The sequence below is a fragment of the Rhinopithecus roxellana genome, chromosome 1 (genome assembly GCF_007565055.1).
Source record: "Rhinopithecus roxellana isolate Shanxi Qingling chromosome 1, ASM756505v1, whole genome shotgun sequence".
NCBI classification, from domain to species: Eukaryota; Metazoa; Chordata; class Mammalia; order Primates; family Cercopithecidae; genus Rhinopithecus; species Rhinopithecus roxellana.
The window spans coordinates 74,056,457-74,128,545 of record NC_044549.1 but is presented as its reverse complement, the minus strand read 5'-3'; the positions used below and the strand labels follow the sequence as shown (position 1 = coordinate 74,128,545).

The 72,089-nt window shown below is 38.1% G+C and overlaps 1 protein-coding gene across 2 annotated transcripts; it reads right to left on the bottom strand.

The window, feature by feature from the left end:
- Positions 1 to 39,878: 39,878 nt before the first annotated feature.
- KBTBD8 (kelch repeat and BTB domain containing 8) lies at positions 39,879 to 52,778 on the bottom strand. 2 transcript variants are annotated; one of them, XM_010362207.1, is made up of 4 exons: positions 52,710 to 52,778; positions 51,891 to 52,101; positions 46,794 to 47,908; positions 39,879 to 43,171 (listed from the first exon to the last, which is right to left on the bottom strand). In XM_010362207.1, exons 1-4 carry the CDS (start codon positions 52,723 to 52,725, stop codon positions 42,708 to 42,710), a joined length of 1,806 nt encoding a protein of 601 aa, XP_010360509.1. In that variant the 5' UTR covers positions 52,726 to 52,778; the 3' UTR covers positions 39,879 to 42,707. The 2 variants fall into 2 exon arrangements, with proteins under 2 accessions (XP_010360509.1, XP_030780704.1); XM_030924844.1 differs by lacking the exon at positions 51,891 to 52,101 and having other exon boundaries at positions 42,708 to 43,171; positions 52,710 to 52,774.
- Between the last annotated feature and the right edge of the window lie 19,311 nt (positions 52,779 to 72,089).

Sequence of the window (72,089 nt, the reverse complement as noted above, 5' to 3'; positions counted from 1 at the left end):
AATTACTGCTAATGGGTATGGGTTTTTTGGGAGTGATGAAAATGTTCTGCAATTAGATAGTGGTTGTACAACTCCATGAATATACTAAAAACTCTTGAATTACATACTTTAAATAGTGAATTTTGTATGGTATAGGAATTATTTATCAAAAAACTATTGTAACAGAAACACAATGCACTGAGTAAGTATAGGTTCTAAAAAATTATCTCATCTACATGGCTCCTATATACAGAATTGCCAGGCTGTTGTATTATGAAATTAAAGACTGAATCCCTCTTAGACTTTGCTAGTATTCCAATGCAAGGTCTGGAAGCTATGTCCACCAAGGCACTAATGCTTTGAGAAGTTGCAGCAAATGGCTCATTCCAATGGACTGACCAAACCATCAGAAATGATATTGGGCCTGGCTTGGTGGCTCATACCTATAATTCCAACATTTTGGGAGGCCAAGGTGGGAGGATTACTTGAGTCCAGGAGTTTGAGACAAGTCTTGGTAATATGGCAAAACCACATTATGACGAACACACAAAAGAATTAACTGGACTGGTGGCACGTACCTATAGTCCCAGCTACTGGGGAGGTTGAAGTGAGAGGATCACTTGAGCCCAGGAAAATTTTATTTTAAAAGCCCCATAGAGTCATTTAAAAGTCTGTTTGAATTACACACACACACACACACACACACACACACACGCACGCACGCACACACACACCCTAGTAGCTTTTCAATATATCAATCAGAAAATATAATTTAAAAAGAAAAAGACTTATCTCACACACTATCCATCTATCTATCCATCCCATTAACAATAAAAGCAACACTGTATTCCCGGGAATACACCTTACAAGGGGCATGGAGGACCTCTTCAAGGGGAACTACAAACCACTGCTCGAGGAAATAAGAGAGGACACAAGCAAATGGAAAAACATGGATAGGAAGAATTAATAGGAAGAATCGTGAAAATGGCCATACTGCCCAAAGTGATTTACAGATTCAATGCTATTCCCATAAAGCTACCACTGACTTTCTTCACAGAATTAGAAAAAAACTACTTTAAATTTCATATGGAAACAAAAAAAAAGCCCATATAGCCAAGACAATTCTAAGCAAAAATAACAAAGCTGGAGGCATAATGCTACCTGACTTCAAACTATATTACAAGGCTACAGTAGCCAAAACAGCATGATACTTGTACCAAAACAGATATATAAACAAATGGAACAGAACAGAGGCCTCAGAAATAACACCACACATCTACAGCCATTAGATCTTTGACAAACCTGACAAAAACAAGCAATGGAGAAAGGATTCCCTATTTAATAAATGGTGTTGGGAAAACTGACTAGCCATATGCAGAAAACTGACACTGGATCCCTTCCTTACACCTTATACAAAAATTAACTCAAGATGGATTAAAGAAACATAAAACCTAAAACCATAAAAACCCTAGAAGAAAACCTAGGCAATACCATTCAGGGCATAGGCATATGCAAAGTCTTCATGACTAAAACACCAAAAGCAATTACAACAAAAGCCAAAATTGACAAAGGGGATCTAATTAAACCAAAGAGCTTCTGCTCAGCAAAAGAAACTACCCTCAGAGTGAACAGGCAACCTACAGAATGGGAGAAAAATTTTGCAATCTATCCATCTGAGAAAGGTCTAATATCCAGAATCTACAAGGAACTTAAAAAATGTTACAAAAAAAAAGAAAACAAACAACTCCATCAAAAATTGGGCAAAGGATATGAACAGACACTTCTCAAAATGTACACATCTATGTGGCCAACAAACATGAAAAAAAGCTCATCATCACTGGTCATTAGGGAAATGCAAATCAAAACCACAATGTGATACCATCTCATGCCAGTTAGAATGGCGATTATTAAAAAGTCAGGAAACAAAAGATGCTGGCAAGGCGGTAGAGAAATAGGAATGTTTTTACACTGTAGGTGGGAGTGCAAATTAGTTCAACCATTGTAGAAGACAGTGTGGTGATTCCTCAAAAATCTAGAACCAGAAATACCATTTGACCCAGCAATCCCATTACTGGGTATATACTCAAAGGATTATAAATCACTCTGCTATAAAGACACATGCACACATATGTTTATTGCAGCACTATTTGCAATAGCAAAGTCTTAGAACCAACCCAGATGCCCATCAATCATAGACTGGATAAATAAAATGTGGCATATATACGCCATGGAATACTGTGCAGCCATAAAAAGAATGAGTTGATGTCCTTTGCAGGGATATGGATGAAGCTGGAAAACATCATCCTCAGCAAACTAACTCAAGAACAGAAAACCAAATACTTCATATCCTCACTCATAAGTGGGAGTTGAGCAATGAGAACACATGGACACGGTGAAAGAACATCACACCCCGGGGCCCGTTAGGGAGTTGGAGGCAAGGGGAGGTATAACATTAGGACAAATACCTAATGCATGTGGAGCTTAAAACCTAGATGACAGGTTGATGGCTACAGGAAACCACCATGGCACATGTATACCTATGTAACAAACCTGCACGTTCTGCACATGTATCCCAGAACTTAAAATGTAAACAAAAAATAATAATAATAAAGTTAAAAAAATAGTTTAAAAAAATTATCACAACTCTGATTAAGGACCTCTTAAGACTGCATCTGTGTTTTTCTTATTGACTCTACTGATAAGTTAACATACTGATATCATAGGATGAATTATTTTAATATATTGGCTAATTCTATTGCTAATTTTTTTTTTTTTAGTGCACCCTATACCTGTAAATGAGAAAAAGCTATAGAAACATTTTAATGCCATCTTTGACACATGTAGATTTCAAGGTTTTCTAGCTTTGGAAAATGACCTAGCTTTCCATATTTTTCTGTGGTGGGGAATCATATACATATATATACACATATACGTATGTATGTATTTTGTCTTAAATAATTCACTCTTAATACTATTCGATGCAAGAGCCTTTGATAACATTCTTAATTTTTCCCTTTTCTTTTATTTGGGTTTTCTATTTCTTCTTGAGTTAAGTTTTATATGTATATTTTTAAGAAGACTTATTTCTTTTTTTGTTTTCAAACGTGTTCATATACCAGTGTGCATCTTAGTCTCTTTTCATTTTTACTTCTCTATTTCTTTCTGTAGGTATGCCTTTTTCATTTCTAATATCACTTATTAGGTTTGTTTATTCTCTTAAATGTTTTAGAAATTTTTCTATTTTCTTTGTTTTTCTAAAGACCCAGTTTTGAAAGTATTGATTTCTACAATCATCTTTGTTATTTCCTTCAGTGACTTGCCTCAGATTTTATAGGAATTATTCTGAATTAACTCTTGAAGTAAATGCATTAAAGACAATCAATTTTTGTCTAAAGAACATATTGGCCATATTCCATAAATGCTGTTATATAATGTTTAGCTTTTATTATTTTTTAAATCAGTTTTTTAATTTAAAAAAAAATTTATCAATTGTTATTTTGGGAAACAAAATGATTTAAGTAGTTCAGATTTTTAGTTTTGAACATCTATTGTTAATTTATCTTTAAAGTGTACAGCTATTATTTTATTGCTTAGTTATGAAATGATTAAAATAAGCAGAAAAATACAGAAGATAATATAGTATATATTCTTGTCCTCATGACTCCAAATGAGAGACATTAATTTTGTCATGTTTGCTTCAGCAATTGTTTTTATGAAATAGAATATTACAGAGAAGAATGAATCTCTTCTTTTCCTTCCCCTATTCCAATCCCTTCCATGTTTCTGTCTCTAAAGACGACCTCTATTCTGATGATGGCTTATATCTTTCCCATCCGTATTTGTATATTTTGCTGCATAAACTGTATCTTAATATTTTTATACAAGTTGAATAATAAACATTGTGCAACTTGCTCTTCACTGAACATCATATTTTGATATGTATTGGGTACATTTATTCATTTTAGCTACCATATAGGATTTTGTCATTTATGTGGTCATTCATCTAGTTGTTTCCATTGCTGTAATGAATACCTTTATGTCTCCTTATGCATATGTGCAAAAGTTAAGGCATATACCTGAATGTGGATAGGTTAATTTTCTTTACTAAGTGTTACCAAATTACTTTCCCAAGTGGTTTTACCAATTTATACTTCTGCCAGAAGTTTATGAAAATTCCCTTTTTCTCTACAAGCTAAAACCTGGTATTAATAGACTTGTAAATTTTGAGGTATAAAATGTTGTCATCGTTGTTTTAATTTACATTCCCCACATTCCTAGTGAGGTTGACATCTTTTAATATGTTTGTTTGAGTTTTCTCATCTATGAATTACCTATTCATATTATTTGCCCATTTTTTAATTGACTTGTCTTCTTGTTGACTTGTAGGAGTTTACAGGTTCTAGATAGGAATGCTTTTTCTTGTGAGTCTTGAAATATCTTTTTCCCTTTTGTCATCGTTTTTTAACTTAGTTTATAGTGTCTTTTTTTACATACAAGTTTTTAATTTTCATATGTCAGATTTACCAATCGTTTCTCTTACTGTTCATTTTTGCTCCAGTGCTATCTAAGTCCATGTTTGTGTTGCTATAAAGGAATACCTAAGACTGGGTAATTTGTTAAGAAAAGAGGCTTATTTGGCTCACAGTTTCACAGCCTGTACAAGAAACATGGCATCAGCATCTGCTTCTGGTGAGGGCTACAGGCTGCTTCCGCTCATGGTGGAAGGTGAATGGGAGTTGGCATGTGCAGAGACACTTGGAAAGAGAGGAAGCAATGGGGTGGGAGGGATGTTCCAGACTCTTTTTTATTTTTATTTTTATTTTATTTTTTCACTAGGCTCTTTTTTGTTCTTATGGGAACTAATAGAACAATAATTCACGCATTATCTCAAGGATAACACTAAGCCATTCATGAGGGATCCACTCCCATGACTCAAACACCTTATAAGGAATCACATTTTAATGTGAGATTTGGAGGGGTCAAACATCCAAACCACAGCGAATGACATAAAAATATTCCCCTAACTTCTTTTTAAAAAAATTGCTTAGAAGCTTTGCTTTTCACATGCAAGTCTTTCACCCACCTGAATCATTTTTTTTTTTTTTTGTATATTGTGTGAAGCAAAATGAGGGAGAAAGAATGGATAAAATCATTAGTCCTCTATACTTCCTGTCAAAGATGAGACAGCCTATGTGCCTTACCTTTGAATAGAATGTCTGATTAACCATGCTAACTCATACCTTCAAATTTTGTGACAGTTTCACCTGCTTCACTTATTTCAGGGCTTTCTAATGTAAATAAGTAAGATTTTGTTTTTCTGGAAGTTGCAATATATGGCAAAGTACTTCATTTTTCCTGTGTGATAAATAAGATGGGAAATAGTAAATGGAAGGAAAAAATCAACTCTCTCAAGGCTGTTGCTTTGCTGCAGTCAATGGGGAGCTATATTGGAACTGAAGAATTGATCAGCAGAGAAAGAATGGGAAACAGATAAATGTGTTGTCACTTGAGTCAGATACTCATAGTTTGATTACTATTTAAATTCAGTTTAATGTGGCTTAATTTTTTTAAGCAATGTGAGTTTCCAGAATGAAAGTCACACTCAAGTATTTATGTATAAGTATGCTCCAAAAACAGGAATAAATAATTATTTCAATTTTTCCCACTTGGATAAATGGGCATTCTTCTTATCCTTTATTAGGATAGCACTAAGTAATAATTAGCTCCTCAGCAGAGCCTTCTATTTGTACATTGGTGAAAAATGGGGTTTCTACAATACCAGGAACATGCTAACACAGCTTTTTCCCATATCTGGTTATGTGGATGGATTTACTTAACAGATATTTCATAAGTGTTTTATATCCAGCTAAAATATATCTGAACAAGAAGGCAGAACTTGCCTGACTGAATCTGGCTGTCCATCAAACCCTTTAGTTGTACGCAACTTTAATGCAGCAGTGTATCACCCTCGCACCTAAGCTAAAGAGTCATCTGAACTACCCTCTTTCTGAACTCATTTTTGCCTTCCCATGTCACTACCCACCATGCCAGATAGTGCTACACCACTTCAGGAGCCTAGCTTGGTCACTAGAATACAGAGACAAAAAAAAAAAAAAGAAGAAAAGAAAAAAGAAAATACAACATCGTACCTATTGTAACTATAATTGTACACTTAAAAATTTGTTAAGAGGGTAGATCTCATGTGAAGTATTTTTACCAGAATTAAATAAAATTTTTAAAGGATTTATGCCCATTAGTTCTTTCACAGATTAACATAAGGACAAAACAGGAAGAAGGTGGGAGAGTGCAAATACAGCTCTCACAACAAGCCTATAATTAGGGGAAGTGAGAGTTGTGATATTATCTTTCACAGATTGCTTGAAAAATTATCATAATGAGGAAAACGTAAGTAAAGGTCAAGACTGAGGAAGGCTAAAATCATTTACATGAATGCTTTAGAAGAAGCTGACTTATCTTACATTGCCTACTTTTGGAAAGGAGTTGCTAACTAGAGTTTATTGTTCTTCCAAAGTACAGTAACAGGAAGTAGAACAAACCGAGATATGAAGACAATTTTTTAAATGGATTTCATTTCATGAAATTGACACAGGAAGGGAAAGCTGTAATCAGGGTATGAGTATAGACCCTGGTAATTTGCCTATTAAGTGAATTCAGTAATGTAAAGGATACATGTGTTAATGTTTTTTATGCTTCTGACAGATTACCAGCCTCCTAAGTTAAGGTACTATACCTTTTTCAGTAATTATTACTATTCATGACATCTTAAATAAAATACCTTTAGTTGATACAGACCAAAGGTTAAATTAACTAAAGGACCAAACCAGAAAAATACACTGTGAGACAGCTTTAGAAAATGCCCTATTATTTACTTATAGAAGGTTTACCTTTACTTTTTTTTTAGAAAAGAAATTCAACCTTTTTGTGATAACCATATAAAGACATAATGTCATAGCACGGCATTCTGAAGAAATGAATTTAGCACAATTATAATATTATACAAGCTTGGGATTCATATTGATTTATTAGAAGTATATGAAACCTATCCTCTGAAGAGCTCCAACATGCCCTAATTGAACTCCAAGAACTACTTTGATAACTCTCTCTTGGGGAAATTAGATGAAAGCTTGCTCTAGGAGTGATTAAGAGATTTATGGGATTTATAAACCAACATGAAAGCTCAGGATTTTAGGCTTGTAGTAATTGTTTCCAACCTAAGTCCCAAAACTCTGACCCTACTATTGAGATATCTTAAAAGCTATTTCAAAATATGCTTCAGGAGTCACACAATTGTTTAATTCAAACATTACTTTATACTTTTTAAATGTGATTTATACCATAACACACAAACACACTAACTTGTTCAAAAGTGCTAAATACCAAATGTTAACACATTCGAAAGCATTAACGCCTGATCTTTTGCTGTCAGGTGAAATCAGTTAGGCACAAATTTCAAAACAGTATTTGCTTGGACATCTCTTTCCATATAGTTGAACCTCTTATAAATGCAATATTAATTTCTTAAAATACATGTAGCTTTTCATACACGGCTTTTTATTGATTATTCAGGAGTGTGATGTCTGTCACATTTGGTTATACATTTTACATCCGTTTCTGTGTCATGTCAGTAATTTTTACAACATAAATAACATTTATAAGGCTGTTCAGGTTGTAGTTATAACATCCTTAGTAATGAAACAAAATTTTGGACTTAATATGCAAAGCAAAATCTATTTTACTATTTGAAATTTTAAGTGACTCTATATTCTATAGACAAGCATTGAAGTATACAAAAGATTTTTGTTTGTTTGTTTGTTTGTTTGAGACAGAGTCTCGCTCTGTCGCCCAGGCTAGAGTGCAGTGGCCAGATCTCAGCTCACTGCAAGCTCCGCCTCCCAGGTTCACGCCATTCTCCTGCCTCAGCCTCCCGAGTAGCTGGGACTACAGGCGCCCGCCACCTCGCCTGGCTAGTTTTTTGTATTTTTTAGTAGAGACGGGGTTTCACCCGGTTATCCAGGATGGTCTCGATCTCCTGACCTCGTGATCCGCCCATCTTGGCCTCCCAAAGTGCTGGGATTACAGACTTGAGCCACCACGTCCAGCCAAAAGATTTTTTTAAAACACCACCAAGCATCACATTATAAGATACAGTTTAAAAGCATTTTCTACCAAAAGAATTGATTATATCTTTTTATCATCTTCTCTGAAATTTGAACACTTACTCAATTATGTGAACAGCAGTTAGAAATATTAATGAATAAATGTAGGAAAACAATCTACTATTCTTTGTGGTGTTTCAAAATCAGTTTAATAATCCAGTACCCAACGAATGCAAAATGAGTGATTTACAATTTAGTGAATTAAGATTTTTCTCCTTATTGTGCAAACAAAATAACATACAAAAATCAGTTGAGTCTTGAAGCTGACAAAGGACTACAACTGTCATAATTACTATTATAATGATAGCTTCTGTTTTCAAATTATCAACTTGTCAACAGTCTATTTTTAAGTAAAAACTGTAATAAATGTGAATTTACAGGTTAAAACATTTCTAGTTTTTGGTTTGTTTTATGTATGTAAGATTCTACAGAAGATAAATTTGCAAACAGCTCCAATGTCATTTAAAACTTTTGAAAATTACTTTATTAAAATAATGCAAAAACAAAAATCACTAGCTTTTGACCAGGCACAGTGGTTCACACATGTAATCCCAGCACTTTGGGAGACCGAGACGGGCAGATTACCTGAGGTCAGGAGTTTGAGACCAGCCTAGCCCACATGGTGAAACCCCATCTCTACTAAAAATACAAAAATTATTCGGGCATGGCGGGGCATGCCTGTAACCCCGGCTACTCAAAAGGCTAAGGCAGGAAAATCGTCTGAACCGGGGAGGCCGAGATTGCAGTGAGCCGAGATTACGCCACTGCACTCCAGCCTAGGCGACAGAGGGAGACTCCATCTAAAGAAAAAAAAAAAAAAAAATCACTAGCTTTCAAGTTACACAAGTAAAACATTAAATATCTTTTAACGATCATCTCTAAGTTTTGTTTGCTTTTCTTGTTCTTTAGACTCTGAAGACCTAAAATCTAATTCTTGTTTTGAAAGCTGCACCTGCCTGAAGAGCCAATTTTAGTGCTGTCCTCTGAGCAACAGATACAGGACGGTATATATCTGTTGCTTGCAAACATGCAAATCTGCAAAATAACCTTGGCAAAATACCAAGGTTATTTTGCAGATTTGCATGTTTATGCTAACACTTCAGTGGCCTTTAAGTTTCTCTCAATACTCTACCCACTATTTGAATTCTTTATTTGGGGGCAGATGCTGTCATCCTATTCATAATGATGTCTAAGTTATAGCTTCAAGGCCTGAATAGCTAGTCTTCCCAAAGGCATGATTAAGTCAGTCACCAAATTTAACAAAATTTTCTACTCAGGCTTCCTCCAAAGTAGAATTCTCCTTTAAACAAAAAATCCAGAAATAGGAAGAAATACTCTCTTTAAACAAGATACTCAATTTTAGAGAAAAACCTAGGGTAATTACGGGGTAAAATCGGGTATTTTTCTTTTTCTTTTTTTTTTTTTTTTTTTTGAGACAGAGTCTCGCTCTGTCACCCAGGCTGGAGTACAGTGGCACCATCTCAGCTCGCTGCAAGTTCCGCCTCCGGGGTTCATGCCATTCTCCTGCCTCAGCCTCCTGAGTAGCTGGGACTATAGGCACCTGCCACCACGCCCAGCTAACTTTTTGTACTTTTAGTAGGGACAGGGTTTCCCTGTGTTAGCCAGGATGGTCTCGAACTCCTGACCTCATGATCCGCCCACCTCGGCCTCCCAAAGTGCTGGGATTACAGGCGTGAGCCACCACGCCCAGCCAAATCGGGTATTTTTCTAACTCATCATTAAGCTCTTGATGTGCCTTGTTAATTTTAACCTTAGGTTTCCTTTCAAAGCTTGAGTGATTCTCTTTCCATCTGATTCTTTTTTAAGGTTTTCTAGGATTTCTTTAAAGAATTAAAATCTTATCCACCATGGTCAGTTATCAAAACCACTGTTGCCTTTGTTCTTTTCAGGCCATTTATATAGTAATCTCATCTCAATTTCAGCCAGCCTCTTTATGCTTAAAAATTATAAAGAAAAAAGAAAGCTTTGTGTGGTTTGTCAAGTAACTGGCCTTCCTTACTTCTCTGATTTCTTTATGTGCCTCTCACCCAATAGAAAAGAAGAGATTAAAACATCAACAGGCATCACAGTAATTCTAGCTTGCTGGAGGTGCTTCTGAGACTCCTCGTTTAATTGGAATGGAATCTCATTTGTTCTAAGCTTGCCTGCCCCCTTCTGTCTTCTGCCCTCTGCATGCAGGTAATTGGTCTTCATCCACAACTTGCCCTATTTGAAAGGATCTGGGCCTCTTTTCCTAGAATTTAACTTTTCAAAGAAAGATAAACCTAAAAATATAAAAATGGTTTTAATGAAAGTGTCTCCAAAACATATCATTAATTAAAAGTACCACTCATGTATGTAGTATCTGCAAACGGCAATTTTCTCTCTCTCAGTCTGACTTCCTCCCTATTTCTCTCTTTTGACCCTTACGTGATGTCAGTGCTCATAGAGGTCTAGAGAGGTAAGCGGTCAGGTAGATCATCGAGGACAGGGGAAGAGAGAAAGAAATTCAGAGTGGGAATCCTGGCCAATCCCTTATTTGCTAACTCTGTATCCTAGTCATGGATTGACTTGCCCAATTCTTGACCCCGAGTAGCCTGGCTCACCAGATCCCTGGAGTTTCATAGCCTAGTACGTGGATTCAGAGAGTTACAAGGTTATAACTGACTATTCTGAAGTGGCTATGCGAGCCAGAGAGGCCCAAAACCCAAAAGGACTTTACCTTTGTCAAACTGAGTATTACCTAGACCCTTTTGTACTTTGGCACCATGTGGGATCATATTCTAGGTCAATTACTTTTAAGTCAATATCGTACAATTCTGATGCCAGAAAAGAATTCTGTGCTTGGCACATAGCCCCTATGATGACTTAATAAAACAAGAATTGATGGAATGAATTACAGCTGCCTAGAAAAAGCGAGGTATTTGCCAGATCTTATTTCGGGGGTAAGTTTTTGAATCAGTAGTACAAAATAAAATAATATGAAAAGGGATTCAGAGAAAAATCTTACTCTCACCTGTGACCATCGGTACTCACTTTCCCAACCTTTGTGAGCAAATAAGCACTATTACTGGTTTCTTAGGTACACTTCCAAAGTGTCTGCATCCATACACTGTGAGGCCTCTGAGCCCAGGCTAAGGCATCGTATCATCCCCTGTGTCCAGCACGTATACATCAAGATGGCCTGAAGCAAGTGAAGAATTACAAAAGAAGTGAAAATGGCTGGTTCCTGCCTTAACTGATGACATTCCACCATTGTGATTTGTTTCTGCCCCACCTTAACTAAAGAGATTACCCTTGTGAAATTCCTTCTCCTGGCTCAGAACCTCCCCTACTGAGCACCTTGTCCCTGCCCGCAAGAGAATAACCCCCTTTGACTATAACTTTCCACTACCCACCCAAATCCTACAAAACAGCCCCACCCCTATCTCTCTTCACTGACTCTCTTTTCAGACTCAGCCTTCCTACACCCAGGTGATTAAAAAGCTTTATTGCTCACACAAAGCCTGTTTGGTGGTCTCTTCACACGGACACATGTGACATTCAGTGCCGTGATTTGGATCAGGGACCTCCCTTGGAGATCAATCCCCTGTCCTCCTGCTCTTTGCTCTGTCAGAAACATCCATCTACGACCTCTGGTCCTCAGACCAACCAGCCCAAGGAACATCTCACCAATTTTAAATCAGGTAAGCGGCCTCTTTTTACTGTCTTCTCCAACCTCTCTCACTATCCCTCAGTCTCTTTCTCCTTTCAATCTTGGAGCCATCCTTCAATCTCTCCCTTGTCTTAATTTCAGTTCCTTTCCTTTTGTGGTAGAGACAGAAGAGACGCGTTTTATCCATGACCCCAAAACTCTGGCACCGGTCATGGACTCGGGAAAACAGTCTTCCCTTGGAGTTTAATCACTGCGGGGACGCCTACCTGATTATTCACCCAAATTTCAGAGGTGTCTGATCACTGTGGGGATGCCTGCCTTGATCCTTCACCCTTAGTGGCAAGCACCACTTTCCTGGGGGGCAAGCACCCCCCACGCCTTCTCTCCGTGCCTCTACCCTCTCTTTTCTCTGGGCTTGCCTCCTTCACTATAGGCAACCTTCTACCCTCTATTCCTCCTTCTTCTCCCTTAGCCTGTGTTCTCAAGAACTTAAAACCTCTTCAATTCACACCAGACCTAAAACCTAAATGCCTTATTTTCTTCTGTAATGCCGCTTAACCCCAATACACACTGGACAGTGGTTCCAAATAGCCAGAAAACGGCACTTTCGATTTTTTCCATCCTACAAGATCTAGATAATTCCTGTCGTAAAATGGGCAGATAGTCTGAGGTGCCTGATGTCCAGGCATTCTTTTACACATCAGTCCCTCCCTAGTATCTATCCCAATGCAACTCATCCCAAAACGTCCTTCTTTCCCTCCCGCCTGTCCCCTCAGTCCCAACCCCAAACATCACTGAGTCTTTTTAATCTTCCTTTTCTACCAACCCATCTGACCTCTCCCCTCATCTCCAGACTGCTCCTCCTCAGGTTGCTCCCTGCCAGGCTGAATCAGCCTCCAATTCTTCCTCAGCCTCTGCTCCCCAACCTTATAATCCTTCTATCACCTCCCTTCCTCACACCTGGTCTGGCTTACAGTTCCGTTCTGTGACTAGCCCTTCCCAATCTGCCCAACAATTTCCTCTTGAAGAGGTGACTGGAGCTAAAGGTATAGTCAAGGTTAATGCCCCTTTTTCTTTATCCAACCTCTCCCAAATCAGTTAGCATTTAGGCTCTTTTTCATCAAATATAAAAACCCAGCCCAGTTCATGACTCATTTGGCAGCAACCCTGAGATGCTTTACAGCCCTAGACCCTGAAAGGTCAGAGGCTGTCTTATTCTCAATATGAATTTTATTACCCAATCCACTCCCAACATTAAATAAAGCTCCAAAAATTAGATTCTGGCCCTCAAACCCCGCAACAGGACTTAATTAACCTTGCCTTCAAGGTGTACAATAACAGAGTAGAGGCAGCCAAGTAGCAACATGTTTCTGAGTTGCAATTCCTTGCCTCCACTGTGAGAAAAACCCCAGCCGTATCTCTGGCACACAAGAACTTCAAAATGCCTAAGCCACAGTGGTCAAGCATTCCTTCAGGACCTCCTCCCCCAGGATCTTACTTCAGTGCCGGAAATCTGGCCACTGGGCCAAGGAATACCCGCAGCCTGGGATTCCTCCTAAGCTGTGTCCCATCTGAGCAGGACCCCACTTGAATCTAAAATGCCTTCTGGTCTTGGTAGACACTTTCACTGGATGGGTAGAAGCCTTTCCCACAGGGTCTGAGAAGGCCACCGCGGTCATTTCTTCCCTTCTGTCAGACATAATTCCTCGATTTGGCCTTCCCACCTCTACACAGTCCAATAATGGACAGGATTTTACTAGTCAAATCCACCAAGCAGTTTCTCGGGCTCTTGGTATTCAGTGGAACCTTCAGACCCCTTACCATCCTCAATCTTCAGAAAAGGTAAAACAGACTAATGGTCTTTTAAAAACACAGCCTCCAACTAAAAGGACTGGACAATACTTTTACCACTTGCCCTTCCCAGAATTCGGGCCTGCCCTCAGGATGCTGCGGAGTACAGTGCATTTGAGCTCCTGTATAGACGCTCCTTTTTATTAGGCCCCAGTCTCATTCCAGACACCAGCCCAACTTGGACTGCACCCCAGAAACTTGTCATCCCTACTATCTTCTGTCTAGTCATACTCCTATTCACCGTTCTCAGCTACTCATAAATGCCCTGCTCTTGTTTACACTGCCAGTTTACACTGTTTCTCCAAGCCATCACAGCTAATATCTCCTGAGCTATCCCCAAACCGCCACTCTTAACTCCCTCTTAGAGTGGATAGATGATCGTTGCTGACAGGGTACACTCCAATACTTTCACCCTGATGAAATCCTATTCTTTACTTTTATACTCACTCTTATTCTCGTTCCCATTCTTATGCCACCCTGTACCTCTCCCCACCACCCTATCAATCTCACTCACTGTCTCCTAGCTGTTTCTCATCCTTCTTTAACAGACAATTGCTGGCTTTGCATTTATCTTTCCTCCAAAATCACCAAGGCCTTGACTTACTCATTGCTAAATAAAAAAGGGGGACTCTGTATATTTTAAAATGAAAAGTGTTGCTTTTACCTAAATCAATCTGGCCTGGTCTATGACAACATAAAAAAATTCAAGGATAGAACCCAAAAAGTCACCAACCAAGCAAATAATTACACTGAACCTCCTTGGGCACTCTCTTATTGAATGTCCTGGGTCCTCTCAAATCTTAGTCCTTTAATACCTGTTTTTCTCCTTCTCTTATTCAGACTTTGTGTTTTCCATTTAGTTTCTCAATTCATACAAAACCGTATCCAGGCTATCACCAATCATTCTATATGACAAATGCTCCTTCTAACAACCCTACAATATCACCCCTTACCACAAAATCTTCCTTCAGCTTAATCTCTCCCACTCTAGGTTCCCATGCCACCCCTAATCCCGCTTGAAGCAGCCCTGAGAAACATCGCCCATTATCTCTCCATACCACTCCCCAGAAATGTTCGCTGCCCCAAAACTTGAATACTATTTTATGTTACTCTTCTTATTAATATAAGAAGACAGGAATGTCAGGCCTCTGAGCCCAAGCTAAGCCATTGTATCGCCTGTGACCTGCACATATACATCCAGATGGCCTGAAGCAAGTGAAGAATTACAAAAGAAGTGAAAATGGCTGGTTCCTGCCTTAACTGATGACATTCCATCATTGTGATTTGTTTCTGCCCCACCTTAACTGAGCGATTAACCTTGTGAAATTCCTTCTCCTGGCTCAGAAGCTCCCCTACTGAGCACCTTGTGACCCCCGCCCCTGCCCACCAAAGAACAACCCCTTTTGACTATAACTTTCCACTACCCACCCAAATCCTATAAAACAGCCCCACCCTTATCTCCCTCCGTTGACTCTCTTTTCAGACTCAGCCCGACTGCACCCAGGTGATTAAAAAGCTTTATTGCTCACACAAAGCCTGTTTGGTGGTCTCTTCACACAGATGCGCGTGACATATACAAGCACATATAAATATGTCTTTAATGTCCTCCTTTTTATACACAAGGTGGCATACTAAGACAATATTTTACACTTTGCTGTTTTCACTCCATAACATATCTTAGAGTTCTTCCTTTGTCAATACAAAGGGAACTCCCTTATTTTTTTTTCATAGCATCATAGCATTCCATTATATGAATCAAACATGGTTTATCAACTAACTGGTCCCTACAGATGACATTTAAAATGTTCCTTTTTTTTTTTTTTTTTGCTATTTCAAATATTGCTTTAAATATTTTTATCAATGTGTTAGCATATTTTGACTTAGCTTATGTTTCTTTTAGTCATGAAAAAAATTGTTAAAATCATTATATATACCTTTGGTTTTATGGCTTCTGATCTTCTAAGATCATAAAGAAATTTTCTTATTTATTCTTCTAATGTTTTTATGATTTCACTTTTTACATTGATATTTTTGATCCACTTGGAGTTTATTCTGTAGACTGGAATTCTGTATTCTGTAGATACGGTTTTTTTCTAGATAGCTAGCCAGTTGTCCCAGTACCATTTAGTGACTAATTCATATTTTTCCATTGACCTAAGATGGCTTCTTTATAATATGGCCTGTGTTTTGGTCTATTTCGGGATTATGCTCTTCCACTGGATTCTCTGTCTAGTCTTGAACTGCTACCATAGTGTTTAAATTACTGAAACACTTAGGTGTAATTTACCATCTCATGGGGCTAGTCCCACCTATCAGCTTTCCTTGTTTAGAATTTTTATTTCTGAATATTCTCATTTATTTTTTCAAACAAATTTTTATGTAGTTTTTCCAGTAAAAATGAAAGAAAACAGTATTTTATTGACATCATAACATATTACATTTTGAATTAACATGGGAAAATTGATATCTTTCTATTTAGTCTTCTTGATCTAAGAGCATAATAATACATATTTCCATTAATTTGAGTCTTTTTTAAATCTGTTGACAGCATTTTGAAGTATTCTTCATGTAAGTCTTGCATGTTTCTTTTTTTTTTTTTTTTTTTTTTTTTTTGAGACGGAGTCTTGCTCTGCCACCCAGGCTGGAGTGCAGTGGCCGGATCTCAGCTCACTGCAAGCTCCGCCTCCCGGGTTCACGCCATTCTCCTGTCTCAGCCTCCCGAGTAGCTGGGACTACAGGCGCCCGCCTCGTCGCCCGGCTAGTTTTTTTTTTTTTTTGTATTTTTTAGTAGAGACGGGGTTTCACCGTATTAGCCAGGATGGTCTCGATCTCCTGACCTCGTGATCCGCCCGTCTCGGCCTCCCAAAGTGCTGGGATTACAGGCTTGAGCCACCGCGCCCGGCGCATGTTTCTTAGGTTTTATTTCCTTTTATCTTTACAGCTGCTAAACAGGAATTTTCCTTCTATTATATCTTTTGTATTTCCTTTTCATCTCTAGACCTTCAAGTCATAATACAATTGATTATTTTCAGGAATGAAAGAGGAAAGAGATAACCTGCAAGACATTTCCACATTTATGGTGGAAACAGGCTCTTACAATAGTGTAAAATCTGAGGCATCGCCTCGTAGAAAACATCAAACCTTAATCGGAAGTCCTTACGCAGGAGTTGGCAAAAGGAGCCACTTCTGTAGTTGGCTTCATCAACTCTCAGACCTTTCCCACAACCCACATCATACCAGTAACATTATCCTTTCTGCTGCTAAATATATCCAACTATTGCAAACTGACTTTTCTCAGAATTCACTGGTAGCCGTTAAAAGATGTTTCTGTTTAATATTTAATTTTAAGACTTATTTTTACTTACGGTATAGTTTATAGGTTTAGTATGAGTAAACTGTTGACCCATAATTTAAGGTCTTCTACTCCTTGACTCCAACCTCCTTTGTCCTCCTTCCTACCCCAAGTTTGACTTCTCATCATTTCCTCTAAACACCTTCATCTAAAATGCATCCCCCAACTTCATCTCCACCAACCAAAATTCTATCTGTACTTCGAAGTCCAGCTAAAATGGTTCTACTTCTCATAGTTCTAATTGACTAGCTCATTCACATTCCTAATTAAAACCCTTCTCTCTCTCTCTCTCTTTCTCTCTCTGAATGTCATGCCACTTTACCTGTAGGTTTCTGTGGTAGGAAGAATGATCCTGAAAGATGTCCACATTTTTTTTTTTTTTTTTTTTTGAGACAGAGTCTCGCTCCGTCACCCAGGCTGGAGTGCAGTGGCGTGATCTCGGCTCACTGCAAGCTCCATCTCCCGGGTTCACGCCATTCTCCTGCCTCAGCCTCCTGAGTAGCTGGGACTACAGGTGCCAGCCACCACGCCCGGCTAAGTTTTTGTATTTTTAGTAGAGACAGGGTTTCACCGTATTAGCCAGGTTGGTCTCGATCTCCTGACCTCATGATCTGCCCGCCTCAGCCTCCCAAAGTGCTGGAATTACAGGCGTGAACCACTGCACCCGGCCTGATGTCCACATCTTAATCCTTGAGACCTATGAGCATGTTATGCTACATGGCAAAGGGACTGTGAGAAGTAATTAAGATTACAGACCTAAGATGGAAGGAATATCTTGGGTTATGCAGGTTGGCCCAATCTAATCACATGAGCTCTTAAAAGCAGAGAACTTTCCCAAGCTGGTGTCAGGGATATGTGGCAGAACATGAAGTCAGAGAGATGGGAAGCATGAGAACTCTCCCTGCCATTGCGGGTCTGAAGGTAGAGGCAGTAACATAAAAAGCATGAGAGGGAAATGAGTTCTGCAAATAAGCAAGAAGCTCCTAAGAAGACCCTGAGTTCCAGGGGAGAACTGCAGCCACCACCCCCGCCCCACTGATACCTTGATTTTGACTTATTTTATTTTATTTTTTGAGGCAGGGTCTTACTCTGTTGCCCAGGTTGGAGTACAGTGGCACAATCACAGCTCACTGCAGCCATGACCTCCTGGGCTCAAGTGATCCTTCCATCTCAGCCCTCCCAGGAGCTGGAACTATAGGCATGTGCCACCGCACCCAGCTAACTTTTAAACTTTTTTTTTTTTTTTTTTGATAGATACGGGGTCTCCCTATGTTGCCCCGGCTGGTCTTGAACTCCTGGGATCAAGCAATCCTCCTGCCTTGGCCTTCCAAAGTGCTGGGATTACAGGCACAAGCCACTGCACCTGGCCTATGACTAATATTTATAGTACACAAAATCCCAGTATAATGGAATCAGGTTCAAGTGGTTCAGATTACAAAAAATCACAGTGAGAATTGGAGGTAAAGCTGACACAGATGCTCTGAACAGAACTAGCAAGTGAGAAAAATGATAGGGGACATTGGCAAATCAAGAAGTAGAATTGAGTTAAAGGTGATGGCATCAAAATAGATAGAAACCTTTATATAAGCATGCATTATACCCTCCAAAGAACTGAAGAGGGTGTGTGTGTGTGTCCATATGTGTGTGTGTGCATGCATGTGTGTGCATGCATGTGTGTGTATAAGATGTGGGTGTTTGGGGGCAGTTTTGTCATGACTAAGACCATTGGGACATCTGCAGTCAAAGAAGGTAAAGGGAATTCAAAGTCTGGTACTTGATTTTAGAACAAAAAACCTGTGATGAACTCAAGCACATATCAGTTCACCCTTTTCCACCTTTGTAAAATAGGAAGATGTCATTTGTAGTAGACACAATGATTAGCCCACATGAGTAAGACTTAGTATAGATTTTTAAATACTGAGGTTCAGTCATAATAATAATTTCCAAGACACAGAGCCTATAATCAATCACTATTTTTAGAGAGAGTAATGATTAAATGGAAAGGAATCAGCAGAAAGCACATGGTTTACAGAATTGTTTCTCACAGAGGTTACTGTATCCAGAGCAACACATTGTCTTCATTAAGGATCTTAAAAAAATTGCTCATTTCCTTAGACTTTTTTTGCTGTGATGCAACATTATTTACATTTTACAAGATGACATAAACACTATCTTGATGAGCATTTTTGGAAAGAGTTGCTCCTTGATTAAGAAATGCTAAGCTTTCTCTGATTGATTCTAAATTATGCTATCCCCCTTTTTTTTTTTTTTTTTTTTTTTTTTTGGCAAATGTCTATTGCTATAAACCTGGCCATTAGATATTCCAAGGGACATCAGTATCAAGTGAGAAGCCACTGTGTCTCTCTAGGGTCTGTGAGCCTCTGAAGTTAAACATTTGGAGTATAAGTGCCTATTTCTTTAAAAAAAAAAAAAAAAAAAAAAAAAAAGAGGCCATAGTGTTATCAGATGTTCAAAAGAGTCTGGAACTAAGTTTTTTGTAAATTAAGAAACTCTTTGCTCTGAATGTACAAGCTTACTTACTTATTTCAGGTTGTAACCTTGTCTTGGCCCAGTGTATTTTCCATTAATCTCCAGACGTGCGTTAAATTCATAAGATAGACCCCCCCACGCTCAATCCTGTGTGACAGGAAGGAGCCCAATTAAATAAATACACGTTTCTGAAATAATTATGTTGTGACTGGTGAGGATCAAAGAATTAATTCATCTTCTTTTTTAGACTTTTAGCGAACTTTTCACAATAATGCTCTTTCCACCTTTGTAAAATAGGGAGATGTCATTTGTAGTAGGCACAATGATTAGCCCACATGAGTGAGACTTAGCATAGATTTTTAAATGCTGAGTTTCAGCCATAATAATAAAGTGGTTCTCAGAGTGACAAACAATATGTGCTTAAAATCTTTCAGTGGTGCCCCCAGATTCCTAGAATAAATCCTAAATTCCTTCAATAGCTTTGTAATCTAACCCCGATTTAAGTGTACACGTTTGTCTTTTAATATTACAGAGTTTCTTAGCTTAAGCACTACTGACCTTGAGAGCTAGTCTTTGTTGTGGAGGCTGTCCTGTGCACTGTAGGAAGTTTAGCAGCTACCCTGGCCTCTACCCACTACGGGCTAATAGCAGTCCCCTCTGCCACTTGTGACAACCAAAAGCACCAGGAATTGACAAATGTTCCCTGGGGCCAAAGACTCCCTTGATTAAGAACCACTAACTTATAGTCCTTTATTCTCTCAAACTCGACTCCACCGTGATGAACTTCTTTCCATTTCGGAATGCACATTTCTTTCTTCTCTGTACCTTTTTACCTCTGTGCCTTTTATGTATGCACCACACTTTCTGTTATGCCTGCAAACTCCTCGGTCTTATCTTCAGGGCTCAACTTAGCAGCCTGGGTTAGATAGGTCCAGCTTCCAGCTTCCACCTGCATTTCCTCTTTCACAGACTGGCTCTGTTGTATGAAGTAGTTGAAGGTTTATCTGTACCTCCTATTAAACCATAAGTGGCAAGAGATCAAGATCATTACTGAGGTCTTCACTGCTATATTCCATTGCCTGGCACATATTGGGAGTCCAATAAAGAGTTGCTGAATAAACTAACATTTGAGTCCCACAAAGATTAGTCAACACCACTATAGTGTTATTTTTTTTAAAAAAATTGCATTTCCTTGTACAGTTATTAAACTTTAAGAGTTCAAAAATAACCTTGGGAAAAAACTGGCGCAACGTGTGTTAAACACAAATCACTGTTTCAACTGAATTCCTTCCATGCATTTGACCTTTACAAGTCTTTTTAGCTTAATTTATTTTATATTTAAAACCTATATTTTATCACAATTTGGCAGATTTTTGTTTGCTGTCTATTAGCATGGTAAAGGTCACATCATTAGATGAAGCCTGGTGGCAGAAAAAACACAGTAATTTGCCAATGGGAAACACGGAAAAACTGGCTTCATTTTTTATGTTATGCTGTAACTTTTACCTTGGGGTTGATTTAAAATGTTATTATTCAAAATTGAAAATTATATCTGAAATGAATTCTGTAAAGTACACAAAAGAGAAAAATTATCTAAATGGCTAAATCTAAAACCATGGTTATGTTACACAATTAAATATTAGAAAGTGCTTAAAATATCTTGGCTAACAAAGGGATTTAAAAATCTATTAAATAAAAACTACCAAAGCGTACAGACCCCCTAGACTATGTGTTTCTCTTTGGTTCTTGTCATTTAACATTTTTTAATGATAAAAGAAAATAATTTCCAACAATACTTATATGTCAGCTAGATAATTATTTGATGTGTACTCAATTGGATATAAAATTCAGTCCATTGTTGATAGTGTTATATAGGACCCAGGGCAATGTTCACAGTAATTATCTAGGCACTATTTCTCATTTCAAGGACTTTCAATACAACATAAAGCAAGGTAACTTGTCAAAATGATTTACTGAGTGTCCACTCTATGCACACACTACAGTTGATAACAAGAGGTAACTGAGACACAGCACTTGCCTCAAGAAACCACCAGTCTGGCAAAGGACAAAAGACATGTACACAAAGAACTGTAGTTTTGTAAAGAAAGCCCCATGCATTAAAATAAACAGAATGCTATATGTCTTCAAAGACAAGAGAGATAATATCTGTGTGGGTGGGTGGGGAGGTGTGTAATGGGGTTGTCTCCAAAAGAAGGGCATTCTAGATAAATTAATTTGCTTGAAAACAGAATTTACATAAGACTTTTTTTCCTACTTTTGTGTTAGGTTCTCGGGGTACATGTGCAGGATTTTTATATGGGTAAATTGCTTGGTGTATGAATGATCTCGTCACTAAGATAGTGAGCATAGTAACTGATAGGTAGCCTTCCGACCCCTACCCTCCCTCCCACCTCCCCCCTCAGGTAGACCCCATTGTTGATTGTTCCCATCTTTGTGTATGTAAGACATATTTTGATAACAGTGAGCAGAGTATGGAAGTATTTGGAGGTAAGGGCTAGAATGGTTGGTGACTTATACATCACTGAAGAACATGCTTTCACCTTGGCTGAAAGGAGCCACATTTCAGCAATTTTTGTCTCTACCCCACTAGTGTTGAGTAAAATGCTTGTCCCTTCATTGGTAATGGTGGTGGTAGTAGAGCATGTGCGAGGGAAGGGAAGGGAGAAAGGAAGAGAGAGAGGAGGAAAAGAAGGGAAAGAGAAGGGAAGGGAAAGGAAAAGGGGTCCATTATTGATAGTGTTGTGTAGAACTAAGGGCATTGTTCACAGTAATTATCTAGGCACTATTTCTCATTTTAAAGGATTTTCAATATAATGTAAAGCAAAGTAACTTGTCAAAGTGATTTACTCTATGCAAATGCTAGCATTGATAACAAGAGGTAACTGAGACACAGCACTTGCCTGGAGAATATATACAGGGGACTGTATTAGATTCACTAATAAGGAGCCACTGAAGATTTTTGAATCAGAATACTATAATTTCAGCTCTACTGTATAATCATCTGACCATGGGCATAGAATATACTGTGAGGAAAGAGGCATGTGGTAAGTTACCAGCTGAAACTACCTTGATAAGAGAAATTGAGGCCCTGACTCTGGGGTTAACCATGGTGATAAAAAGGAAGAGATCAATGAGATATTTCATAAGGAGGATTTCAGGGACATGATAAGCTATGAATTAGGTACAAGCAAGAAAGACTTGATACCACTCTGAAGTTTCATGAGTAAACAACTTAGCAATTAAAGAAGCTATTAATAGAAATGGAGAGGGGAAGAAAAGGAAGAGTTCAGTTCTTGGAAGGTAGAACTGTCACATGCTTGCAGGCCTCTGAGCAGAGATAATTAGTCTTGGGCCTCAGAAGAAAGCCTTAGTGAAGGTTATGCCTTTGAGAGTCTCTAGCTTGGAGGAAAAGAAAGAGAAGCCATTGGCATGGATGAGATGGTCTAGGGAGTGGGGAAAGGAGATACGACTAAGGACATTTGGTTAGACCTATACTTAGAATATCTAAGTGATAAGAAGAAAATCAACCAAGGTCATGCTCTGTGAGAAAACTCAAGGCAGGCGATTTAAAAGAGAATGCAGGAAAAGCAAAACTCCCCACTCCCTAAGCGTGGGCTGCACTTAGTGACTTGCTTTCCAAGAGGACAGCATAAAAAAAGGGAGTCCAGCCGCGGTGGCTCACACCTGTAATCCCAGCACTATGGGAGGCCGAGGCAACCAGATCACAAGGTCAAGAGGTTGAGACCATCCTGGCCAACATGGTGAAACCCCATTTCTACTAAAAATACAAAAAAAAAAAAAAAAATTAGCTGGGCATGGTGGCATGTGCCTGTAATCCCAGCTACTCAGGAGGCTGAGGCAGGAGAATTGCTTGAACCCGGGAGGCAGAGGTTGCAGTGAGCTGAGATCATGCCACTGTACTCCAGGCTGGTCACAGACCGAGACGCCGTCTCAAAAAAAGAAAAAGGGAAAGAGGAACTTGACAGAACAGTAACCTGGCAAACACTGCCTCAGTCAAGTAGTGGCAAGTCTTTTAATCTTCCTGCAAGTCTGTCCTTATCTGTAATAATAATAATGTACCTACTCCATAGGGTTGTTGTAAAACTTAGATGAATTCATTATTTTAACGTTTTAAAACAGCATCTGGCACATGGTGTTCAGTAAATGTTAGATATTTGTTCTTATGTTTCTGAATGAAGCATGAACTGAATGAAGCAAATTAGGATGTGTAGTTTGTAAATGATATCAAACTAATGTGAATTACAATGCTCTGGATAACAGTAATACATTTTAAAATTCTCTTAATTTCTTTCCACAAATATTGGCATTGGTTTTTAGAGTTAGGGTCTCACTCTGTCACACAAGCTGGAGTGCAGTGGTGTGATCATAGCTCACTGCAGCCTTAAACTCCTGGGCTTAACTGATCATCCTGCCTCAGCTTCTAGAAAAGCTAGGACTACAGGTTCATGCCATCATACCTGGCTACTTATTTTTAAAAAAACCTTTTTAAGAGAGGGTCTCACAGTGTTGCCCAGGCTGGTCTCAAACTCCTGGCCTCGAATGATCCTCCCCCCTCAGCCTCCAAAAACACTAAGATTACAGGCATGAACCACTGTGCCCAGCCTCACATACATTTTTGACGCTCGGCTGTGTAACCAGGTGCTAGAAGTTGTAAGCAGAGATAGGAGTAGGTCATAGTCACTACCCACAAAGTGGTCTTTATCACTGTCCTTAGATGTCACAGAGATGGATTCATAAACCAACAAGTGGTAAGATAGAGGATCCATATGACGTTCTATGGGAGCACAAAGGGGTGGTACTTAGACTAGGGAGGATGTGAGGAAGGCCTCCTAAATACAGTGCCCTTTGAGGTTTACCTTAAATGATAAACACAAGTACCCAGGTAGAGAAAAGGAAAGAGGATGCTTAGGTATTCAGACATGAAAAAGCATGACAGGTTTACAGGAATGTGAGTCATTTGTTGTGGCTGGAACTTAGAGTGCTTGTGTGGAACTTGGTGGGCAAAGGCACTAGCAACTAAGAAAAGAAAAGATTGCCTATAAAAATAAAATGAAATGCAATAGGAACAAGTGTAGAATACACTTACTTTTAGGGAAAAATTAAAGTGTGGAATACACTTACTTTTAAGGAAAAATTAAAATAAAGGAAGTAGAAGTGCTAAAAGTTAGCTAGAGAAGAAAAAATATATAAGTGAATAGAAATTCATAAAGTCATCTCAGAAACAGGAAAGACCAACATGATACCAGGTTTTATTAAAAGACATAAAAATACTGATGAGCTCTCCTTCTGTGGTCTATGATATTTGGCATTGGTCAAATACTCAGTTTAAGATCAGCACACTTTTCAATCAACTTGGAGACGATCCAGCATGAGTGGGAAATTATTCAAAGGGGTCAAATATAGGAAAAGAACAAAGAAAGACATAGTTATTCTTTTCAATTATGTGAAGGGGTCATAGAAAAGATATACTGATTAGATATTCTCCATGTCCACAAAGTAGTCAATGAGAGGAAACAGTCTTCTTGTCAAGGAGACCAGAATGTCACGCACATAGAGGGGACTTGGGTTCCAGGTGACGAGACTTAGGAATGGACTGCTAGGGCATGGCCATGCACTGGCCTTCCCCAGAGACCTTCAGCAGGAGAGGGCAGCACTCTTTCTCCTAATTAGATGTTAATTTACCTGAAGACTTTCAGCGCCTCTCTCAAAGACTATGCAGAGTCATGATTTGCTGATCAAAGACCACAGTACACTTTCAAAATCATGCCTTTGTCACTAATGTAAAATCTGGTAAAATATAGAAAAAGTAGTAGAAACTTTATCATCCCATTTTAAATGAATATAGGACAACTGCTCTATAATTGCAACAAAAAGGTTTGAAAGGCATCTCTGAAACAAAGTTCACAGGGGGAAAAAAGTGAAAAGCCATTAACCAGAATTCTTCACATATTTTACTCAATTTTTCAATATTTTCTAATTCTAAAAAATTCCAATTAGAGTAAGTTTGATTCTGCACTAAACATTTCTGAAATGGAGATATTTAATAAAATTCCCTGTTCTATTCATATAGCTAGAATGGCTTCATTTTAGCCTGACCTCCTGGCACTGTAAGAACATAGATTACATATATATACTTCTAAGTTAGAAAAAAAGTAAAGATTGTTTTAAAAATCTCTTCAGGATATATAGTACATTCTGGAAATATGAGACATTCATTTGCCAATGAGTTTTCTATCTGCTACCAAATTAGTTATGAATTATAATCACTAGAGTTATATCCAATTCTACCAAAAAACTAATTGTAGAATTTTAATATGTTTAAGCCCTGAAAGAGGAGAACGATAACCTAGATGAACCAAAATAACCAAGAACAGATACCTACCACAGAGTTGTTGACAAAGTTTTACTTCCTAATTAAAACAAGCATCTCAAATCCTCTTGAGATTCCACAATATAGTTACTCAAAGATTTAAAATGATACTAAGATCTAACTTGAAAAGAGCTATTAGAGTATTCATTAACACTAACTTGCCTTTTCTCAGAATTCTTACCCTGTAATGTGATGAAAACACAGCATTTGTTTCTGACCTAGATAGAAAGCACCATGCTAGAAGGACCCAAATTCAATCTATATCATTTCAGGTTCACACCATCCTGGAGATAGAGGAGAAACTGTTTTTGTTTGGTTTTGGTTTTGTTTTTGTTTTAAGTTACCAGCTAACATGGTGATAAAAATATAACCACAAAATATCTGTTACCTTCTCTACGTAGATGTATGCTTAGGAAGTTCAAAGTAAGTTTTTGATTTTTGTTTTGTTTTCTTTTCTGTTGTTCGTTTCTTGTTTTTTTTTTTTTTTTTTTTTTTTTGGTTTGTTTGTTTGTTTTTCATGAGACGGAGTCCCACTCTGCCACCAGGCTGGAGTGCAGTGGCACAATCTCAGCTCGCTGCCACCTCCACCTCCCAGGTTCAAGCAATTCTCCTGCGTCAGCCTCCCAAGTAGCTGGGACTACAGGCGCATGCCACCATGCCCAGCTAATTTTTGTATTTTTAGTAGAGACAGAGTTTCAGCATGTTGGCCAGGATGGTCTCAATCTCTTAATCTCATGATCCGCCCGCCTCAGCCTCCCAAAGTGCTGAGAATTACAGGTGCGAGCCACTGCACCCGGGCTAGTACTTTTTTTTAATAAAAGATAAATGTACTCTTTTCTTACTATGGTCTCCTGAAAGAACTTGTTGAAGGTTCTGCAGCCTTCTGGCAGTGAGAGACTGTATACAATTAAAGAGTAATGAAATTTGAAGGGGTGGGGGTGGAAGGGGATAAATGGATAAAAAGCTAAAAGTGGGATAAAAGTTCCATATTTATTTTTAAAAAACAAGGCCGGTCATGGTGGCTCACACCTGTAACCCCAGCACTTTGGGAGACCGAAGTGGAAGGATCACTTGAGTCCAGGAGCTTGAGACCAGCCTGGGCAACATGGTGAAACCCATCTCTACAAAAATTACAAAAGGTTAGTTGGACGTGGTGCTGTTTGCCTGTAGTCTCAGCTAATAGGGAGGCTGAGGTGGGAGGATCACCTGAACCCAGAAGGTCAAGGCTACAGTAACAGTGTGACAGTGACAGTGAAATCCTGTCTAAAAACAAAAACCAAAAAACCAGATCAGTATGTCAATACACCACATTTGCTTCATTAAATTTGAAGGAAAGGAAAGATGATAAAATTGATATGGAAATAAATTTATTCACTTGAGCAGTAGAGAAGTATAATTTTATAAAACATAAGTTGGTAACCACTTATAAAAATATATCAAAGTTTTATTTAATATGGTATTCCTAAAAACTAACTAGCAATAATAAAGTAATCTAGGGCAAATAATTCACAACTATTCAACATGCACTTCTAAACTATAGCTAACACTTACAGAGTACTTGCTATGTGCCAAGAACTTTTTAAATGTTTTTCGTGTATTATCTTATTAATTCTCTAACAGTACTATGTGGCAGGTACTATTATTAGCCCCATGTTAAAACTGTGGAAACCAAAACACTGGAAACTCAAGTAATTTGCCAAAGATCACACAAGCCAGTGAGTAGGAGAGCTGAGGTTCAAATTCAAGGACTTTCAGTGTTAGCTTCATTTAATTTATGTAATAAGTCATATATTATCTTTGCTTAAAACAAACAAAAATGAGGCCAAGCACAGTGGCTTATGCCTGTAATCCCAGCACTTTGGGAGATGGAGGTAGGCGGATCACAAGGTCAAGAGTTCAAGACCAGCCTGGCCATCATGGTGAAACCCTGTCTCTACTAAAAATACAAAAATTAGCCGGGCATGGTGGTGCACGCCTGTAATACCAGCTACTTGAGAGGCTGAAACAGGAGAATTGCTTGAACCCGGGAGGCGGAGGTTGCAGTGAGCTGAGATCATGCCACTGCACTCCAGCCTGGGTGACAGAGTGAGACTTTGTCTCAAAATAAATCAATAAATAAAAATTAAAATAAAAAAAACACTCAGAAACAAAGCCATATAAAATGAAGAAATGAAGCAATAAGAGCACTTCTCTACCCTAGGCTCTGAAATTAAACACTATTGAGAATTTAGGGCCGGGCGCGGTGGCTCAAGCCTGTAATCCCAGCACTTTGGGAGGCCGAGACGGGCGGATCACGAGGTCAGGAGATCGAGACCATCCTGGCTAACACGGTGAAACCCCGTCTCTACTAAAAATAAATATAAAAAACTAGCCGGGCGAGGTGGCGGGCGCCTGTAGTCCCAGCTACTCAGGAGGCTGAGGCAGGAGAATGGCGTGAACCCAGGAGGCGGAGCTTGCAGTGAGCTGAGATCCGGCCACTGCACTCCAGCCTGGGCGACAGAGCGAGACTCCGCCTCAAAAAAAAAAAAAAAAAAAAAAAAGAGAATTTAGTATAGGTACACAGATAGACTTAAGATACACATGTGCACACACAGCATTTCTATAAAAATGGGATACACTTATACAATGCATATTTTTTCTTAATATCAAAAATACATGTTTAAAACACATCTATGTACTATTTAAATACATCTTTCTATGTACAATTACAAATAATACAACAGTTATTTGTATTTTAAACACATCTTTCTACATGCTAATTAAAATAATCTTTCTATTTAAAACACATCTTTTTATGTGCTATTACGAATAATACAACAGTTACTATTTGTATGCCCGTAAATGTTTTCACATATGCTGAATTTCTCCAGGACAAATTCTAGGACAAGTGATAAACTATCCTCCAAAAGGATGAATTAATTTGTTAATTGTCACTGTGAGTATAACTTTAAAATGAGATATTTTGTTGGCATGCCCAAGTTTTGATTCCTGTATTAATAATCGTCTACTGTCTCTGCCTAACCCACAGAACTGTATAATTAGTTCTAGCCTTTTCTGTTTGATTCTTTTAGATTTCTAGGTAGGCAAACCAATTATTCACACCTACACTTGTCTGTCTTTTGTCCACAAAAATCTATTCTCATTTTGCCAACTTGTCTAATTTTTCAATCATTAGCATTACCAGAGCAGGGATAAATAACAGTACCCCTTCTTCTGACTTTAATAGGACTACCATACAGTTATTCCAATGCATATGTTTGGATACATTTCCACTAAGATATTGTTCATTAACAGAGCAAATGTATTTATGTTTCTGGCTTATTGAGTGATTTTATTCACTTTAGTTGTTGAACTTTATGTCTATCAGAATGAGACGATAGCTTTTGTTCTGGTGCAATTTTTTTTCAATTTTTTCTCATGTCCCTGGCTCAGTTTTCAGCTGTTATTTCTACTTGAGCTTCTATTAACAAATACTGATTTCTGCAATGAATTGATTAGCTCTCATTTCTTTAGAGAGTTCTCCAGATCCATCTTGATCTTCTTTTTTGTCTCCTTATCAATTCTTTGATCTCTTTTTCTATATAATATCTATCTTCTTTGATATGAGAATGTCAACTGTGTGCTCCTGAAAAATAGCTAACACCAAGAGTGTACTATTATGTGCCAAAAGCTGTACAAATGTTTTACAAATATTATCTTACCAATCCTCTCACAAACCTATGACGAAAGCACTGTTATTATTTCTTGTTAAAAATCTGGAGACACTGAAAACTGAAGTAATTTGCCAAAGATCCCACAAGCCAGGGAGTGGTAGAGCAAGGGTTCAGATTCAGGGAGGTTTTGTATTAGTGATGTTTAGCATGCGTCTGAAATTTTCTTTTGTTTCCTGGAGTAATTCTTTTAACATGTTTTTGTCTCTCTCTCTCTCTCTCTCTCTCTCTCTCTCTGCCTCCCTTCCCCACTCCCCATCTCTGTCTCTCTCCTTATATTATCAATGTATAGATCCCCTGGATATTTCTTTCTGCATGTTACTCTTTTTTGTATATGTACAGTTTATCCTGACAACTGTTTGACTCAAGAACAGAGTAGGGATGGATTTGGGGGAGCAATTATCTGTCAGTAGCTTTAATCTGGATAACTTGTTTTCAAGTACTTTCTCATCAAATCAGCTGTCTCTTCTGACCTGGAGGAAACATCATTCCTCAGTTTCTGGCATTTTTCACTTAGGAGTAAGCATGACGTTAGAGTAGCTTCCTAGGTTACAGGCCCCTCTGTGATTCAGGGTTTACCTCTGCTCAGTTGACTTGGTCAACACATATAAAGATGATCATTGCTTCTTTTCTCCCCCACCAACCCACTTGCACTTTTAGGCATTTTTCCTGGGAAAGGCATCCAGTTCAGAATAAATACAAATGGCAAGCCTATGCATTTTCTTTTCTTTTTTAAAAATGTAATTTAATTTGAAGTTTTAGGATACATGTGCAGGACGTGCAGGTTTATTACATAGGAAAATGTGTCCCATGGTGGTTTGCTGCACCTATCAACCTGTCACCTAGGTATTAAGCCCTGCATGCATTAGCTATTTATCCTGATATTCTCCCTCCCCTTGCCCCGCTGACAGGCCCCAGTGTGAGTCGTTCCCCTCCCTGTGACCATGCGCTCTCTGTTCAGCTCCCACTTATACGTGACAACATGTGGTGTTTGGTTTTCTGTTCCTGTGTTAGTTATGCCTATGTATTTTCTTTCCCTACCTTTTATTCTCTATCTGCAGTGGGAGTCCCATGATGATGTTTCCTTCTTATATCCCACCTGGCTTCCTTCTTATATCCCACCCTACACGTCATCACTCCTTTAGAGGATCTTTCAAGCTACTTTCACTTACTGTTGAAGAAAATGTAGATATATCCAGCTAATGTTAGCAGGGGATATTTCCTTGCAAGGTGACACCCAGAAGACATTTTCTGGCACACAAGGATTCAAAGAGTTTACTATCCAAAAACCTGTGTGAACACATTGCTTGAAGACACAGTTGTCCCTTGGTATCCATTGGGGAATAGTTCTAAGACCCCAGAGATACCAAAATCCACTAATGCTCAAGTACCTTAATAGTAGCATATAAGCTATGTACACCCTCCTGTATACTTGAAATCATCTCTAGATTACTTATTATATCTAAAACAATACAGTAAGATACATGAGTTGCCATTCTAATCCAACTTCTTACCAAAGTGGCCTCCTGACCCTCAAATTTCAGGAGTTTCCCTAGCACAGGTTCTAAACAGTACCCAATCTGGCAGAGCTGACTTGTAGAACAAGGGATCCAATACATTCAAAGACCAGTGCAACTGCATTATTGTTTGAATGAAACAGAAGCCTACATTTTCCAGAGAGATTTGATAAGCCTGTCAGAAAAGTGTATGAAAACTTCACACTGATATATATTCCACATTTACACCCAGTCCCCTTTCAGTAGGAGATGGTATTTCTATGTCCTGACTGAGTGCTCATGCTCCAAAACAAAAGACAATACTCTTCCTAAAATCTGGTAGAACAGAGTCCAAGTGTAGCACAATAAGCAATGGTCTGATTATGTGCATAGCCCATGTGCAGAAAACCACCAGATATTTCCATCTGTCCATCTTTATCTGCAGCTAATTGATTTCACAACTCTTCCAGATGTTAAAATGCCAGGCCCCATATAAAAATGTTAGCCAATCACGGCTAAGCCTGCAAATGTATCTTTCCAAACAACGGGAAATGTGGAGTCAGAGAGTCCCAGAGAGGAAAACTAAACCGCCAGAAAGCAGAATAGGGATATTCATGTCATTGTTCCTTTAATTGGTTGAAGGACCTCTGTCTGCCAAGCACCATGATCCATGCTCAGGACACACTCGAGACTAAGGGTCCCTGCCCTTGGGGAGCTTCAAATTCAAGCAGATGCAGACACAGAAGAGGAGCAGTGTCCCATGTCAAGGTGCAGAAGGGTGAGCGGAGAAGGAGGCCACACTCATTAACAGAGGAAAGTTCCTCCGAGTCACTGGTTAGGCGGTGAGATGTTCCAGTGAATGAAATCATTCATATTGCTATTCTATATGAAGAAACCATTTTTCAGAGTCAAAATTTAAAACCTGCACTTAACAGTGAACATTTGATGAACAAAAGGTTGAACTGAGTTTTCAGGAGCTGTCGTCATTCTGAAAACACCAAGTTTTGCCTTCACATACAGCCTCTTTCCTTTCTCAAGGCTATGCTCCTGCTTCTCCCAGGACCTCTCTGTCCTTGGTTCTTTGAAATGCACGCTTCCCCTTCCTTGTGGCCTCACATGGGCCCTCCGACGCTTGGCTCTCACCGGGCCCTTCTCTCCTCCTTCCCTCTGTAAGTGCCTTGAGCACTGACCCGTATTTGGGTGACTGCCAACTCCACATCTTCGCCTGACCTATCACCTTCGTTCAGTTTCCTGTCTCCACACCCATCCTGGCTGTTTCTCCACACAGTAATCTATACGTAGTGATCCTCTGTCACTTGAAACTCAGCTCTTCCAAAAGTGAGCTCACTCACTTTACATCCCAGACTGGCTCCTTGACCAACGGTCTGCAGTCCCAGCACCTCCACGTTCTGCCTTTGAATATAACCATTCCAGCCATCTTCCTGGGTCCCTGCTCACTAGCGAGTGGGAGGAAATTAACAGGTCTGCTTTCATTTACAGCTAAGTTTGATCCCTAAGTTTAACAACTCCTTTTCTGTTTCTTTGTTCCTTTGAAAGTAAAAGGGGGACAATGATAGATGACTGCAGGACCGGTAGTAGGAACCAACAAGATAACAGATACCAAAACATTTCAAAAACTAGAAAGTGGTATGCAAGAATAAGATATTAGTCAGTGGCTCATAGATGTTATTTTTCACATGGGATGTTGTTATCATATATATAAGTATGATAGATATATTTTGTCATGCTCAACAGGATAAATATATTTTTTCATGCTAACATGGAAATCAACCTGACACAGTTCAGTGCCCAGTAAATTGTGGATAGCATTTTATTTTTTGGAATAGTAAAATGTAGATTAAAAAGAAAATTATAACCAATTTCTTAGAAACCTTCAAGAAAGACACACAGATATTGATGCAAGTATTTTGCTGTATATCACATTTATATATGAATATAAAAACCTTGTGTATCCCGGAACTTAAAATAAAATTAAATGAAATTTAAAGAAAGAAAAATAAGGAAAAGCTATGGATAAACAATTCATATAAAGTGAAAAAAAAAAAGCCTACATACACATATCAAAATTACTCTCCTCTTTTTTCTACCCATGGCTATAGGATAGGATCATAAAATTATAAAATCCTACTGTGATTTTATAAATTGTGAATCAAAATTGCCCCAGGACATATACTTGTACAACTTGAGATCCATGAAACTCCCCACTCACTGAGGTGATAGGTGTCATCTCCCTGTCATCTCCAGCTACACGAACACCATGTGAGAGGACCCTTGTCCTCTTCACCTTCATGTATGCACGCTCCGATTAGCTCATCCATTCTTCTGCCTGTGACTCCTGCCATCACCACACCCACCACATACTTTAGAAAGCACAGGATATTTGAGCACTTATCACAAACCAGATGTTTTGGGTCGGGGTGGGAACCATATTTGGCTCTGGGGCAAAGTAGCAAGAAGTTTCAAAAACTGTTAATATTTTCATTCTCTTTCAGAAATGTAAGAGGCCATAGAAAGTGTGTCTACCTCCCTCTGGGTCAGGATTTTCTCTTTTTTCACTCTGCTCCTATTTCTAGGGGTTTGTCTTTCATCAGTCCTGCCCCTTTGACTGCACATTTTTGCATATCCCTAATCTCTTTCACTTTTGGGGTTAATGGGGATACTGCAGAACTCTCAACTGGGAATAGTCTAGAAATGGAAGAGGTTTTGACTTTTTGTGGGGATATTTCTCATTTCCTGTTTTTATTGAAAAGGTCTGAGTGTTCTGATTTTTTAAAAAATATTATTTCTCCAGCACCTCCGCGTCTCAGAATCTGCTCACCTGCAGGCTTCCTGGGGAAGCACCTGCACTCTCACCCACTGACGCCCACTTACATCCTCCACCTGCACCTTAATTCACAGAGACTGATTTTCATCCCTTGCACTTGGTTGAAACCACGTTCTCCTTTCAGATCTTCACATGGCTAGACCAGGAGCTTCTTACTGTCTGCATTTCTTCTCTTTGAATCTCATTCCTGAAGTTCTCTTCTGCATTACTGCTCCTTTGTGAGTCTCCCTTCTTCTCTGATAACTTTTCAGTTGCCTTTCTTCTGCTCCTTCAGCTGAATTTCTTTAATTTTATTCTTAGCTACTTTCACTTCTCATTTTACAATTTATCTTTGCACTAACTCACCCATTCATTCAAATTCAACTAAAACCGACTCTGTGGATATGGCAGACTCCTAAGTTCCATCGCTAACCTTGACCAAGCTCTTGAGCTTTAAGAACAGTTGTCAGAGAGCACCGTGGATTTCTTACCGTCTCAGGTTCTCACTGATTACAAGGAAATACTCCCCTGCATTGTGTATGTTCCTGTTGGCATTTGCTCCTCAAGACTTAACTTTGGCTACTTGACATCCTAATCTAAGTGTTAGGATAAGATGTTTTGACCTTATCTTTTTATCCTTAAAGGATTTTGCAAGCATATGTTTCAAGAACTGAACTATGTGACCAGAACTCTTAAATCCTGCTATGGACTGAATGTTTCTGTCATTTCCACCAAATTCATATGCTGGAATCCTAACCCCCAATGTGATGGTATTAGGAGGTAGGGCCATGGGGGGTGGTTAGGTCATGAGGGCTCTGAGATTAGTACCTTTGTAAAAAGACACTAGAGAGCTTGCTTTCTCTGCTCTTCACAATGAGAGGATGCAATGAGAAGAGGGCCCTCACCAGACACAGGATCTGCTAGCACCTTGATCTTAAACTTCCCGTCTCCAGGACTGGGAGAAATAGATGTTTGTTATTTAAGCCATGCAGCCTATGGCAATTTGTTATGGCGGCCTGAACTGACTAGGACAGGTCCTTATCTCTGAATGGGAACAGAGAATAAGATAAACTCTAAGGACTGAGACCCTTGTCAGTTCGTAAAAGCATTATTTTTATTTTGCAGACAGAGGTTACAAGTCTTGTATAAATTACTTTAAATACCATTGGTTTAACTTCAATCCTTTAGAAATGCACAGTCCAGAAATGAAAGTGAGAACTGTGTGACTGTAAAACTGTAAAAATTGTTTTCATGCATGGCTTACGAGCACAATCAGAGTCCAAATGGCTACACTTCTCTTTAATATATACTTTATATTAGCTGTTAAGGAATATTGCTCTACAAAGGTTGTTTTAAGTATATCTAAAAGACAGCAGAATAGTCGGTAATAATTTCAACAAATTAATATTTAGGAAGTGTTCATTATGTGCTGTGATAAGGCACTGTGATAAGTGTTTTACATGCTTATTTGATCCTCAAAAAAAGTCGATAATATGTGGTAGATTATTAACCTGTTTTATGCACGAAAAAACTAAAGCTCAGAAAAGGTAAGTAATCTACCCGTGGTAACCGAAAACACTGTAATTCATGTTCATCAGACCAATAGAAAATATTTAGAAAACATATTCCACATTTTTTACTTAATATTATAGTGTTTTGTTCACCAAATCATACCATTGTGCATATACTTGCGGAAGAGGAAAGAGAGGACAAAAAGGATCTATCAAATCTCATTTCTAAAAAACTAGCCAATAAAAAATGTTCTGTCTATTCATGATAAGGATAATTTAAAATTATTACATTGTAATTTTCAATTTAGTTTTAGTAGCCTAGGAAAAAATCTCAAAATGATTGATATTGTTAACTTACATAAGTTAATTATATAATTTGTATGTTAATTATATAATTTTAATTTGGTCCAAGAAATATGGATTATTAGGTACTCAAGAGTCAACATTCACTGAACTACATGTCAAATAATCCCATGGCCATATAAATTATAAATAAAAGATAAATAAAAGATACCTAAATATGATTAAGTATATAGGTTTTTAAAAGGGAGACTAACTCTTAGCTTATTTTTTGTGAAATACATTATACGTATAAAAGATGGCACAAGATATTTGTGCATAACTGAAGAATCATTTAATCAAAAATATGTATTAGAAGCTTATTATAGGGGATTCCAGATTTAGCACTGAAAATGTAAAGATCCTGGATATTGTCATTCCTGTCATTCCTAACCTTGGAAAGAAAAGGTACTGAAACTGACAATCAATGACTTTTATTAGATCTATCAGAGAAATTAGGCTGCAGGGCAAATGTTACCCTGGAGTAGAGGTGAATTCAGAGTCACAGCCCAGATCTGCTAACCTTGACCAGAAGTAACCAGAGCCGTAAACTGTAAGAACACTTAAATGGTCATTTTTGATGAATTGCTGAGGATGAACATGGACTCCCATGAAAGTGGAAAACTCCTGGGAACTTCAGTCTTATGGGGCCCCTATGCTTCTGTGGATTTTACCAACAGGCACTCCACCAGGTTCTTATGGCAAAGATCTGACAAAGACCCCCTAGTGGCTCTGACTAGGGGACAGGAAGAGTAATGATCATAAAATACACCCAGAACCTTTTCCATTTTAAAAGCATACTCTCCACAGAAAAACATTTTGGCGGAGCTTGATAAAAGCTGAGGGATGGGCCGGGCGCGGTGGCTCAAGCCTGTAATCCCAGCACTTTGGGAGGCCGAGACGGGCGGATCACGAGGTCAGGAGATCAAGACCATCCTGGCTAACCCGGTGAAACCCCGTCTCTACTAAAAAATACAAAAAACTAGCCGGGCGAGGTGGCGGGCGCCAGCTTGCAGTGAGCTGAGATCCGGCCACTGCACTCAGCCCGGGAGACAGAGCGAGACTCCGTCTCAAAAAAAAAAAAAAAAAAAAAAAAAAAAAAAAAAAAAAAAAAGCTGAGGGATGAGCATTCCTCCCATCCCAAACCTCTCTAACCTTCTCTTCTCACCTAAAGGGAAAAGGATTTAATCAACATGGGTCAGGGCTTCAAACAAATAAAATTGGGAATAGTGCAGTCAGAGAGAGGATGGAGAGGGGAAAAGCAAAAGCTGTACCACTAGAGAAACACCTGTGAAGACAAGACACAGGCCCACTAAACGACTGATATTTAATTAGAAGATACTCACTTTACAAACTTGAAGCAAAACACCCACTAACCTAGATCCAGCAAAATTATCCTTGAAACGAGAAATAAAGACTTTTTCAAACAAAAATCTGAAGGAATTCATGACCTGCAGACCTGTCTTGCAAGCAATGTCCAATAAAAGAAGTTATTTGGACAGAAGGAAATTGAAACAGAACAGAAACTTAGATCTACCTAAATAAACGAATACTGAAGGAATAAGTGAAGATGAAGTAAAATATCTTATGTTTTAAATATCAATTGATCTAAAATATGACATAACAATGTATTGCGTGGTTATAGCATATGGATAACTAAAATGAATGACAGCGATGTCATCAAGGGATCAGAGGGGAGAATTGGGACCTTTGTTGTAAGGTACCTACACTACACATGAAGCACTATAGTGTTATTTAAAGGTGGACTTAGATTAGTTTTGAAATGTATATTGTAAGTCTAATGCAACCACTGAAAAAAATTAAAGTATAATTGAAGTGCTAGGAGGAGATAAAATACAATCCTATAAGATGCTCAGTCAAAACCAGAGAAAGCAGGAAAATAGGTGAAAAAAAGAAACAAAGAAGAAGGGCAACAAAGAGAAAACAATAACCAATATGGTAGATATTAACCCAACTCTATCAGTACTCACTTTAAATGCAATGCTGGTCTAAACATTTTATACCCCTTTTAAGTATAAAAATTAGGATAGGTTAAAAGAAAAGGGATGGAGAAAGATAAATGAAGCAAACACTAATTAAAAGAAAACTTGAGTGGCTATATTAATTTCAAACAGAGAAGACTTCAGAAAAAAGATTATCAGGGATAAAGAGAAGCATTACATAATTACGAAAGGGTATATTCCCCAAGAAGACATGACAAAAATATTTTGTACTAAGAAAATGAAAATACCACATAAAATTTGTGGGATGCTACAAAAGAAATACTTAGAGGGAAATTTATAGCACTGAATGCATATATTAAGAAAAGAAGGCTGGTCACAGTGGCTCATGCCTGTAATCCCAGCACTTCAGAAGACTGAGACAGGCAGAACACTTGAGCCCAGGAGTTTGAGATCAGCTTGGGCAACATGGTGAAACCCCGTATCTACAAAAAAAAAAAGAAAAAAGGAAACAAAAATTAGCTGGTCACAGTGGCATGCGCCTGTAGTCCCAGCTACTCGGGAGGCTGAGGTGGGAGGATCTCTTGAGCCCTGGAGGCGACTGCAGTGAGCCAAGATTGCATCACTGCACTCCGGCCCGGGCAGAGTAAGGACCTATCTCAAAGAAAAAAAGAAAGAAAAGAAAGAGAAAGCTGAGTTATTAATACTTAAAGCAACCAGAAGAAAAAAAAACTATAAAAATTAGAAATCGATGAAACTGAAAACACAAAACAATAAGAGAAAATTCATTAGAACTAAACCTTTTTTTTTTTTTAAAGACCAATAAAATTGATAATCCTTTAGGCTCCAAGACTTTACTGAAAATTCATTTCTTCCTACAAACATTTATTGAGTGCCTACTATGTGCTAGGCATCAATCTAAAGTGCAACAGTGAATTAAAATACATTCCTTGTTGCCTTTGTGGCATGTACATTTCAATGGGGGAGGACACATACGGAAAATAAAGCAGAAAAATAAAGCAGGAGGTATGATGGGGGTAGGGTTGGATGATCTTATCTTACAAAATGTGATCAGAGAAGGCCTCTCCAGTAAGGTGATGTTTTAATAAAAAAGAAAGTGAGTTGTCAAGATCTACCTGGCAAGAGACAGCAAGGGCAAAGTCACTGTGGAGATCTCAGCAGGTTTGAGGAACAGCAAGGTCAGTGTGGCTAAAATAGAGCAAGCCAAATGAATGGCATTGAGGCTGGGACGCATGGATCATGTAAGTATGGAATTTGGCTGTCATATGAAGGGAGATGGGAAGCCATTGGAAGGATCTGAGCAGAAGAGAAGCATGATCTAACTTGTGTTTTAAGACGATCACTGTGACTACTGTGTGGAGAAAAGGTTATGAGGGATCAAGGGTGATAGAAGGAAGACCAGTCAGTGGAAACTGCATTAAGTCAGGTAAGATAGGCTGGCTTAGACTAGGGTGACAGTGGTGCAAATGGTATGTGGTCTGAGTCTAGGTATATTATGAAGGAGGAAGCAACGGGACTTTCTGATGAATTAAACATGAAATGTGTAAGAGATTACATAGTTTGGGTATTTGTCCCCTCCAAATCTCATGTCGAAATGTGATCCCCAATGTTGGAGGTGGGGCCTAGTGGAGGTATTTGGATCATGGGGGTAGATCCTTCATCAATGGCTTGGTGCCCTCCCCATGGTAATGAGCTCAGGTAAGATCTGGTTGTTAAAGAGACAGGGACCTCCCCCAACTCTCTATGGCTCCCTCTTTCCTGCTCCCGCTTCACCCTCCGCCATGAGCTAAAGCCTCCTGAGGCCTCACTCTCAGGTATTCCTTTATGGTAATGCAAAGTGGACCAACACAAAAGAGTCAAACACAACAAGATTTTAGGCCAGAACAAACAGAACAAAGAATTTACCAATATAAGTGAGCTTGCTTTAGAATTTAAGAAAGTATTATATATATTAACTAGTTCATTTTTTACCAGAGAACAGGTATTCGATAGATTAAAATCTCATTCCATTCTATCAGGACATAAGGTGGTTCATGATTTTTTACCAGATTTTAATTCTGCAACACTCACTAGTCAGATATCACTTTGCAACACTGGAAGTTTTCAATCAGAAAAGGTTTTATTATAAGAAACAATGACATCAGGTAAAAATGCAAAAAATTGTGCAATTATGGCAAAATGTTTAAAAATATCTACACATTTGCCCCCACAGGACTACAGTACTTACTACATACCTGAGCACTGAACATTGAATTCCATTTTAAACTGCTTTACATAGGGAATCTGATTCCTTGATGATCACATCCATTTGTTCTCATGACCAATGAAATCAGCTTGATGCTTAAGCATCAACTTTGTAGAACAGAAAACGAAGATGGAAAATAAAGAATACAATTTCTACTTTCCTATAACATAGTTATACCAAGTCCAGTTTTCAATGTGTAAAAAATATATAGGAAAGTGCTACATACATTCTTCAAATGCAAAAACAAAGTTAAAGTGGAACTGGCATATGTTAGACCTACATTTTAATTCTGTAGTACCCATTGTGCCTTTTACTTAAAGTCTTATCACACTATGAAAATGCACCTTAAATATCTAAACATAAACCCACACATGTCACTAATCTAGTTTCCTAGGACCTCTTCTGAATCCATTTTAAAAGTGGCAAAATATCCCAGCTATATAATTTAAACAAATAGTTCTTCATACAAAATTCAATATATATTCTACTCCCATAACAAATCCTAAGCCTTGCTTTTGACACACTTAACTTAGATCGTACCCTCAATATAAATTGTTATAGCCAAAAGATCAACTGTTGTGCCGACAAAGAGAATAAATCTACTGTTGAATTAGCCACAGTATGTCATTCTCTTATATAACATACAGCACATGTAAATTGCTAACTCAATGTTCTATGTCATGTTTTCAAGTAATGCATTTTTCTAAATACACAAGATTGTCAAAAAGCGGCAGGAAATCTTATTCAACAAAGCTTTCAAAAATAAATTACATGAACATCTCTTGCAAAAAAAAAATTGTTTTTTCTCTCTCCTCAGCAATGCAAAACTGTAAAGAATGATTTTTAAAATGCACAGTAATAAGTCCAAAACAGCATGACAATAAAAAACAAAAACAAAACAGTAGAAGATAAAACTGGGGAGGTAAAAATATTGACAAAGTTTATACAGAGATTACAGACATACTATTAACGCCGATAAGAAGAAACCACATATCTAGCTAAGACTAGATTTTAAAATGTTAATTCTAGAAATGCTGTCCATTTTAACTTCTGCTTCAGAAAACATTCCCTACTTGTGGAGGTCTCTGTAAAGCAGTTTGGAAAGTTTCTGAAAAACGAGGTATGTGATGCAAAGAGGCAATGTTTTCAATTTGTTTCACAGTATCACATTACAAGTTGTGCAAAATTTTTAAAATACGAACCATGCCAGTTTGCTTTCAAGTGAATAAAAATATTGTGATTGAGGGCAGAATCTGTCCTATGCTTATACCCTTTATGAATTATGCTAGGCTTAGTAAAATATGTTACTGATCCAATGCCTGCCTTAGGTACACAAATAAGTTGGTTTGTCCTTCATGTTAATATTCCTAACTGATTGTTAGAAATTCATCAGTTAAATACAAAAAGTGCTTTAGTATCTAGAAAGCTATGGTTCTGTTCACTCACTCTTTTCCTTTTCAATCGCCTTCAGCTAGAAGGAGGATTCCAATGTAAAAGTATTCATCACTGTTAAGTGCAAAAATGGAAAAAAAAAAAATGAGGTTTTAATTGTAGTATGAAACTTAAAAGAAATTAAATTAGACCACTGCAGGAATTTTATGTTTCTGGAAAGCAGAATTTTAAAAGTAGGTATAAAACTTCACATTATGCTCTGCGCAGAAGAGAAATAAGTTACCTTTCCTTGTACCAATAATGAATGGACAGGTAGATGGAAGAGAAGGTTGGGCTACAAATGGCCCATGTTAGTGCAAACTGGGTATAATGTTCCTACTATTCTAAGATTGAGTCCAGTTAGATGAATAACTGGTCATATCTTCCTATCACATAAGTAGAGAATCTTGTGAAATCACAAGAGTTCAACAGGTAAAGAACTGTGGCCATGAAATGCACACCAATATGAAAGATAGGCATAGGCTCAGACCATTTAAATCTATCTAGTTACACACATGAATTAAGTTAGACTAGCACCAGCCACCTGTGAATATGAGCACTTTTCCAGATTTTCACAAATGAGACAGTGTTAGCACTTGAAAAAGTTATTGACAGAAAACTGCCACTTTAAAACTTTAGCTTAACTTAAAGTTACATGGGAAATGGAAACAATCAGACTAAAAGCTCTTTCTGAGACTAATTTTTCCTTCAATCTACTCTAATAACAGAACATATTTAAATCTCAGTACACTTGAAAACAGTACACAAAAATAGATACACATAAATATTAAGAATGAGGATCTAAGTTAGTGCTTCTCTGTGTTAGAGAGGTCACAGCTAAAGTCCTAGTGATATTGCCTCAGATTGTTACCCGTATTTAAAATTAAAAGTCACATCAAACGAGTTTAGATGTCTTTACCCAATAATACCCTAAATGCTCTTACAAGAGTGCATAGTTGTCCTGATTCTTCTGGTACCTCAGTTACTATTTATCACAAAATTATAAAATGAAATGATGATTTTATGCCAGGAAAAAAAAATGCTGATAATTGCACTTCGTTGTCTTTTCCTTACTGAAATGAAATGTCACAAGGATGAAGGAAAATCCCTCCCTACCCTGCGATCTTTAAGCATACCCATTTTCCACATATAAAACTCTCTCAGCTTTCTGAAATACTGTCAGCACTCTTTTGTATCAAAGACAAGTTTCCTAAGAATGAGATGCCAGTGATGCACTAAGGCCTGCTACTCATTTAGAGTACTTTCTGAAGACACTGAGGATACAGTTTAGCAACAGCACATTCAAAATGCCGGCCAAGGTCCCAGAGCCGATCTGGGGTCTCATACACTTTCATCCACTGGTCAGCAATGTCATCATATTGGTAAAGGGAATTTTTTCTGCTGGTTCTGAAGACGTGTTCTTCGACAGTCACTTGAGTAGCTCGAACAAATAAATGGAGTTTGTTCTGGAAAAGTACCAGTTTAAGGTATGGATTTATGGACTGATCACATGGAAAGTCTTTCTTACGAGTCCATTTATTTAGCTCAATATCATAGGCTTCTACAGTAAACATACGTTGATGATTTCCACAGGTTCCAGCTATGTAGTAGATAGAGTCCTTGTATACAGCTGCTAAGCCCTGGATTCTAGGCACAGTCATGGGGGTCAAGAATCCCCAGTAGTCTTTTTGAGGCTCATAGAAGAGGAAAAATTCTCCTAAAAAAAGAAAAAGAAAACAAGAATATGTATATTTTTATTTTTGGTTTTTGGTTATATGTTGTAACTACAACCTCTAAAGATTAAAGGGCATAATTTTCTATATATTTCACTTTCTAAAACATTTCCTTTATAATCTCCAGAGATACATTCATATGGGTTATGAAATACCTTAAAACTTTGTCATTCCATGACACAATATAACCGATAATATTATAATCAACCTGAATTGGGAGGTTTGTATTGGGAAGGTATAAGGAATTGCTCGGGTTTGATGGTAGAATTGTTAAGAGCTTGATTCTGGCCAGGCACAGTGGCTCATGCCTGTAATCCCAGCACTTTGGGAGGCTGAGATGGGTGGATCACTTGAGGTGAGGAGTTTGGAGAACAGCCTGGCCAACATGATGAAACCCCACCTTCATTAAAAATACAAAAATTAGCCAGGTGTGGTGGCAGGCACCTGTAATTCCAGCTACTCAAGAGGCTAAGGCAGGAGAATTGCTTGAACCTGGGAGGTGAAGGATGCAGTGAGCCAAGATCACGCCACTGCACTCCAGGCTGGGTGACAATGTGAGACTCCATCTCAAAAAAAAAACAAAAACAAAACTTGATTCTATTTGCTCTATCCAATTTGTGTGTTTATAGAAAATTCATTTCATTCTAACTCTAAAAAAAAGCATTAGTAGTAGTGTTCAGCCAGTAAGACCAAAATGCATACATACAACATCACCATAAATATGCCATGATAAATGTATATGCTATTTCATTAGAAGACAGCAGATGGAATTATACAGATTTATGCTTATGGGTCACTGATGTGCTTACCTGAATGTTGCTATAATGCAAAGACAAATATTCAGCAGGAGAAAACATGCCTTTAATAAGATAGAAAACACATACATGGTTTGTGATGTTGACTCTGAGTCAGTTTCTATTTTGATTTGACAATATAAAAAGTTATGCTGAGTCAGACTGCCAATATGAAAATGTCTGAAAGAATTAAAGTAGTGAGGATTTATAAGAGTTTTGCTAATTATAGCATCTGTATAAAATCTTTGTAATAAAAATCTGAACCCTTTATGAACAGATTAAATGATACTTCAATAGCTACCGATAGTACAACATAAGCTTCTGACTATGCATGTCAGGTTTATTTATGTAAAGAGGCTTTGTTTAGATTAGAAATACCAGATTCTAAATTGAGCTTCCCCTTGAAAACTGTTTTGAACTAGGGTTACTCTTATCTACAAATTCAACTACCTACTTCATAACAGTGATGCTTTGCCTTCAACTGACTTAAAATAGCTTGTTAAGCTCTCAGATTTGCTTGCACATCATCTGCCCTTATTGCCTAACTTGTAACAGGATTCTTGATAAAGAAGGTAGGAAATTTAAACTTTGTAATGTGTGCTACCTCTCTATAAATTTCTTATAGATAAGAAGGTAAAGACGACAAACCAAAGAAGTTGAATTTTAAAATCTAAAGTACTCTTTAATAAGTTAAAGCTAATAATATGCAATTAAGAAATCCTTAGGGCTTCAGAGTCCTCTTAAGTAAAATATAACCTCAAATTAAACGACGTTAATAATTCCAGCCCTGAAATTCTATTAATTCATTGCTAGTTTGCTTTAGTGTTTGCATTAATATACAACCTTCACATTCCAAATAGGAATCTAATTCTACCTCTATCAACTAACAGTTAGGCAGTAAGACCAAAATACACACATACACAGCTTCATCATACTGGATGACATAACCCATCCAACTATACTGGATGGATTATACATCCATTCCTATATTCCATTTTTCCGCAAGACAGCAAACCCAAATCATGCCCTGTGCTTCTATTTCACTAAAATAATGAACCAGAGACTACAACTCCTTCTGAGGAATTAACTTGACACTGAACTTAAACAAATGGGCTCGGACATTACTAGGAAATTTTTAGTTAAATAAAGGATTAGAGCAAGGAACACAATTTTCAAAAGAAAACAATGGTGGGAGGCCAAGGTGGGTGGATCACTGGAGGTCAGGAGTTCAAGACCAGCCTGGTCAACATAGTGAAACCCTGTCTCTACCAAAAATTCAAAAATTAGCTGGGCATGGTGGCGGGTGCCTGAGACTGAGGTGGGAGAATCATGTGAACCCAGGAGGCGGAAGTTGCAGTCAGCCAAGATCATGCCACTGCACAACAGCCTGGGTGTCAGAGTGAGACCCCGTCTCAAAACAAAACAGAAAGAAAGAAATGAAAGAAAAGAAGGGAAGGGGAAGGGGAAAGAAGAAAGAAAGAAAACAATGGGATAACGGCAGTCATGCATCAATTAATGACAGGGACATATTCTGAGAAATGCGTGGTTAAGTGATACTTGTCCTTGTGCAAAGAACTTCATAGAACATACTTACACAAACCTAGATGGGAGCTTACTACACACCTAGGCTACACTGTAGCCTATTGCTCCTAGGCTACAAAACTGTACAGCATGTGACTGTACTGAGTACTCCAGGCAACTAAAACACAATGGGAAGCATTTTTTGCATCTAAACATATCTAAACATGGAACAAGTACAGTAAAAATATGCTATCATAATCTTACAGGACCACCATTGTGTATGTGATCCATCATAGACCAAAACATTACATGGCACATGACTGTATATCTTCATAGAAGCTGCTCCTTTTCCTTAAGTAGTAGTGTGAGAAAAACACCAGTTGAGAGACACATACGAAGAATAAGGATGTTGCTATTATCTACACTGCATTAAACTTTCAAGCAACTAAAATGTGTAAGAAACCAAATAAAAGGAAAATACTAGTTATCACAAGTCAGAGCCTTGAATCAAATGTCTTATTTACTCTGACTCAGTCACTCTACCTCTACTGTATTTTTGCCAAAGTAGTCCTTAACAGTTAAAACAAATAAACAAACAAACAAAAACCACTACATATATCAGACAGTCCCACTTAAAATGGCAAACCAAAAAAAAGTGACATCTCAAAGTTTTCTGGTGAAAACAATTGAAAATGTATTATGAAAGGCAACATAAACAGCAGTGAAGGTGAAACTTAAAGACTATACTTCCGAACTCTTTGTAATTAAGTTTCATAACTTTTGCAATAATAAGGCTTATATAAAACTCTTTGGTAACTAAATAGTATAACTTAATTAATGCTTTGTTCCTTTTTCTCTTTCAAATTAATCCAGTAAATTCCATCAACACCAGTTGCTACAAATCTCAATGTAACTCAAGAGCAAAAACAGCCATGTAACAACCTTGCTATTTATTTCAAGTCCTACAAAGTACTCTGAAATAGTTATCCCAAAATGCCGAACTATTATTTATTAAAGAATGTTTTCAAAAATAGTTATTCTACATGATATCAAGACACAAAATCATTAAAAAGTATAGGATTATTTTAGTAATTTAACAATACCTGCCTTTTTTTAATTCAAGAGTTTATTTTCTTTATGGCTCTTTACAGAACAGACTGTTCCAATAGTTTGATAAGGAAGCTGGAGGTATTCCTCAATTAACAGGAACACAATTGTTTCAGTATAATTAAGTAAACCACCGCTTGATGTGTTACCCTTCCATGAAAAATTGAATCACTTAGGCACCTACCCTGTAAAACATAGATCTTCTCTTTGTACTCCACAGCATTATGAAACTCCATTGCAACTGGCATTGCACAAACAGTCGTCCAGCAATTCTCTCTACTGTCGTAGCACTCAACAGATTTTAGTGAGTTTCTCCCATCACCTTCATAAACACGACCTCCGATTGCATACATTTTACCACAGCAGTAGACAAGTTTGCAGCCTATTCTAGCTCGAAGCAAGGATGGTTTGGATAGCCATCTATTGGTGGAATGATCATACATCCAGAAATCATTTTCTGCCTTATGGTCAATGGAGACCTCACTGCTGCTTGGCCTGTACCCTCCTGCAATGTAAATGTCATTATCTGGTGATACAAGAATCCCAACTTCTCTCAGGTCATTTGGTGGTTTGCATAGTTTAAACACCTTTCCTGTGACTATATCTAGACAAGGCACTGTTTGCTTCTTTCCTGAGTGTTTGTGGGCAGCATCAAAACATATGATCATTTCAGAAGCAGTCATTCCAAGCCTCTGTGTACAGCCATTGGTGTTGGATGGTCCCTTTTCTACACAGCTTTTGGCTACAGCCTGTGCAAACTGAGGTGGAATTTTCTCTATGAAGGTATCTTCCATCAGGGGAAAACGTATGCATTTAGCAAAAATTTCTGGAAGGTGTACTTCTCGTTCATTCTGTTCATGTTCAAACCACCTTATAATGCTTTCATAAACATGCTCTTCTCGGTCTACATTTAAATCATCACTGTCTAATATACTTATCAGCTGGTCTTTTGTCAACTGGAGAAACTCTTGTTCTTTGGTGACACACAGAAACTTTTTACGGATGTATTCTTTTGATCGATCTCCGAGTTCCTGATGACCATAATGATCAGCAAAGATAAAGACCCCAATAGAATTCTGTGGGTCCAAATGACTGATCATATACTGAGCACATTGGTCTTGGATGGAAGGAATCTGGAAGATGCTAGCTGCAGTGAACAAGGCTTGAACATTGGCCTCTGTGAGAATAACTCTGGAGGTGTAGGCATAGTTCAACACTAAATCCATCGATTCAGCTTCAACACCAACTATTCGAACTTCTTTTTGAGTACTTTCTGTAAGGCCGCTAGTGAACATGGATCTAAGAAGGAAAGAGTGGTTAATATTACATGTGTGCTATAAATCAAAATTATTGTGGCAAGATTTTAAAAGTACAAAGTTACCACAAAGATAACCTTTTGAAACTGAGTATTTCCTAAAATAGTCCCTGATATTCTGAATAGGAGTAAAAATTGATAATGTATCAGAAAGACTTAGTCAGGCTAACCTCAAACCAATACTCTCAGGGCTAGCCCACTTTGTGCCAACTATGAAAAAAGGAGAGTACACCTAAGTAAATGCAAATCAAAAGGTGACACACATATTCCAGATCACTTTATTTTCCTGGAAGCCCCTATCCAGAGTTCTGGTCAAGTTGCCTTAGGGACATCAGATCTTAAATTGCGCCATGCCAGTAAGAAAGCTTAAGAATACTGGCCTGGTGTGGTGGCTCACTCCTGTAATCCCAGCACTTCAGGAGGCCGAGATGGGTGGATCACAAGAGGTCAAGACTTCAAAACCTTCCTGGCCAAGGTGATGAAACCCCATCTCTACTAAAATAAAAAATTAGCCGGGCGTGGTAGCACACCCTGTAATCCCAGCTACTCAGGAGGCTGAGGCAGGAGAATCACTTGAACCTGGAAGGCGGAGGTTGCAGTGAGCTGAGTGCCAGCCTGGAAGACAGTGAGACTCCATCTCAAAAAAAAAAAAAAAAAAAAAAAAAAGAATACCTATAAAGGTATCATCATGATACATTAGTATACAAAGAAACAACCTAATAAAACTTTTCATGTCCTGGTGAAAATTACAAGGCAACTTGTATCCAAAATATATCTTTAAAATGTTCATCTTAGAAAAGCACGAAGTTCTTTAAAAGTACATATTCTCCACCTACTCCTTTTTAAAATTTTTATCTTTTGAATGCTTCCTTAACCATTATAAGTAATATAATAATCACTTCACTTACCCTTGGAAATTTTGAGAACATTTGCTTAAAAGGAAATACTTCATTTTCTCAAAGATACTGTATTTTACCTATCTAAATCTAGACATAAATAAAGATTATGGTAGAGTCAATATATAATGCCTCTTTTAAACAGAGCTTAATAGTTAACCGATTATTTGAAGATAATAGTTTTTAAAACCCCAAACTTTTACCTGTGAGACCAAGTTGTTTTTTTCTATTATTAAAATATTGTTGCATTTATGGGATTTTCTTGACTGAAACATTACACAGCCTGGCTCTTTAAGTATTAGTCACTTGCAAACATCATTTGCCTTTCTTTTCCCTCCTTTAAAGTTTCATTCTAGATGATCCAGACCCATCCTATTTAATTTTTGTGATGTTATGAAAAATGAATTGCAAAGATTTCCAGTCACTTAAAAAATATGTCTCAAATTCATGGAATTTATTTTAAAATGCAGTATGAGAAACACTGGAGGTACAAGGATTCAACTTGCCCAGGTTAATCATCTTCGAGTCCTGGTTTTACTTCTACAATGTACATTTTAATTTAGTATCACACAGGCTTTTCTGATGACTAAAAACTAGATGTTCCTATGTATGTGCTGGTTTTCAATTCAGGTGCTGCAAGACTCACCTACACAGCTACCAATTAAAAAGAAAAATAAAGCCCTGTGTTAGGGAGAGATTAACTCCCAAAGGAGGATATACCACATATCCCTTTATCATGGGAACTACTGCTGACTTGAATAGGCTCGTCTTACACACAGGAGTGGTCTGACACTTCGTGAGTTTTCCTCTGCTCTAGAGTAAGTTCTTCATGTAAACGCAATATAAATGAAGCCAGGGCACTTCCTTACACAAAATCCAGAGTAGCGAAAAATTTCTAATGATCATACAAATTTCAATTCTGATGAGTTACTGGTATCATGAAACAGCCATTCCAGATTTCCAGCTATTCTAATTCTTCCACTAGTGATGCAAGATGTAGAAACATTAAGTATGACTTGCTACATCCCACACAGGAAGCAGCGCTGGTACCAAGAAACTTCGGTACAAAAACTTCTAGCAAGAGATCAAATTCTAATCCTTGAGTTTTCTAGCCAAATATCTTTATTTCAATGCACATATCATATCCGCAGAAAATTTCTCAAGTATTTTTTACTCCTTTTTAAAATTAACTTAATAAAATTAAAGAATTTAAGATTTTAAGGATTCAAGAAAATCAGGAATCTATCACAGCATACTTCTTTTAAAGTAAAATTTTTTTCTAGGCCTTCAAAAATGAAACATGAAACTGCAAAGTCAAAATGTCATACTTATGTAAACTTACTAAGTATACTTATTAAGTACAGTGCTTAATAAGTATACTTAATATGTATACATATGTCATACTTATGTATGCTTACTAAGTATTATACTTAATAAGTATTCTATCATTAAATGTCATACATACATTAAATACAACACTTAGTAAGCATACATAAGTATGACATTTAAATGATAGAATCCAGATTATTAAATTTCAGTAAGATATAGACATTTTTACTTTGCATTTTTTTTTGTTTTGTTGGCTTTTTTTTACTATTCAAATGCAATATACAATAAAAATGTTTTAAAGGAAACTTTAAAAAGGACCTAGTGTACCCACTCTTGTTCCTTAAGAGTCATATGGCGACCAAGAAGCCTGGCTCTGGAATCAAATGTAGCCTCTGCCATTTACTTGTTGGATAGATGATTTAGGCAGGTTATTAAAACGTAATCTCACGGAGCCTCAGCTTCTTCATAAATAAAATGGAACAACAACTATGCAGAGATAGGATTATAAAGATGATATAAGGCAATACATGACCTAACCACATCTAATAATCTAGGTAAGTGAATCTCACCAGAAGTTTCCATTACCAGGCCAAACTTCATACCTTCTGCATATGTGAAGTTGTTTTTTGTTTGTTTGTTTTCCAGCTCACTGTCTTGCGATGATTAATACTTAGTAGTCCAATGACCTACCCTAGGCAAGTCTAAATGGTTACATCAGAAGCATCAGACTGAAGTGACTATATTTAACCCAGTATTCTGAGAAAGAGGAACCAGAAACTACTGTTGGAACATTATACAGTTATGTGCCCTATAAACGTTAAGCACCTTCAAAAGGAAAAATCACATTCAGAGTGTGGTTGATAACTTGACTATTATTTATGCACCACTTGTGAATACTGAAAGGCTTAAAGTGAGCATTAGACACAAAAGAAGTTAAATCCACGCAGAAAGTTGCCTTTTCCACTAATCTTAAAGTAGGAAGTTATTTTTCAGACCCAAGTTTTTAAGTTTTACTTTTAAAAGTTTTATAGTAAACAATAGAAGTAAAAATAAAAACTTCGTTTAACGTACTTCTAGAAATCTTGGAAATTATTAATTTGGGGCCTTAGGCACATAGAAACTATATTCATTCTTGCTTTGACCCCCATAGCATTTAAACGATCTACTGAGTGGTAATTTGTTTTTGAAGGAACATGCTACATGTTTTAAACTCTTTTATAAAAGAGTCCCATGCACTAAAGAAACATGCATTATGGATAACTTTTTGAAAGAAATTCTAGGTCAGCACTGTCCAATAAAATTGCCAATGATGAAAATGCTGTATCTCTGTGCTGCCCAATATGGCAGCCAGTAGCTACAGGTGACCACCAAGCACTCAAAAAGTGTTTAGCGTACCTGGGAACTAAATGTTTTATTTTATTTAATTTATAATTTAAGTTTAAACAACCACACATGGCTACTGGCTGCCATACTGACCAGCACAAGTCTAGATTTTCTGGTCATTTACCTCAAACATACACACACAGGCCCACTAACTTAAAAACCAATCACCCGAAATCTAGAAGAATCCCTCAAGTCAAAAGAAGGTCTTAATAAGAGAGGACCTGTTTTCTAGTCTCAAGAAACAAAGTCATTGGTTTCATTTCATTATCGCAACTCAATATAAACATCAAGTGGACAATACTGAGGGGGAAAGGGAGCTTGGTGCAGATACCAACAGAAGTTCCTACCATCATCATACCTGAAGTAAGGGCTGATTGCAGCAAGAACGTTTCTATGACAGGAAAATGTTTTCCCGTGATCCACTTCCACTACAATGTCTGTCAACTGTCCTTCATCGTACATTGTTTTGAGTTGCTTAAGAATACTGCAAGCATGGAAGGGGTCCATGGCATCGCTGGCTGGGTCTGAAGATGGAATCCCATTCGGTGTTGGGGAAGACTTACTTAAATCTAGGAGGAGAAAAATCGTACAACCACAAGAAGTGCCGAGCCAGTTACGGCGTCGCGGGATTTTTTTGTTTGTGTGTCTGCTTGCTAGGCTTTTCCCCCCTACAAATATATACAAATGTCTGTGGATATATGCACGACCTCGTGGGACCGCGAGTTTAGGATCTGGGAGACAGAGGGCGGAGCGCGATCGGCGGAACAAGTTCAAAGGCCACCCTGCTCCTGCGGAGCCCGGCGAGCCCGGCACCCGTGCTCGCGGAGGGAACGCGCTCGCAGCCCAGGCGAGGCGTCTGCGCGGACTCCGCCGAGAGCCGAGGGCAGAGTCTCACGAGGGAAGCTCGACCAACGGCGGCCGCCGGTGCCCCCACAAGCCGCCTCCCGCTGCCTCCTGAGGCGCAGCGCCGGCGGGTACCCAGCCTCCCCATCCCAGTCCCGCCGGACCGCCCACCGCCCTCCGCACCATTCATCCTCCCTCCCCTCATTCCCCTCCACCGACTCATCCTTCCCTCTAGCTCCGCACCGCTACGTCCTCATCCCACTGCCTGTGGCCGGCCCCGGTCCACCTTCCCCCTCACCTCCCTCCACGCCGCCCTGGCCACCACACGACCCACCTGCCGACGCGGCCATTTCTCGATGGGGCCCCGGCTCCAGCTATTTAAAAAGGAAATGTCATTTCGCTTCTCTAGCTCCCGGGTTCCGGCTCTTCTAAGCTTCCCCTGGCCAATGGGGTGTCCTATGCATCTGGCTCCGCCCCTAGCCCCCGAATTCCTGGCGCTGATTGGCCGCGACGCGAGCACATGCGTGTCGGGAAATGTAGTTTAGTTGCCCCGGCTCCCGCGTGGTCTGGGTCGGGCGGAGGCCCAAGCCGGGAATTCCTATTGGCTGATTCGGGCGGAGGTGGAGAGCAGAGAGCTGGCCAGCCTGTGGCCGTCGAGCGCGCAGTGCCTGCCGGGAGAGGTAGTCTTCTGGCGGAGGAGACCTGTCATTCTGAGGGGCTGGGGTAGGGAAAGCTCTTCAAGTGCGAATTTCCCCATTTTAGGCCTCTCTCCTGGCCCCCGGCACATTTTTTTTTACCTTTTTCTTCTTCCGTAAACTTCCTGCCAGTGACTATCTTCCGGTATGAAATCAAGCTCTGCGTGAGAGCTGTAAAACCAGAAAAATTTGGAAATGGACAGGAGGGCTGTTGTCCAAAAATGCAAAGGAAATCTGACGTCCCACCCTGAAGAAAAATATCAGAAGGCCCAAAAGCAAGGCGTCTCTAATGAGTCACCTATGACACCCAATTGAAATAGCATCGCCTTGGCCGGGTGCTCTGGTTTCCACAGATTAACTTGGTCTGGTTACAGCGGCTGCTTAGGATCTCTAACTCCCACTGGTGCCTTGGTTTTCTAGCACATCCAGAGAACACCTGTTCCGCAAGTGAACGTTATAGAGGCATCCAAGATGCTTTACTTTTTGCCCTTGGGAAATGGAGGGGATACAGTACTAAGTATTCCGGGATTTCCTTTGAAAAAATACCGGAGTGCCCTGAGCCCGGAGCCAGGGATGATTACTGAAGCCCTGGCTCTTTAGTTACTATATGTGAGAACTGACATAAGACCTTTCAACTCCTGAACACTTAGATCCTTCATCTGTAATGTGAAGTAATAGTAATCCGTATTCCATCGACTTCATAGACTGCAACCCTTTGGAAAGAAAATCAAAATTTTACTATTGACTAATTTTTATTTACTCATCTTGTGTTTCTAACATCTAACGGGGTGCCTGGCACATTATAGATGTTTAATATTTTTAAAATAAATGTAAGGTGTAAATGAGTTAACATTGGGAATGCTATTTCTAGAATGTTAAAATGTAAGGAAGTATTAGGGAATGGGAAGAATTTCAGTAGACGTATAGTTAGCCCGTGTGCATAACTTTTCTAGCAATGAAAAGATCAAACAGTTGAACTTCTTGATAAAGAAAGGATCTTGGAATTTAAATTGTGATTGAGAAAGAGAAAGAATTATGAAAAACAATTCAGTTCTGTCTCCTAGGTCTGCTGAGAAATTTAGAACTCAAAATACTGTAATCCCATGCAAGTTAACAGGAAACGGTGGTGTTTCCTCATGACTAGGGTTTATGCATATCCATATGCACTTATAATTTCCTCTTTGTGAATTTCCTGTGTGCACATTTCTGGATGGATGAAATTGACTTAATTTTTGTTACTCATAACTTTACTTTTTCATTTTTATGGTGTTGCTTTCTAATTTATTAAAATGGTAACATTTTATGACAATATGGATAGTATCGAGGAAAAAACTGGCATTAATCCTTGGGCTTTGACAACATCTGATGATATTGCAAATAAAAATACAGGGCATGAGTTATTTGAGACTTATTTAAACTAAAATATCATTTGTTGTTTATCTGAAATTCAAGTTTAATTGGGTGTTCTGTATTTTATCTGGCAACCTTTTCAAATCTCTTAAAATTGAGGAGTTTTGTTTGTGCTTCGTTGTTGTTTTGTAGCCGTTTATCTACTTAAGCCTTAAGAAACTTGGCCAATTAAAAAAAAATTCAATTCTCAACTTAGTAACAAACAGACTTGACAATATTGTTTGATTAGTTAAAAGACAGTGTTCTGATTCTTTGACCCACAAAGATTTATAAATTGAAGATGGAGCAGAATACAAAGCACAAAAGCCAATCTAAAAATAAATAGAAAAAAAATTATAGGTACAAAGTTGCCATTTATATGGCACTGTAAATGGACTCCATTCTACTGGGCAGATGGCATTACATATTTAAAAAACACAGAATAAGTAGCAGGATCTCGAAAAATTGACTCCGTTGTACCACAACTATTCTTTCTCAATGATCCATAAGAATATTGGGGAGATTCCTTTTCGGGATTGATACTAAATAGCCAAAGGTTACAGCTTTGTTTTCAAACAGCTCTAATTTGAATTTTAGTAAGAACTTCCTGAATCTACTGCACATCTGGAAAGAGCAGCAAAAGTAAACCAGTTTTTATCTTAAGATATTAAGTACTATATTGCAATTTTCTCTTATATTTAAAGTTTAAAGTAAAATCAATTAAGGATGGAAATTGAAAAACTGAACCAGAATATTTGAAGGTCTTATATTTAGTTCAAATTAGACACTTAGAGCTTTATTATTTTATTTATTTTTTTTTACCTAGGAATCACAAGCAAAGAGAATCACTATAATCATGGTTGCTTGAGAGAAGAAAAGTCTTTACATTTAAATTCTAGCAAAGATGAAGGATTATGAAAGCATCAAATTTGGAAAATGAGAGATTGAAGGCTCCTTGTTTTTTTCTGCTTTCATTTCAAGAGAATGACTTTTAGCAATTATCAGCTATACCCAGGCTACTCTCAATAATACCACACAACATGAGAATGATAGCAACTCTGATGAAGAAGGTGTAAAAGAAAATGGAACTTCACTTCTGCAAATCGATTCTGCAGTTTTCCAATTTCCCTGTTCAGTACTGGTTGGGGCTGTGAAATTGACCAGGGCTCTATAAAATGAAAGTAAAGAGAGAATACTTGAAACTCGTGCCTTTTAGCAAATGACAATCTTATATATTTATCCTTTTCAGCCTACAGCTACAACCTTCTTGATATTTTCAACGGGACTTTTTTTCTTGCGAAAAACTTCTACATTGGCTAGATAAATGAAACACAACAAAAGTGATTATTCAATATAAATTTAATATGACATCAGATACACAAAGTATTTTTAAATTTCTAAAACCTTATATATTGCCCATGATTTAGTTTCTTTAAATACAAAACTCTAAATAGATACTAACATCAGGTTTACTGATTAGGCAGCACTGGGCTTTGTTGTATTTTTAATTTTTTATTCCCTTTGAGGTTATGTGAGGATTCTACATGGTAATAACTAGAAGATTGCATTTCATGAATCACTGAATTTGATTGTACTGGAAGATATTAATGTGCATTAATTTTTAAGTATTTGGAATTTAATATATACATGAAAAAAAGACTGTGAAACTAGTGGCAGTAATATTCAGTTCCTCAGAAATATTGATTGCCTCCTCCCACTACCTGCATTCTAAGAAGGCACTGTTTGAATCAATGTTTCCTATAAAAAACTAGATAGATAGATAGATAGATAGATAGATAGATAGATCAATAAAGATTAGATAGATGTAGAGATATGAGATTCCTAATCTCAAGGATCTTATAGTTTATCTGTGAAAACAAAACTTATTCCCATGAAAATCAACTAGAAAAGGAGAACTAAGGGCAACCACTAGTTAGCATAAAATAAATATTTCAAACAATGTTAGGGATTTCGAAAGAGATAAGGAATTCTGTTTAGCTGGTGTGGGATTTAAGTTGAGCATCCGAAGAGGATACACCATAGAACTATTTGCAAAAGTGATGGAATACTTTCTTGTCTAATTGCTTTATCTTGGCTTGACCCAAAAGGTAAAGCATTCACTTTAATATTGATAGGGCTTAATTTAAGAATAGAACAAGGAAAAGGAATTAATGATTGTGTTACCTGCTTTGTTGCACTTAATTTCACCTTTTAATTAAATTTTCTAAGAACATTGTTACAAATGAAGTGACCAAAGCCTGGAGAATTTCAGTAACCCGCCCATAGTCTTTTAGGGGTCTTTGGCTCCAAAACCAACTCTCTTTTGATAACAGCATATAAAGGTCTGGGAATAAAATGGAGTATTGAAATTGAGGTGTAGGATTTTCTCCCTGTTGAACATACCCAGTTCTGTGTCAAACACAAGGTCAGTCAATATCTGTCATGAATGGACAGAATTATTGGTATAGGTTTGAGATGGTTTCATGCCCCAAGAAATTGAAAAAAAAAAAAAAAAGAAAGACTAGAGAGATATAAGTCATACCATTAAACTAATTTGACTTTATCAGATCAAATTTATAATTTTAGAGGTATAGTGATTTAGGACTTTTTATCTGTTCACTAAATAATGAAAAGAAATGGCTAAAATATATATGTGTGTGATTAGCCGTTAATATTTATTAAGTTGACACTTCTTCACTGTTCTACTGAAAGATTGAATTATTATACAAGATTGGAGATCCTGAATAGAATTACTCTACGGTACCCTTAATTTATTCAATAATATTCAAACTTAGAATGATTGCATGAGCCAAAGCCACTGTCAAAATGTGAGACATCAGCACTCTTCTCTGTTTGAAGATTAGCTTATAACCCAAACAGAACTAATGGAATTAAACAATGATTGTTGATTCTTCCTAACCCCAATTATGATTTGATTTTTTTTAAGTTCATGGAATCGCTAAAAACTCTAAATGTAAGGAGAATCAGGGGCCAGTAATCTTCAGTGTGTAGACACAGGAACTGAAATTCATGAAGAATAGGTATCAGGTGTTTGGAAAGGAGTTCCTTAAACCCAGCAGAGAGAACGTAGAGGATGAGTAGATTATATTTTAATACCCCAAATAATCAAATATTTATAAGTCAAATATATTGACATATCACAATAATTTCAGGAATTTTTTTTTCTGGTTGTTCTACACATAGTTTTCTTTATCTCAGCACTATTGGCATTTTCAGGTAGATAATTCTTTGTTGTGGGGGCTGCCCTGGGCATTGTCAGATACTTAGCAGCATTTCTGTCCTCCACCCACTAGGTGTCAGTAGCACCCCCGCTCAGTTATGAAAATGAAAATGGCCCCAGACATTGTCTAATGTCTTCTGGGGGAAAATCATCGCAGTTGAGAACAAGTGTTCTACAGCATGTCCCTCTTACCTGTTCTGTGGTCCTCTGTGCTGTTATGTTCTCCCACTTTGTTAACAGCACTATTAAAGTTTACATAAGTGTACTTTGTTTATTATTTAAAAGTAGTTTGTTTTCATTTTAAATATCCATTTCACAGTGTAGAGTTATACTCCTTGGTTCACAACACAATATTATCTTTGGTCCATATACCCCATCTCTTTTGTTACATATGTGCTATTGCCTTCAATCCCCATTCTTTACTTCCATTGTCTTCCAGCTTCAAGTACAACCATTTTAATGGGTTTGATGTGGATCCTGTGTTTCTGTTCTCGTAAAATATGTATTAATGTATTGAATATGTGTTGATTATGTGCTCTTATGATTTATATAATGGTATCATGCTATGGATCTCGGTTTGTTTCTAACTTTTTTCACTTGGTACCATGTATTTAAGGTCTATGCATGCTGCTTTGAGTGCATGTAGTCAATTCTTTATATTCTTTACATTCCTATCAACTAGCTCATTGTTTGATATGTATCACTAAATGCTTACATAATTAATTACATAAATGAATATATTGAATGGGAATGGATGTAGTGAACAGAATAATGGCTGCCCAAAGAAGGGCACTCTAATCCCCAGAACCTGTGACCATGTTATCTCACATGGCAAATGAGACTTTGAAGATGTGATTAAATTAAGGATTTCAAGATTTAGGGGTTTTCCGGGTGGGCTCATTGTGATCACATGGTCCTTATAAGAAGAGATGTGATTACAGAAGCAGAGGTTGAGTGACATGCTTTGAAGATTAAATAAGGGGGCATGAGACAAGGAATGTAGGCAGCCTCTAAATGCTAGAAAAGGCAAGGGAATATATTCTGCCCTAGAACTTGCATGAGGAAGGCAGTCCTGCCACCATCGTGGTTTTGGACTTCTGACATCCGGAACTGTAGGATAATTTGGATTGTGTTAAACCACTAAGATTGTGGTACTTTGTTACAGTAGCAAAAGGAAAGTAGTACAATGGATAAACAGTAAACTGTTATACATAATTCATCCATCGTAGTATACTGTGTTACTGCATGAAGAGTCATTCATTCATTGTGCTATTACCATGGATGAATTACTGCATAGTTTACTGAGTTTTCCAACCATTGAACTCTAAGTTTCATGGCCTCACTTTTACTTCTCTCTGCTCTCTCCTCCCTGTCTCTCCATCAAATATTTAATACTAATAAAAATGGAGAGAATCTTAACATTTAAAAGAACTTAAATAAATAATACTTTAAAGGGAAAATTGCAAGGTAAACAGTCACCCTAAATCTATATGTAAAGCATATATTTTTATTGCAGCAGGGGCTCCCTGGGCCATCTTGTGAGAAGAGTGAGATTCAACATAGGAGGGAATTGCAAAACGGCCTGAATACCAGGAAGTATGATTGCGTGTGAGCCATATTTGGAGATGAGCCACCTTACTGGCTGTAAGACTTAAAGATGGCAGGTTAATATGATAGAGACTTCAAGCCTTAGTCATAATTGTGGCTGAATGCTGTATATATATCTGGAAACAAAATTATAACACTAAGTAGATTAGTTGTGACACAAGGCCAAAGAAGCATCTTAAGAACAGATGTTTTACATGTTTCTCTGTTGCATACCCAGTTTAATCCCTAAGAAAGAAATATATTCACTTAATTACAGTAGATTTGAGCAACTCGGTTTACCATAATCTACGGAGAAGAACCAGCCTTTAACTGATTTTGTGCCAATTCAAATATATGGCTGTTTTATCCAACCTTTCTCAAGACCTCTCTGTTAGAGAACACATAGCTCTAACTTGTGTCTGTGTCTGCACAATATATAGGTACTTGCTTTTCTGGGGTATCAGAGTGAGAATCACTCTTTAGGAGGTAGATTCTCATAGTTGTGAAGAGGCACGCACTCTGGAATCCGACTTCCTAAGTTCAAATCTCACTGAAACACTTTCTAGCTATGATGCAGAGGAAGCTAATAATTTCTTCATGCCTCAAGTTTCTCAGTTTTAAAATTAGGTTATAAGAGCATTAACCTTAGAGAACTATTATAAGGAGTAAAGGAGATAATCTATGCAAATATATGTAGAGTGTTCAGCTCAGCCACTGGTACAGAGAAAGTACTCGGTAAATATTAGTTATTATTACTTGTGGTAGTACTTGAATAGTAAAGTGAAAATTCCATTTGATTTTTCAGGTTATTATAGCAATTAATTTGTTGTTCTTCATGGTAAATTAACCAGTTTACAGATTAATCACAGTTAAGCTGGAGCAGGAACCTGAGATGCAGCTGTCTTCCCAGCTCAATATGGTGGCATAGGCTTGTCATCGCTGGTGATTCCTAACCTTTCTAAAGTGTGGAAGAAAAGGAACCAAACCACTCACAGGTGCTCTGAATTCAAATGCCTGTGACACTAAAAACATATATTAGCCTACCATAGCTAACACATACTGTTAGTTGTAACAAACAACCCCATACTTTCAGCAGCTTATATCAACAAAATTTTATTTTTCACTCATGCTTATATCCAAGTCAGATCAGCAGGGGGCTCTACTCATTGCAATAACTCAGAGGACAGACTGAGAGAGCAGCAATCTTGGCAAATGTGCTTGGTCAACATGCCAGAAAAAAAGCAAACATGTGGTAAATTGTGCATTGGCTCTTAATGTTTCCACCTGGAGAAACACACATCACTTCCAGTCCCATTTCATTGGCCATAACAAGTCATGTGGCCATTTTAAGTGAAAGTATAATAGGAAGTCCAATTCTACCATTCCCAGAAGGAGAATAACTAGAAACATCTGGGAACCAGCACCAATCACAGACATATTATAAGAGGACTGTGCTAGACACTCTTAGTGATGCAGAGATAAAGAAAACCTTGTGACCGTGCAGGTAAGTAGGCACTCTGTGGCATATTCACATATGACTAAGACAAACCAGCACTTTCTAAGATTGATTTACTTTAGCCACGTGGGAAAATAAACCAAAACAATTTATTGCAGGGATTCTCCCCAAGGGTGACTTTTGTCCCCCAGGGAATATTTGGGAATATCTAGAGACATTTTTGGTTGTCTCGTTTTGGGGTATGAATGTTGATATTGGCATCTGGTGGATAGAGGCTAGGATGGCTGTACCTCAGCAAAGAATTATCTGTCCCCAAATGTCAATAGCTAAGAACTCCGGTCTCTTATAATTTTCATGCTTTTCTTACACACATACCTTAATCTATTGAAATGAAAATTATGCCTTCGAAATGTCTATAGTTGAGACTATATACACCAATACTCATGAAATCCCAGTATGCTCTGTCACTGCACATTTTATGCCCAGGCATATGGACTTCTATTCAGAAGTGCAGATTTAGTATATTCATTTTGAGCTCCAAATGAAAGAGTTGACTATATTTTCAAAAATATCTTGTGATTCAAATTTAAAACACTGCCCTTCAAAACAGACAGTACCATAAATATATCCTCCAACTTGATGTAAGCAGCATTCGGTCCCATTGGAAAAACAACATGGCATGACATAATTAGACACTAACCATTGATGATAAGCTTTATATGAGAGCTATTGTGAGATCTTTTTGACAGGAGCACATTTTTCTAAGGACAGTCTCTGCCATGATAGGAGCAGTCAGGAAATGATCCACTGTGAGTGACCAAGGAAAGGGGCGTGTTTAAGCTCAGCAGTTCTAATTGAGTTTGTGAGACAGGCTTTGTCAAACACAGTTGAATGCAGAGGCGAAAGGCATGTGGAAGGAATTTTTTATACTTAACGGTGGGGAGCTATTAGTAAACTACACTGAGGAATCTTTGATCTTTCAGCATCAAATTGTGTTAGAATTTAGGTTTAAAGTTATTTCCCAGATGGCAAGTTTTGTTTCCTAGTCTGAGCCTCAAGCCTTGCAGAACAACTGACTCCAGAATGTCAGATATGATACCTGGCAGGAGGATATTTGTGGGTAGTTAACTTGTGAATCAGAAGGCAAACCCTGGCCCAGCAGTATGTTAATCCCAACGACTGAGAGGGAGCCAATGTGATCACAAGAATGCACACAGCTTGGGGTCTTAGAAACAGCTTAAGAAAGCTTCAACTACGTTTGGAATGTACCAAATCAATAAATTGCTAATTTTTCCACCTGTGTGTTAGCCTACTTACTCTTCAGGGAGTTGAGACTTGTAGTGCAAATACAATCCAAACACTTTATTAATTGCTCAGGCTAAAACAGGTAAAAGGAGCACGCCTAAGCTCAGTTTGAAATTCTTTTACTTACAAAGTTCCTGCAGCCACAGGGGAAATTTAATTGCTCTGCAAATTCTTCATAAAAAAAATTGGTCCCTTTTATATCTGTCCTTGGTGAATACCAGCCATTTCTTCCTTTCACCCTCTAGGCCCTGTTTATTAGGTAAATGCCTTTGTTCTAAAAGAATACAAGCTAAAGTGAAGGGCCATGATTTCTCCTACTTATTGTCAAGTGGTTTGGCACTAATAATAAGCATAAAAGTACATACGCAGAAAAGAATAAAGCAAAAGTGGTAAAATGTCAATCTTTTGGTAAATTAAAGACTTTATGGGAATTCACTGTACTCTTGCAGGTTTAAACATTTTCAAATGAAAAAGTAAAGAAACAAAACTAGTAGAAAGGAGGTTCTACTAAGCTTGAACCGTTGCAATGAGATGACAGTAAAAATTATTTCGTTTTTTTCCTTAAAGAAAATATGGCAGAAGTATGAATGTTTGGTTTTTTGTTTGGTGGTTTGTTTGTTTTGAGGCAGGGTCTTACTCTGTTGCCCACGCTGGAGTGCAATGGTAAGAGCACGGCTCACTGCAGCCTCAACCTTTTAGGTTCAACTGATCCTCCAACCCCAGCCTCCCAAGTAGATAAAATTAGCCCAGCTACTTTTAAATCATTTGTAGACACAGGGTCTCACTATGTTGCCCAGGCTGGCCTCGAACTACTGGGTTCAAGCAATGCTACCCCCTCAGCCTCCCAAAGTGCTGGGATTACAGGTGTGAGCCACCCCACGTGGCCAGAGTGAGTATTTGGATATGATGGAAAGCAGTACAAGGTGAATATTCCTTATCACAAATGTGTGGGACCCATGTATCTGACTTTGAAATGTTTTGGATTTTAGAAAACTTGTACATATATGGTGAGATATCTTGGGGATGGGACCCAAGTCTAAACACGGAATTCATTTATGTTTCACATATACCTTATATATATAACCTGAAGATAATTTCATATAATACTTCTAATAATTTTTGTGCATGAAACAACGGTATGACTGTGTCTTTGCAACCTGGTACATGAGTTCAGATGTGGAATTTTCTTTTTTTTTTTTCTTTTTTTTTTTTTATTATACTTTAAGTTTTGGGATACATGTGCAGAACGTGCCAGTCTGTTACATAGATATACACATGCCATGGTGGTTTGCTGCACCCATCAACCCGTCATCTACATTAGGTATTTCTCCTAATGCCATCACTCCCCTAGCCCCCCACCCCTCAACAGATATGGAATTTTCTACTTGTGGCATCATGTTGGCACTCAAAAAATATGGTATTTTGAAGGCTTTTGGATGAAGGATGCTCAACTATATTTAGATCTTTGTTAATGAATACAAGTTGATGCTGCTGCTCCCCTGGGTGTTTTTCCAATAGTGATGATAGATGATTCCAGATTTTGCCACACAGTGTCAACTGGTTTATCTCCTTAACGAAAAAAAACAAGAAAAAGAAAGGCGTATGGATGAAGGTGAAAATAAAGGTATGCTTTTTTTTTTTTTTTTTTTTTTGGAGACGGAGTCTAAATCTGTCATCCAGGCTGGATGGAGTGGAATGGCACAATCTCGGCTCACCACAACCTCCACCTCCTGGGTTCAAGCAATCCTCCTGCCTCAGCCTCAGCCTCAGCCTTCTGAGTAGCTGGGACTATAGGCACGCACCACCATGCCCTGCTAGAGACGGGGTTTCACCATGTTGGTCAGGCTGGTCTCGAACTCCTGACCTCGTGATCTGCCCGCCTCGGCCTTCCAAAGTGCTGGGATTACAGGCGTGAGCCACCGCGCCCGGGAAAGGTATGCTTTTTTATGATGATTTAGTCTGAAATGACTTTGATTCATCAGCACTGGGCCCTAGGCTGCCACTCTCACTCGCTATACATTGTGCTGAAAGAAAAAGTGCTGAATTAGCACTTGGGTACATATGAGGCCTAACACTTAGTTGTACCAGATTGCACCCTTGGTGACATCCTTGTTGATTGCTACTGTGTACTGAATTGTATCTCTCCCAAATTCATATGTTGAAACTCTAAACCCGCATGTAATGATATTTGGAGATGGGGCCTGTGGGAGATAGTTAGGTTTGCATGAGGTCATAAAGGTGAGGCCCTTATGGTGGGATTGGTACCCTCATAAGAAGAGATACCAAGGCAAATTGAAACCAAAATGAGGTATAACATACTGCTGGGCCAGGGTTTGCCTTTTGATTCACAAGTTAACAACCTACAAATATCCTTTTGCCAGGTATCATATCTGACATTCTGGAGTCAGTTGTTCTGCAAGGCTTGAGGCTCAAACTAGGAAACAAAATTTGCCATCTGGGATATAACTTTAAAGCTAAATTCCACAGTTTTTCACTGGACTAGCTTCATACCTGTTAGGATATCTATTATCAAAAAGACAAAAGATAGTATTGGCAAGGATATGGAGAAGAAGGAACCTTACACACTGTTGGTAGGAATGTAAATTAGTACAACCATTATGGAAAACAGTATGGTGGTTCCTCAAAAAATTAAAAATAGAACTCCCATATGACCCATCAGTCTCACTACTGGGCATATATCCTAAGGAATTGAAATCAGTACGTCAAACAGATATCTACACTTCCATGTTTATTGCAGCACTATTCACAATTGCCAAGATATGGAATCAACCTATGTGTCTGTCAACAGATGAGTGGATAAAAAAAAAATGCAGTATACTCTCACTGCTTCAGGGGACTAACCTGAAAAAAAAAGAAAGAAAAATGTGCTATATAAACACAATGGGAACTATTCAGCCATAGAAAAGGAGGAAATCCTGGCATTTTTAACAACATGGATGAACCTGGAAAACATTTAGTGAAATAAGCCAGACACAGAAAGACAAATATCACATGTTCTCACTCAAATGTGGAATCTAAAAATGTTGATCTCATAGACAGAGCAGACTGGTAGTCATCAGGGACTGGGGTATTTGGGTGGGGCAGGGTAAGAAGCTGTTGCTCGAAGGATACAAAATTTCAGTTACACAGGAGGACTAAGTTCAAGAAATCTATTACACAACATGTTGACTATGGTTAATAATATACTGCATTCTTGAAAAATGCTAACAGAGTCAATATAAAGTGTTCTCGCCACAAAAATGGTAACTTTGAGGCAAGGCATATGTTAATTGGCCATATTTAGTCCTTTCACAATGTATGTATACTTCAAATCATCTTGTACACAGTAAATACATACAATTTTATCTGTCAATGTAAACAATAAAATTAATAAAATAAAATACTGTAAAATAACCCCCATCCCCAAGAAGAGATACTAGACAACTCTCTCTCCCGCCTTTTCTCTTTTTCTCCCTCTTTCTCTTCCTTTCTCTCTTTCCTTGCCTTGGAGGACTCAACAAGAAAGGAACTGTCTGTCTACAAGCCATGGAGAGAGCCCTCAACAGAACCCAACAGTGCTGACACCCTAGATCTTTGTTAATGAATGCATTAACATTCATTAAAATCCATTGATCTTAGATCTCTAAGCCTCTGGGATTGTGAGAAAATACACTTCTGTTGTTTAAGCCACTCGATATACAGTGTTTTGTCATGGCAGCCCAAGAGGCCTGAAACAATTATCAAACATTTTGTTACGAGGGAGAGCTGATAGGAACTGCAGGAGAGAAGTTCTCTGTTGTTTGTTTGTTTTAATTTTTCTTACCTTGTTCTTACGCCTAGCCCATGTCCATTTATATTAAATAAACTGTACTAATTGCTGTTTTTGTACATCTTTATATGGCAAAATTTAGGGCGTCTGACATTTCTGCATCTAGAATGTTGCCACAATTGTATTATAAATATCTGGGAAAGTTGATGTCCCAGCCAAGACCCAGGACAGAGGAATCAGTATTGTGGGACTCTCCCATTTCTCTAAGGCCCTTCTGCCATACCATTTCGGTCTGTTTTCACACAAAAGAAAGTCAAAATAGAGCTCTCTTACTTTAGTAAAAAGTCTGTTAAAACACAGTGGAACTATAGACATTGGAGACTCCAAAAGGTGCAACGGCAGGAGAGGGGACAACAGTTGAACATTTGGTACAGTATTCACTATTCAGGTGGTGGGTACACTGAAAGCCCAGACTTCACCACTACTCAATACATCCATGTAGGAAAACTAGACTCGTACCCCCTAAATCTATGAAAAATTTTAAAAAGAACAACAACAAAAAAAGAGGAGGGAAAATTCTTGTTAAAAATCAATAATCATTATAAGAAAAGATACAGAGTTTGGACTTTTAATTTGAATTCAAAACATACACAATCATTTTCATCAGTATTTTGGTGTAAGACCAAGATGTCACCTTGGACTGAATCTGCTGGTTAGAATCCTGCACTATTCTCCTTCCTTATATAGTGTCTGTGATTGCATAGTCTATGCTTTCTACTTTTAATATCTTTAAAATAGAATGAGAATTTTAAGAGTTTTGAAAAGATCTGTGTATAGAATCAGTCTAGACTTTTAGTCTCCCATAATATTTTATCTTTGTTTTACTTATACCTAATGTGACAGGGTGTTTTTTTTTTTAAGCATCTTTGTGAGAAATGCTGTTGCACCATCACCCATATCATGCCAGCAGGAGTTGGCAATCTACTGCCCATGAGCCAAATCTAGCCCATGGTGTTTTATACAATCCACAAGCTAAGAACTTTTTACATTTTTCAAAAACTGTTTTTTCAACAATAAGATGGAAAGCTGAAAATGTTTACTATCGGACCCTTTAAAGAAAGTCTGTCAATCCCTGCCTTAGGCCATCAGATACCTCTTCTGGATCCTTTACAGAAGCAGCAAGAGAGAACAAGGAGAATTTTAAGTGCTAAACCTCAAATGGTGTTCATTTTTGCCCACTTTCCATTGCCCAGAATTCAATCACATAAATTTCACCTAACTGCAGGAGAGACTGGGAATTGTTTCATTGTATATCCAGAAGAAAAAAAAGATATGGTGAAGAAATAATTTGTCTCTGCCATAGAGAGTCTCTTCTAATCATTTGACTTCAAAAAAAAAAAAAAAAAAAAAACTGTCTTCCTTTGCTCTCACATTTCATTCGATTGCATGATATTTATATGAACTACATAATTACAAGTGCAAGTGACATTAATAGCTTTGATGTACAACTGACACTTGATAAGCCCATAGGATAAGCCCATAGCTCAACTAATGGGGATCAGGAGGGCATGGGCATCTTGGAGGGTTCAGCAGACCGTGGTTATCAGGCATTCTGTGTTCCTGATGGATGACAGCAACAGTTCTCCACTAGGGGCAATTTTGCGCTCGGAGGGACATTTGGCAAAATTTGGAAACAAGTTTGCTTGTCACAACTAGGCAAATGCTGCTGGTATATTATAGGTAGAGGTCAGGTATGCTGCTAAACAACCTACATTACAAGGGACAGCCCCCACAACAAAGAATCATCTGGCCCTAAATGTCAATAGTGCTGTTAATAGGAAAACCTGCAATAGAGGGTAATAATTGATCCAGCAAGTCGCTAAGTCTGAGATTTGTCAAGGGAGCTTCTAATATATGTATGTAAGAATTAAGTTTGGCCAAACTTTAAAAGAAGTCTCAGAATTGTGGAGGTTTCTAAGGAAGCAAATTAATTCAGTTACTCGCCCCCTGTCTGGATCCTAAACCAACTGAAAATTAGGCGTAGAAAGTAGACAGGAATCAATACAATAGCTTTATATCTGCCCAAGCCTGATTGGAAAGAATTACATGGACAAATGGCCAAAGGGGAATTCTAAATGCTTTCCCTCAAATCTGGGTGTCGAAAGAACTGTGTCTGCCCAGCACAACCAGAAGTTCAGGTATGTGGAGAGAACAGAGTCATAGGAGCAAAACAATGTTAAACCCATTGATAGCTTCTAATAGAGAAATACAGATCAGAGTTTTTGCCATCTCATCAGCCAGATAGTTCTTTTCTCTTCCTCTGAGAAGTGTTGAAGAGGTGATAGTTGCAACCTTTCCAACAGGATGGAATTTCTATTTTATTGGCCGAAAGGTCTATTGACAAAAGGAAATGTTGGTTCTCCCTCAGTCATAGTGGAAAAAACCTCTTCCCTGCAGGAGGCTCCTTTCCCCTCCTCTTCTACCTTTCCCAAATGTAGGACCCTGAGCAAGTCACAACCTCTCCAGGCCTCAGTTCCCTCATGTGGAAAATGACTCAGATTTGTCAGAAGGCTGAGGCCTGGCTCAGATAATCTATGGAAGTCTCTTAGAATCTTAAGAATATTCCAAAGGTCATACTGATGATTTAAAGACAGCACAAAACGTATGCATTTATGAAATCTTGATAAATGTGAGGTCAAGTGTATAATCTCCGTCTTCTGAATGATTAGAAATTGGGCATGGGGTAAGGCTGTTTGTTTCCATTGTGAATCGAAAAGACATGGGTATTTTAGGGCATGATTCTGAGCTTTTCTAGGCACAGTGTCTTCCCTGGCTGAAGTGGGAACTGCACCTGTGTTTGGGAACTTGTTTATTCTGTTCCTCCAATTTTTTTCTGGTGCCTTGGAGTTTGTGACAGTTCTGACATAGTTTTTGTCATTTATTTGCATCTTCCATCCATTGTAACTCTCATGTTCACAGAATCTTTGAAATGGCACTAAGATTTTTAACAGTCACCTTACATATTTCTGTGATTCATCTTTATGGCAATGGGGTTAATAAGCATACAGGGTTTGAGATCCAAAATGAGAATTTTAGTTCTGATACAATCCCTTGCTGACCCAATGACTAAAGAGAAATCACCTGATGCTTCTGAGCCTTCATTGTTTTATCTGTAAAATGGGGATAAAAACAGTACTTAACTCTCAAGGATCTTCTGAAGTTAATGTGTATGAAAACAGAAGCATGCTCAAGTGCTGGGTGGTGTTTTTAATTCTTCATCCATTTCCAGCTACCCTTGGAGACATTGCCTTGAGGAATAAACGTGAAGGAAAGAAAGTGTCTGTTTACCCAATAATTAGGTTGAGTGGTGAAGAACAGATGGGGGTCCCTTTCTACTGAATGAAGCATCAAAATGTGGTTGCTTAACTTATCCAGATGTGTTCCTGAGGGTTCCATCTCAGCATGACCACATGAATACAGCAAAGAAATCCTGAGTCCCACATCACTGTGTACTGAGGGGTAAACCCAGGCCCCTAAGGACACTGTTGGATTAGTGGCCTCTTTCTATGCCGTAGTGGTTTCTGACAAAAAAAAAAAAAGAATGTTGCAGAAATGTTCAATGCTGTAATACACTACCTCTTTAAGCCTTGGTTTCAGAACCTGTTTGACCTCATTAGAAAAAAATGACATGAAAATGTCTTTCCCCAAAAAGTTTTCTTTCTCTTGTTTATTAGAAAACTATCACAGATCAAAGACAGCTGTAAGAAGTGGCAACACTAAGGTTTAGCTAGCATTTCTAAAGCAGATCTCTAAGATATAACTTCTCAATCTAGGGGAATTCTGAGTCTCCAATGAGCTGAAAAGGTGGGCCCTAGCTCAGAACAACTCTTTCTGTTTGCATACTAGGTTCAGCTATTGCTGGCAGTAGCAGTCACAGTAGCATCTCCATTGCTACTTCCTTATTTGATTTAATTAAAATCAGAATTCTATCCCTTGAACAGGAATTTGGCAATATGCACTTACAGAGCCACAAAAGGTCCATTTCTTTGACTCAGTAGTTTTACTTTGGGAATCTAGCCTAAGGAAACAATCCAAATGTGGAGAAAGCTAGACCTCAAATGCTCATTCCTTCTTGCTTTAAAATGTTGAATGAGTGGAAATAGCCTTCTGGTTCACCTTTAGGAAAATGGTTGTCAGTTGTGGTATATGCATTCAGTAGAATATTGTACAATCAACAAATGTTATAGTTATGAAAGCTATGTTGAAACATAGAAATGTTTATCATATAGGCTGCGTGTGGTGGCTCATGCCTATAATCCCAGCACTTTGGGAAGCAGCACTTGAGGTCAGGATTCAAGACCAGCATGGCCAACATGGTGAAACCCCATCTCTACTAAAAATACAAAAATTAGCCGGGCGTGGTGGCTTACGCCTGTAATCCCAGCTACTCAGGAGACTGAGGCAGGAGAATTACTTGAACCCAGGAAGTGGAGGTTGCAGTGAGCCAAGATCACACCACTGCACTCCACCCTGCACAATAGAGTGAATGAGACTCCATCTCAAGAAAAAAAGGAAAGAAAGAAATACTTATCATATAATATTAAGAGAAAAAGAATTTGCAGATGTTGGTGCATTTTCATTATAACTATGGAAAAATATGCCTGACAGAAAAGACTGGAAAGAAATTTCCCCAGAATGCTATTATGCTATTGTCCTGCCATTATCATGTTACAGTTATGAGATCATAGATGCTTTAAAAAATCTTGTCTTTCAAATAATGAATATTTTTTAAAATAAAATGGATTTTTAGAGATTTCCAGCCCTCAGACTTGCTCTTGTCCTCATTTCTCTGTCTAGTGCATGATGTACACCTAGTTCATATTTGTGCAATTAATAGATAATGAGAGTAATCTTGGAACCATAAGGAATGATTACCGAAGAAATGCTATACGTCCTACAAATCAAAGGAAGTTTCACAAAGCCATGAAAGGGAAAAAAAATGTGGAGATGAGTAGGCCACATTAACATTATTTTATGGGTTTTAAGGGCTCTGTTTTACTTCCAGTCTTGGAGAAAAAAAATATCTTTAGGAGAATGAACTTGCTGGGAAGGAATGGCTGCCATGCAATGCTCTGAGCACATTTGCCTGGGTCCTTGAAGTGCAGCAGGTTGCAGTGCTCCTTTGGTGGGAAAGGTCCTTGCAGGAGAGTTTGGAGACTTGGATCCTTACTCTGACTCAGAGCTCTGCAACTTCCCACATATACTTCAGTCTCTCTGAATACTGTTCTAGAATTAGGGCAGTATAATCTCTAACCTCCTTTCCAGCTCTGAACTTTATTCAGTCATTTATTCAGCACATTATTTATTGAGCACTCACTGCATTCCAGACACTGTGCTAAGTACTTGTGTAGGTATTAATATAAACAAAACAAACTCAGAGTAGGATATAGTTCCTGATCTCAAAATAAACATTTGAATCCTACTGGGGGTAAGGAAGGGGTAGGAGCAGGACACTGTTTAGGAAGCCTTTGTTTTGAATCTACCTTTACAAATAGGTTTATAAATGTGTGTGTGTGTGTGTGTGTGTGTGTGTGTGTGTGTGTGTGTGTGTGTTAAAATCACCTTTCACCTAAGACAGCCAAAGGACTGTTATCACTTTATTCATTGTGCTGATACTATGCTTAGTACATTAAAAAGCAGTTAGAGAGGCCTGGCACAGTGGCTCATGCCTATAATCCCAGCACTTTGGAAGGCCGAGGCAGGCAGATCACTTGAGGTCAGGAGTTTGAGACCAGCCTAGTCAATATGATGAAACCTCGTCTCTACTAATAATACAAAAATTAGCCAGGCATGGTGGTGTGTGCCTGTAATCCCAGCTACTCAGAAGGCTGAAGCAGGAGAATCGCTTGAACCCGGGAGGCGGAGGTTGCAGTGAGCCAAGATCGCACCACTGAACTCCAGCCTGGGTGACAGAGTAAGACTCTGTCTCAAAAATAAATAAATAAATAAATAAATAAATAAATAAATAAATAATAAAAATCATGTAGAGAAATATAGTATCTGTCTATGAGAACTCACAAGAATTTGAGTGAAATAATGAATATTTTTACACGTGTAGGGATGAGGACCTAGTTGGGGGATAAATATCCTGTGTCTCATATTTGAATCCTTTATTATATCTTGGTCTCTGTCCTTTTCTTGCTATGATTGTTTACATTTTTATTCCCCAAATGGACAGAGTGTAACTCTAGGATTCTTAAATTCCCTTGTAA

What these genes read in the sequence shown, in the direction of transcription:
- KBTBD8 (XM_010362207.1), bottom strand. An exon ending in GCAATCAGCCCTTACTTCAG is followed by an intron (nt 47,909 to 51,890) that starts GTATGATGATGG and finishes TTTCCTTCTTAG; the next exon opens with ATCCATGTTCACTAGCGGCC. An exon ending in GAAGATCTATGTTTTACAGG is followed by an intron (nt 43,172 to 46,793) that starts GTAGGTGCCTAA and finishes TTCTTTTTTTAG; the next exon opens with GAGAATTTTTCCTCTTCTAT.